The sequence below is a fragment of the Lolium perenne genome, chromosome 5 (assembly GCF_019359855.2).
Source record: "Lolium perenne isolate Kyuss_39 chromosome 5, Kyuss_2.0, whole genome shotgun sequence".
In the NCBI taxonomy this organism is placed as follows: Eukaryota; Viridiplantae; Streptophyta; class Magnoliopsida; order Poales; family Poaceae; genus Lolium; species Lolium perenne.
In genome coordinates, this window is record NC_067248.2 from 227,529,853 (window position 1) to 227,601,941 (window position 72,089).

At 42.1% G+C, this 72,089-nt stretch overlaps 1 protein-coding gene across 1 annotated transcript; it reads left to right on the top strand.

Moving 5' to 3' along the window:
• Nucleotides 1–35,007: 35,007 nt before the first annotated feature.
• On the top strand, nucleotides 35,008–39,218 carry LOC127302135 (3-hydroxy-3-methylglutaryl-coenzyme A reductase 3). The gene is made up of 4 exons (XM_051332497.2): nucleotides 35,008–36,004; nucleotides 36,282–36,463; nucleotides 37,384–37,730; nucleotides 38,490–39,218. The coding sequence occupies exons 1-4, from the start codon at nucleotides 35,103–35,105 to the stop codon at nucleotides 38,727–38,729; spliced, it is 1,671 nt and encodes a 556-aa protein (XP_051188457.1). The 5' UTR covers nucleotides 35,008–35,102; the 3' UTR covers nucleotides 38,730–39,218.
• The last annotated feature ends 32,871 nt before the right edge of the window (nucleotides 39,219–72,089 follow it).

Genomic DNA, 72,089 nt, shown 5'->3' on the forward strand with positions numbered 1-72,089 from the left:
ATTGTTTCTTGTTTTCAAAATAAAAGCTCTAGCACAAATATAGCAATCGATGCTTTCCTCTTTGAAGGACCATTCTTTTACTTTTATGTTGAGTCAGTTCACCTATTTCTCTCTACCTCAAGAAGCAAACACTTGTGTGAACTGTGCATTGATTCCTACATACTTGCATATTGCACTTGTTATATTACTCTATGTTGACAATATCCATGAGATATACATGTTACAAGTTGAAAGCAACCGCTGAAACTTCATCTTCCTTTGTGTTGCTTCAATACCTTTACTTTGAAATTATTGCTTTATGAGTTAACTCTTATGCAAGACTTATTGATGCTTGTCTTTAAGTACTATTCATGAAAAGTCTTTGCTTTATGATTCAGTTGTTTACTCATGTCATTTACCATTGTTTTGATCGCTGCATTCATTACATGTGCTTACAATAGTATGATCAAGATTATGTTGGTAGCATTGTCACTTAAGAAATTATCTTTGTTATCGTTTACCTACTCGGGACGAGTAGGAACTAAGCTTGGGGATGCTTGATACGTCTCAAACGTATCTATAATTTCTTATGTTCCATGCTACTTTTATGATGATACTCACATGTTTTATACACATTATATGTCATTATTATGCATTTTCCGGCACTAACCTATTAACGAGATGCCGAAGAGCCAGTTGCTATTTTCTGCTGTTTTTGGTTTCAGAAATCCTAGTAAGGAAATATTCTCGGAATTGGACGAAATCAACGCCCAGGGTCCTATTTTTCCACGAAGCTTCCAGAAGACCGGAGGGAAGACGAAGTGGGGCCACAGGGCGCCGACACGCTAAGGCGGCGCGGCCAAGGCGGGGCCCGCGCCGCCCTAGTGTGTGGGCCCCCTGTCAGGCCCCCTGACCTGCCCTTCCGCCTACAAATAGCCTTCGTCGCGAAACCCCCAGTACCGAGAGCCACGATACGAGAAAACATACTGAGACGCCGCTGCCGCCAATCCCATCTCGGGGGATTCTGGAGATCACCTCCGGCACCCTGCCGGAGAGGGGAATCATCTCCCGGAGGACTCTACACCGCCATGGTCGCCTCCGAATTGATGTGTGAGTAGTTCACCCCTGGACTATGGGTCCATAGCAGTAGCTAGATGGTTGTCTTCTCCCCATTGTGCTATCATTGTCTGATCTTGTGAGCTGCCTATCATGATCAAGATCATCTATCTGTAATGCTACATGTGTGTTTGTTGGGATCCGATGAATAGAGAATACTATGTTATGTTGATTATCAATCTATGTGTTGTTTATGATCTTGCATGCTCTCCGTTACTAGTAGATGCTTTGGCCAAGTTGATGATTGTAACTCCAAGAGGGAGTATTTATGCTCGATAGTGGGTTCATGTCTCCGTGAATCTGGAGGAGTGACAAAACCTCTAAGGTTATGGATGTGCTGTTGCCACTAGGGATAAAACATTGATGCTATGTTCGAGGATATAGTTATTGATTACATTACGCACCATACTTAATGCAATTGTCTGTTGCTTGCAACTTAATACCGGAAGGGGTTCAGATGATAACCTGAAAGTGGACTTTTTAGGCATAGATGCATGCTGGATAGCGGTCTATGTACTTCGTCGTAATGCCCAATTAAATCTCACAATACTCATTATGTCATGTATGTGCATTGTCATGCCCTCTCTATTTGTCAATTGCCCAACTGTAATTTGTTTACCCAATATGCTATTTCTTATGGGAGAGACATCTCTAGTGAACTGTGGACCCCGGTCCATTCTTTTACATCGAATACAATTTACTGCAATACTGTTTCTACTGTTTTCTGCAAACAATCATCATCCACACTATACATCTAATCCTTTGTTACAGCAAGCCGGTGAGATTGACAACCTCACTGTTTCGTTGGGGCAAAGTACTTTGGTTGTGTTGTGCAGGTTCCACGTTGGCGCCGGAATCCCTGGTGTTGCGCCGCACTACATCTCGCCGCCATCAACCTTCAACGTGCTTCTTGGCTCCTACTGGTTCGATAACCTTGGTTTCTTTCTGAGGGAAAACTTGCTACTGTGTGCAACATACCTTCCTCTTGGGGTTCCCAACGAACGTGTGTGTTACACGCCATCAATGAACCACGGGACATCCCCAAGCTTAGAGCTTTCACTCTCCTTGATCATATTGTATCATCCTCCTCTCTTGATCCTTGAAAACTTCCTCCACACCAAACTCAAAACAAACTTATTAGAGGGTTAGTGCATAATCAAAAATTCACATGTTCAGAGGTGACATAATCATTCTTAACACTTCTGGACATTGCACAAAGCTACTAAAAGTTAATGGAACAAAGAAATCCATCTAACATAGCAAAACAGGCAATGTGAAATAAAAGGCAGAATCTGTCAAAACAGAACAGTCCGTAAAGACAAATTTTTTAGGGGCACCAGACTTGCTCAAATGAGAAAAATCAAAACTAATGAAAGTTGCGTACATATCTGAGGATCACGCACGTAAATTGGCATATTTTTCTGAGTTACCTACAGACGTAGTGTCTCAATTTCGTGACAGCAAGAAAATGTTTCTGCGCAGTAATCCAAATCTAGTATGAACTTTATCATTAAAGACTTTACTTGGCACAACAATGCAATAAAATAAAGATAAGGAGAGGTTGCTACAGTAGTAACAACTTCCAAGACTCAAATATAAAATAAAAGTGCAGAAGTAAAATAATGGTTTGTCTCCCATAAGCGCTTTTCTTTAACGCCTTTCAGCTAGGCGCAAAAAGTGTGTATCAAGTATTATCAAGAGACGAAGCATCAACATCATAATTTGTTCTAATGATAGAATCAAAAGGTAACTTTTCTCTTTCTAGGGAAGTGTTCCATACCTTTCTTGAGAGGAAATTGATATCTAATATTACCTTCCTTCATATCCAACAGTTCGAAGAAAAGGTCTTCCCAATATAATGGGACAAGATGCATTGCATTCAATATCCAAGACAACGAAATCAATGGGGACAAGGTTATTGTTAACAGTAATGTGAACATTATCAATCCTCCCCAAAGGTTTCTTTGCAGAATTATCAGCAAGATTAACATCCAAATAACAATTTTTCAATGGTGGCAAGTCAAGCATATTATAGATTTTCTTAGGCATAACAGAAATACTTGCACCAAGATCACATAAAGCATTACAATCAAAATCATTGACCTTCATCTTAATGATGGGCTCCCAAACATCTTCTAACTTCCTAGGAATAGAAGTTTCCAGTTTTAATTTTTCTTCTCTAGCTTTTATGAGAGCATTTGTAATGTGCTTTGTAAAGGCCAAATTTATAGCACTAGCATTAGGACTTTTAGCAAGTTTTTGTAAGAACTTTATAACTTCAGAGATGTGAAAATCATCAAAATATAAACCATTATAATCTAAAGCAATGGGATTATTGTCCCCAATGTTGGAAAAAATTTCAGCAGTTTTATCACAAGCAGTTTCAGCAGTTTTAGCAGTTTCAGGCAGTTTTGAACGCTTTGCATTAGGACTAGAAACATTGCTAACACCAATTATTTTACCATTGATAGTAGGAGGTGCAGCAACATGTGGAGCATTAGCATTACTAGTGGTGGTAATAGTCCAAACTTTAGTTACATTATTCTCTTTAGCTAGTTTTTCATTTTCTTCTCTTTCCCACCTAGCATGCAATTCAACCATTAATATTATATTCTCATTAATTATAACTTGGATGGCATTTGCTGTAGTAACAATTTTATTTTCATTATCCTTATTAGGCATAACTTTCAATTTCAAAAGATCAACATGAGCAGCAAGACTATCAACTTTAGAAGCAAGTATATCAATTTTCCCAAGCTTTTCTTCAACAGATTTGTTAAAAGCAGTTTGTGTACTAATAAATTCTTTAAGCATGGATTCAAGTATAAGGGGTGTATTCCTATTATTATTGTAAGAATTCCCATAAGAACTACCATAACCGTTACCATTATTATAAGGATATGGCCTATAGTTGTTACTAGAATTGTTCCGATAAGCATTGTTGTTGAAATTATTATTTTTAATGAAGTTCACATCAACATGTTCTTCTTGGGCAACCAATGAAGCTAACGGAACATTATTAGGATCAACATTAGTCCTACCACTCACAAGCATAGACATAATAGCATCAATCTTATCACTCAAGGAAGAGGTTTCTTCGACAGAATTTACCTTCTTACCTTGTGGAGCTCTTTCCGTGTGCCATTCAGAGTAATTAGTCATCATATCATTAAGAAGCTTTGTTGCGGCGCCTAGAGTGATGGACATAAAGGTACCTCCAGCAGCTGAATCCAATAGGTTCCGTGAAAAAAAAATTCAGTCCTGCATAAAAGGTTTGGATAATCATCCAAGTAGTCAGTCCATGGGTTGGGCAATTTTTAACCAAAGATTTCATTCTTTCCCATGCTTGTGCAACATGCTCATTATCCAATTGCTTAAAATTCATTATGTTACTTCTCAAAGATATAATTTTAGCAGGAGGATGATGGCGCGTAACTCACACGTTCGTTGGGAACCCCAAGAGGAAGGTATGATGTCGTATAGCAGCATGTTTTCCCTCAGTAAGAAATCAAGGTTTATCGAACCAGTAGGAGCCAAGAAGCACGTTGAAGGTTGATGGCGGCGAGATGTAGTGCGGCGCAACACCAGGGATTCCGACGCCAACGTGGAACCTGCACAACACAACCAAAGTACTTTGCCCCAACGAAACAGTGAGGTTGTCAATCTCACCGGATTGCTGTAACAAAGGATTGGATGTATAGTGTGGATGATGATTGTTTGCAGAGAACAGTAGAAACAGTATTGCAGTAGATTGTATTCGATGTAAAAGAATGGACCGGGGTCCACAGTTCACTAGAGGTGTCTCTCCCATAAGAAATAGCATATTGGGTAAACAAATTACAGTTGGGCAATTGACAAATAGAGAGGGCATGACAATGCACATACATGACATGATGAGTATTGTGAGATTTAATTGGGCATTACGACAAAGTACATAGACCGCTATCCAGCATGCATCTATGCCTAAAAAGTCCACTTTCAGGTTATCATCCGAACCCCTTCCGGTATTAAGTTGCAAGCAACAGACAATTGCATTAAGTATGGCGCGTAATGTAATCAATAACTATGTCCTCGAACATAGCATCAATGTTTTATCCCTAGTAGCAACAGCACATCCACAACCTTAGAACTTTCATCGTCATCGTCCTGCATTTAATGGAGGCATGAACCCACTATCGAGCATAAATACTCCCTCTTGGAGTTACTAGCAAAAACTTGGCCAGAGCCTCTACTAACAACGGAGAGCATGCAAGATCATAAACAACACATAGATTGATAATCAACATAACATAGTATTCTCTATTCATCGGATCCCAACAAACACACATGTAGCATTACAGATAGATGATCTTGATCATGATAGGCAGCTCACAAGATCAGACAATGATAGCACAATGGGGAGAAGACAACCATCTAGCTACTGCTATGGACCCATAGTCCAGGGGTGAACTACTCACACATCAATCCGGAGGCGACCATGGCGGTGTAGAGTCCTCCGGGAGATGATTCCCCTCTCCGGCAGGGTGCCGGAGGTGATCTCTAGAATCCCCCGAGATGGGATTGGCGGCGGCGGCGTCTCAGTATGTTTTCTCGTATCGTGGCTCTCGGTACTGGGGGTTTCGCGACGAAGGCTATTTGTAGGCGGAAGGGTAGGTCAGGGGGCCGCCCGAGGGGCCCACACCATAGGTCGGCGCGGCCAGGGCCTGGGCCGCGCCGCCCTGGTGTGTGGCCACCTCGTGGCCCCACTTCGTTGACTCTTCGGTCTTCTGAAAGCTTCGTCCAAAAATAGGACCCTGGGCGTCGATTTCGTCCAATTTCGAGAATATTTCCTTACTAGGATTTCTGAAACCAAAAATAGCAGAAAACAGCAACTGGCTCTTCGGCATCTCATTAATAGGTTAGTGCCGGAAAATGCATAATAATGACATATAATGTGTATAAAACATGTGAGTATCATCATAAAAGTAGCATGGAACATAAGAAATTATAGATACGTTTGAGACGTATCAAGCATCCCCAAGCTTAGTTCCTACTCGTCCCGAGTAGGTAAACGATAACAAAGATAATTTCTTAAGTGACAATGCTACCAACATAATCTTGATCATACTATTGTAAGCACATGTAATGAATGCAGCGATCAAAACAATGGTAAATGACATGAGTAAACAACTGAATCATAAAGCAAAGACTTTTCATGAATAGTACTTAAAGACAAGCATCAATAAGTCTTGCATAAGAGTTAACTCATAAAGCAATAATTCGAAGTAAAGGTATTGAAGCAACACAAAGGAAGATAAAGTTTCAGCGGTTGCTTTCAACTTGTAACATGTATATCTCATGGATATTGTCAACATAGAGTAATATAACAAGTGCAATATGCAAGTATGTAGGAATCAATGCACAGTTCACACAAGTGTTTGCTTCTTGAGGTGGAGAGAGATAGGTGAACTGACTCAACATAAAAGTAAAAGAAAGGTCCTTCAAAGAGGAAAGCATCGATTGCTATATTTGTGCTAGAGCTTTTATTTTGAAAACAAGAAACAATTTTGTCAACGGTAGTAATAAAGCATATGAGTTATGTAAATTATATCGTACAAGTTGCAAGTCTCATGCATAGTATACTAATAGTGCCCGCACCTTGTCCTAATTAGCTTGGATTTACATGGATTATCATAGCATAGCACATGTTTCAACCAAGTATCACAATGGGGTACCTCTATGCCGCCTGTACAAAGGTCTAAGGAGAAAGCTCGCATTGGATTTCTCGCTTTTGGTTATTCTCAACTTAGACATCCATACCGGGACAACATAGACAACAGATAATGGACTCCTTTTTTAATGCATAAGCATTCAACAACAGATAATATTCTCGTAAGAGATTGAGGTTTGTTGTCCAGACTGAAACTTCCACCATGGATCATGGCTTTAGTTAGCGCCCCTAATTTGAGGTTTTGCAATCTTGTCCCAAGACAACCAGTGCATCGATCTCTTGTCGCTCCACCAGAATTGCGCAGACATCGACACACAAGTACCCTTTGATAACTGAAAACAGCTCATGCACTTAGAGCGGCATCGTCCTGATGAAAGCTATTGATCAACCTGAACTTTCACTTCCCGGCCCAATGTTCTTCTCTAACAATATGCATACTCAAACCATTTGATCATGATAAATCGCTCTTACTTCAGATAAGACGAACATGCATAGCAACTCACATGATATTCAACAAAGAAATAGTTGATGGCGTCCCCAGGAACATGGTTATCGCACAACAAGCAACTTAATAAGAGATAAAGTGCATAAGTACATATTCAATACCACAATAGTTTTTAAGCTATTTGTCCCATGAGCTATATATTGTAAAGGTAAAGAATGGAAATTTTAAAGGTAGCACTCAAGCAATTTACTTTGGAATGGCGGAGAAATACCATGTGGTAGGTAGGTATGGTGGACACAGATGGCATAGTGGTTGGCTCAAGGATTTTGGATGCATGAGAAGTATTCCCTCTCGATACAAGGTTTAGGTTAGCAAGGTTATTTGAAACAAACACAAGGATGAAGCGGTACAGCAAAACTCACATAAAAGACATATTGTTAACATTATAAGACTCTATACCGTCTTCCTTGTTGTTCAAACTCAATACTAGAAATTATCTAGACCTTAGAGAAACCAAACATGCAAATCAGATTTTAGCATGCTCTATGTATTTCTTCATTAATGGGTGCAAAGTATATGATGCAAGAGCTTAAACATGAGCACAACAATTGCCAAGTATCACATTATTCAAGATGTTATACCAATTACCACATATATCATTTTCCAATTCCAACCATATAACAATTTAACGAAGAAGAAACTTTCGCCATGAATACTATGAGTAAAGCCTAAGGACATATTTGTCCATATGCAACAGCGGAGCGTGTCTCTCTCCCATACAATGAATGCTAGGATCCATCTTTATTCAAACAAAACAAAAACGAAAACAAACAGACGCTCCAAGCAAAGTATATAAGATGTGACGGAATAAAAATATAGTTTCACTAGAGGAACCTGATAGTATTGTCGATGAAGAAGGGGATGCCTTGGGCATCCCCAAGCTTAGACGCTTGAGTCTTCTTGATATATGCAGGGGTGAACCACCGGGGCATCCCCAAGCTTAGAGCTTTCACTCTCCTTGATCATAGTGTATATCATCCTCCTCTCTTGATCCTTGAAAACTTCCTCCACACCAAACTCAAAGCAACTCGTTAGAGGGTTAGTGCACAATTAAAATTCACATATTCAGAGGTGACACAATCATTCTTTATACTTCTGGACATTGCACAAAGCTACTGAAAGTTAATGGGACAAAGAAATCCATCTAACATAGCAAAACAGGCAATGCAAAATAAAAGGCAGAATCTGTCAAAACAGAACTGTTCGTAAATACTAATTTCTAACAGGCACCAGACTTGCTCAGATGAAAAAACTTAAAACTAATGAAAGTTGCGTACATATCTGAGGATCACTCACGTAAATTGGCATAATTTTCTGAGTTACCTACAGAGAATTAGACCCAGATTCGTGACAGCAAAGAAAACTGTTTCTGCGCAGTAATCCAAATCTAGTATCATACTTCTATTAGAGACTTTACTTGGCACAACAATGCAAATAAACTAAGATAAGGAGAGGTTGCTACAGTAGTAAACAACTTCCAAGACTCAAATATAAAACAAAAATATTGTAGTAAAAACATGGGTTGTCTCCCATAAGCGCTTTTCTTTAACGCCTTTCAGCTAGGCGCAGAAAGTGTGTATCAAGTATTATCAAACGGTGGAGCACTTACAGCGGGGTGCGGAGTTTTCTCAACCATGCATAGTATATTGGATACATAAGTTTTAGCGTCTCTCTTTTCATTAGTCTTGGGCTTACTACTCTCATCGAACAAATTTTCAGGAACAAGCCAAGCATAGTTATTTTCTAGTGCTTCATGCATTGCTAGGAGCTTACATGGTATTGGTGCTTTGATCTCCCTATCATCATTAATATTATTAGTATACCTTATTCTATCCATATCCATTTTTTCAAAGAGACTAACAAAATTGGTATAAGAACCAAGCATATCATATTTAGAAAAGACCTTTCTAGCCTCTCTTGCTATACCACCAAATTCTCTAAGAAGGGTTTCTAAAACAAAAATTTTCTTTTCCCCTTCTTCCATATCACCGAGTGTAAGAAACATGTGTTGGATTATAGGATTGAGATTAACAAATTTAATTTCCATCATACGAACTAAAATAGCAGCGGCAATTTCATAAGTAGGAGCAAGGTCTACCAAGTGTCTATCTTCAAAATCATCAACGGTACTAACATGGTTGAAAAATTCTTCTATATTATTTCTCCCAATTATAGACACGCGCCCTACCGGCATGTCTTTAACGGTAAAATTAAAAGGAAACATGATAAAATAAGTAAAGTAAGTGCAAGTAACTAATTTTTTTGTGTTTTTGATATAGAGTGCAAGATAGTAAATAAAGTAAAACTAGCAACTAATTTTTTTGTATTTTGATATAATGCAGCAAACAAAGTAGTAAATAAAATAAAGCAAGACAAAAACAAAGTAAATAGATTGGATTGTGAAGACTCCCCTTGCAGCGTGTCTTGATCTCCCCGGCAACGGCGCCAGAAAAACTGCTTGATGGCGCGTAACTCACACGTTCGTTGGGAACCCCAAGAGGAAGGTATGATGTCGTATAGCAGCAGGTTTTCCCTCAGTAAGAAACCAAGGTTTATCGAACCAGTAGGAGCCAAGAAGCACGTTGAAGGTTGATGGCGGCGAGATGTAGTGCGGCGCAACACCAGGGATTCCGGCGCCAACGTGGAACCTGCACAACACAACCAAAGTACTTTGCCCCAACGAAACAGTGAGGTTGTCAATCTCACCGGCTTGCTGTAACAAAGGATTAGATGTATAGTGTGGATGATGATTGTTTGCAGAGAACAGTAGAAACAGTATTGCAGTAGATTGTATTCGATGTAAAAGAATGGACCGGGGTCCACAGTTCACTAGAGGTGTCTCTCCCATAAGAAATAGCATATTGGGTAAACAAATTACAGTTGGGCAATTGACAAATAGAGAGGGCATGACAATGCACATACATGACATGATGAGTATTGTGAGATTTAATTGGGCATTACGACAAAGTACATAGACCGCTATCCAGCATGCATCTATGCCTAAAAAGTCCACTTTCAGGTTATCATCCGAACCCCTTCCGGTATTAAGTTGCAAGCAACAGACAATTGCATTAAGTATGGCGCGTAATGTAATCAATAACTATGTCCTCGAACATAGCATCAATGTTTTATCCCTAGTAGCAACATCACATCCACAACCTTAGAACTTTCTGTCACTGTCCCAGATTTAATGGAGGCATGAACCCACTATCGAGCATAAATACTCCCTCTTGGAGTTACTAGCAAAAACTTGGCCCGAGCCTCTACTAACAACGGAGAGCATGCAAGATCATAAACAACACATAGATTGATAATCAACATAACATAGTATTCTCTATTCATCGGATCCCAACAAACACACATGTAGCATTACAGATAGATAATCTTGATCATGATAGGCAGCTCACAAGATCAGACAATGATAGCACAATGGGGAGAAGACAACCATCTAGCTACTGCTATGGACCCATAGTCCAGGGGTGAACTACTCACACATCAATCCGGAGGCGACCATGGCGGTGTACAGTCCTCCGGGAGATGATTCCCCTCTCCGGCAGGGTGCCGGAGGTGATCTCCAGAATCCCCCGAGATGGGATTGGCGGCGGCGGCGTCTCAGTATGTTTTCTCGTATCGTGGCTCTCGCTACTGGGGGTTTCGCGACGAAGGCTATTTGTAGGCGGAAGGGTAGGTCAGGGGGCCGCCCGAGGGGCCCACACCATAGGTCGGCGCGGCCAGGGCCTGGGCCGCGCCGCCCTGGTGTGTGGCCACCTCGTGGCCCCACTTCGTTGACTCTTCGGTCTTCTGGAAGCTTCATCCAAAAATAGGACCCTGGGCGTCGATTTCATCCAATTCCGAGAATATTTCCTTACTAGGATTTCTGAAACCAAAAAGAGCAGAAAACAGCAACTGGCTCTTCGGCATCTCGTTAATAGGTTAGTGCCGGAAAATGCATAATAATGACATATAATGTGTATAAAACATGTGAGTATCATCATAAAAGTAGCATGGAACATAAGAAATTATAGATACGTTTGAGACGTATCAGAGGATAATATCTACCAATGAAAGCATCCTTACATTTAGTCCATGAATCAATACTATTCTTAGGTAGAGATAGCAACCAATCTTTAGCTCTTCCTCTTAAGGAGAAAGGAAACAATTTTAATTTTATAATGTCACCATCTACATCCTTATACTTTTGCATTTCACATAGTTCAACAAAATTATTTAGATGGGCAGCAGCATCATCAGAACTAACACCAGAAAATTGTTCTCTCATAACAAGATTCAGTAAAGAAGGTTTAATTTCAAAGAATTCTGCTGTAGTAGCAGGTGGAGCAATAGGTGTGCATAAGAAATCATAATTATTTGTGCTAGTGAAGTCACACAACTTAGTATTTTCAGGAGTACCCATTTTAGCACTAGTAAATAAAGTAAATGGAAGTAACTAATTTTTTTGTGTTTTTAATATGGCAAACAAGATAGTAAATAAAGTAAAACTAGCAACTATTTTTTTTGTGTTTTTTTTAGTGCAGCAAACAAAGTAGTAAATAAAAATAAAGCAAGACAAAAACAAAGTAAAGAGATTTGAGGTGGAGACTCCCCTTGCAGCGTGTCTTGATCTCCCCGGCAACGACGCCAGAAATTTAGCTTGATGACGCGTAAAGCACACGCCCGTTGGGAACCCCAAGTGGAAGGTGTGATGCGAACAGCAGCAAGTTTCCCTCAGTAAGAAACCAAGGTTTATCGAACCAGTAGGAGTCAAGAAGCACGTTGAAGGTTGATGGCGGCGGAGTGTAGTGCGGCGCAACACCAGAGATTCCGGCGCCAACGTGGAACCTGCACAACACAACCAAATTACTTTGCCCCAACGTGACAGTGAGGTTGTCAATCTCACCGGCTTGCTGTAACAAAGGATTAGATGTATAGTGTGGATGATGATTGTTTGCAGAGAACAGTAGAACAAGTATTGCAGTAGATTGTATTCGATGTAAAAGAATGGACCGGGGTCCACAGTTCACTAGTGGTGTCTATCCCATAAGATAAATAGCATGTTGGGTGAACAAATTAAAGTTGGGCAATTGACAAATAAAGAGAGCATAACAATGCACATACATGTTATGATGAGTAGTGTGAGATTTAATTGGGCATTACGACAAAGTACATAGACCACTATCCAGCATGCATCTATGCCTAAAAAGTCCACCTTCAGGTTATCATCCGAACCCCCTCCAGTATTAAGTTGCAAACAACAGACAATTGCATTAAGTATGGTGCGTAATGTAATCAATAAATACATCCTTAGATATAGCATTGATGTTTTATCCCTAGTGGCAACAGCACATCCACAACCTTAGAGGTTCTTGTCACTCCCTGCATTTACTGGAGGCATGAACCCACTATCGAGCATAATTACTCCCTCTTGGAGTTACAAGTAACGACTTGGCCAGAGCCTCTACTAGCAACGGAGAGCATGCAAGATCATAAACAACACATAGATGATAGATTGATAATCAACATAGCATAGTATTCCATATTCATCGGATCCCAACAAACGCAACATGTAGCATCACAGATAGATGATCTTGATCATGTTAGGCAGCTCACAAGATCCAACAATGATAGCACAATTAGGAGAAGACGACCATCTAGCTACTGCTATGGACCCATAGTCCAGGGGTGAACTACTCACACATCAATCCGGAGGCGACCATGGCGGTGTAGAGTCCTCCGGGAGATGATTCCCCTCTCCGGCAGGGTGCCGGAGGCGATCTCCTGAATCCCCCGAGATGGGATTGGCGGCAGCGGTGTCTCTGGAAGGTTTTCCGTATCGTGGCTCTCGGTACTGGAACTATTATCGACGAAGGCTTAAGTAGGCGGAAGGGTAGGTCAGGGGGCCTCACGAGGGCCCCACACGCCAGGGCCGCGCGGCCAGCACCTGGGCCGCGCCGCCCTGTTGTGTGGGCGCCTCGTCGCCCCACTTCGTTTCCCTTTCGGACTTCTGGAAGCTTTGTGGAAAAATAAGATCCTGGGCGTTGATTTCGTCCAATTCCGAGAATATTTCCTTACTAGGATTTCTAAAACCAAAAACAGCAGAAACAAACAAGCGGCTCTTCGGCATCTCGTTAATAGGTTAGTGCCGGAAAATGCATAATAATGACATATAATGTGTATAAAACATGTGAGTATCATCATAAAAGTAGCATGGAACATAAGAAATTATAGATACGTTTGAGACGTATCACTTGCTGTAAACAAATGATTAAATGTATGGTGTGGAAAATGATGTTTGTTTGCGAAGAACAGTAAAGAACAATATTTGCAGTAGATTGTATTCAGATGTAAAAGAATTAGACCGGGGTCCACAGTTCACTAGTGGTGTCTCTCCAATAAGAAATAGCATGTTGGGTGAACAAATTACAGTTGGGCAATTGATAAATAAAGAGGGCATAACAATGCACATACATATCATGATGAGTAGAGTGAAATTCAATTGGGCATTACGACAAAATACATAGACCGCTATCCAGCATGCATCTATGCCTAAAAAGTCCACCTTCGGGTTAGCATCCGCACCCCTTCCAGTATTAAGTTGTAAACAACAGACAATTGCATTAAGTATGGTGCGTAATGTAATCAACACAAATATCCTTAGACAAAGCATTGATGTTTTATCCCTAGTGGCAACAGCACATCCACAACCTTAGAACTTTCTCGTCACCGTCCTGCATTAAATGGAGGCATGAACCCACTATCGAGCATAAATACTCCCTCTTGGAGTTACAAGTATCAACTTGGCCAGAGCCTCTACTAGTAACGGAGAGCATGCAAGATCATAAACAACACATATATGATAGATTGATAATCAACATAACATAGTATTCCATATTCATCGGATCCCAACAAACGCAACATGTAGCATTACAAATAGATGATCTTGATCATGTTAGGCAGCTCACAAGATCCAACAATGATAGCACAATGAGGAGAAGACAACCATCTAGCTACTGCTATGGACCCATAGTCCAGGGGTGAACTACTCACACATCACTCCGGAGTCGATCATGGCGATGAAGAGTCCTCCGGGAGATGATTCCCCTCTTCGGCAGGGTGCCGGAGGCGATCTCCTGAATCCCCCGAGATGGGATTGGCGGCGTCTCTGGAAGGTTTTCCGTATCGTGGCTCTCAGTACTGGGGTTTTCTCGACGAAGGCTTTAAGTAGGCGGAAGGGTAGGTCAGTGGACATCACGAGGGGCCCACACACTAGGGCGGCGCGGGCCCCTCCTTGGCCGCGCCGCCTTGGTTTGTCGCCACCTCGTGGCCCCACTTCGTATCTCCTTCGGTCTTCTGGAAGCTAGACCCTGTGCGTTGATTTCGTCCAATTCCGAGAATATTTCCTTACTAGGATTTCAGAAACCAAAAACAGCAGAAAACAACAACTGGCTCTTCGGCATCTTGTCAATAGGTTAGTGCCGGAAAATGCATAATAATGACATAAAGTATGTATAAAACATGTGAGTATCATCAATAAAGTAGCATCGAACATAAGAAATTATAGATACGTTTGAGACGTATCAGACCCCCAGACATGAAATGCCACCAATCCGTAATGTCCCTGCCTCCCACCGAACTCGCCAACCTATCCAAGGTGGAGGAAAGCAATTGAGGGAACCCCTCCACCTCAAACCAGCCCGTTTCAAAGAAAAATCGGTTGCTTCTGATCGGGTTATCTTCCCCTATATCCAGGATCAAAGGGGTATGATCCGACCCCAGACTGGTCTCAGCACTCACCGAATAAAGCGGGAACCGCGGTTCCAAGGACGAAGAGATGAACACTCTATCTAGGACGCTGCGGACTGGGTTGAGTTGTCTGTTAGTCCAGGTGAACCGCGCCCCAGTGCGCGGAATTTCCCTGACTTCCCACTCTCCTATGGCCTCATTGAATAAGTGAACCCTAGCCCAGTTCACATGATCATTGTTTTTGTCTTCGTGACTACGGATGAGATTGAAATCACCTCCCAAGATGATGGGGAATTTGGAGCGAGCAATTTTTTAGGAGATTTCCCCTAGGAATTCTCTCGAGAAAGTGTTTCACTTTAGCGAAACGTATTGGCTGCCATATCCATGTAAAACAAACGTGAAACCTCCACACTTCAGGCGACTGCTGGCTGGTATATATGATGCGAAATAATTGACTAAATTAATTATTATTGCCATGTGAGAGAGATATAATTGACAGAGTCACGTCTGTATCTAATACTCCCCGTTCACTGATATAAAACGTTCTAGCAACCTAACTTAGCTTGCTATATAGCATTGAATATCAATGAATAGGAGAACCAACTTGTGGTTAGGTGGTTAGGATTGTAGTGGCACCCCCAATCCACCACCAGAGTTCAAATCACAGGTTTGACACTTTGATATCTACACTACTTAAAAAGAAGGAACATGTTCCTTTATTCTGCGTATGCTCCAATACGTCAAAATGTTTCGTCGTCATCGTATGTTCCGCACCTGGCTTCGTCGCACCTCCCGAACAAATCCTCGGGCTGACAAGTAGGTCCATTACGGAAGGACGAGACCCTCCCGAAATCGCCGCTCCGCTTGCCCGTGGATCTTCCGCCTGCCGCCGCTCACGTCGCAGTTGAGAACTGCCTCTCACGTACTCTTCAGATTCCCAGCGCTGCCGTCGCTACCCGCCCCATCTCTTCCTCATGAATTGCACCCCTCAGACCTCAGGTGCTCGCGGCGACGAAGCCCTTGCCCTCGCCTACCTCTCCTTCCCCAAGGCCGCGCAGGGACCACGCACCACCACCGAGCTTAGAGGCGTCGAGCTGATGGCATGGCACCGAAGAAGCAGCTGTGGATGAAGCAAGCCTAGGAGAACCTCCAGGCCTCCAATCCTGCGCATCGAGCTCACCTGCTGCCGGCATCCCACGCACGCGATTCCAGCATCTCGCCGTAAGGAGCGCGGCGGCCAACACTTCCATCTGCAGACTGGATCTGATAGACGCGGCGGCCGGAAAAACCATCGCGGATGACTCACCTAACCGTCCCGGGCTCGAATCCGGGCTTCCTCGGATCGGATCTGGTGTTTGACAGCGCCGACGACCAAAACCGCCCCGAGTCGTCAACCCACTCCGGCGGCGGCGAAGATGAGCGGGTTGGAGCTTGACCCGAAGTATGTAGAACATACATGGAAGGTCCTCGAGCACACCATCCATGAGATCTACAACACCACCAGTGGCCTCTCCTCCGAGGAGGTATACATGGGCACTGGCCCTTCTCCTGTCGTTCCTCGTTCATAGGAACGACATCTGCCTCCTCCGCGACGCCTTGGATCCCCATGCTCTCCAAGAGCTGCCTCTCGCCGGCGGCCTTCAGCAGTGCCTTCACAGATTTCCGCAACTCGGGGCCGTCCCCCGGACTCCTGATGGTGCCGCCGCGTACGAGCCCTGAAAGCTCGACTTCGATAGTGCTCTGCTTCCTCCTCCTGCCCCTTTGAATTCCTCCTCAGCGTCACCTACCTCCCTTGCCTCGACTCTACCTTTTCTTTGTTCATCTTTTTTCTGTTCTTTCACCTGAAACTGAACGATTGTTCTCGATTGTGTCCCATTTCGAGCAGGTAGTCATACTGCTGGCTACAATCTGTTGGAATGTCAATGGGAGAAAAGAGAATATGTACAGGTCCGGTTCTCAACCCTTTGGAATTTCTATGACCAATTTATTTTGTACATTGCTAGATCCGTCTCAGGTGCAGTCTGTTTGATATATATAAGGAGCATTATTTTGTAGACTGGGCACAGAGTCGCATACCCCAGATGCTCTGTATGTTTTGTTACTTTTCTTTCTAATCGTATCAGGGTACAATTTAAATCCGAGGCCGCCCTTCCGCCTATATATTCTCCCAGATGCGAAAACCCTAAATATATCGGTCTTCCGCCACGAAAAGTTACGTAGCTGCCGCCATCGCGAAGCCAAGTTTGGGGGACAGAAGTCTCTGTTCCGGCACGCCGCCGGGACGGGGAAGTGCCCCCGGAATCCATCTCCATCGACTTCATCGCCATCTTCATCGCGTTGCTGTCTCCCATGATGAGGAGGGAGTAGTTCTCCCCCGAGGCTGAGGGCTCTACCGGTAGCTATGTGGTTCATCTCTCTCTTCCATGATGTGATCTTTATGTGATCATGAGCTTTGTATCACTATTAATCTATGTGCTACTCTAGTGATATTATTAAAGTAGTCTATTCCTCCACCATGATGTAAAGTGGACAGCGTGTGCATCATGTAGTACTTGGCGTAGGTTATGATTGTAATCTCTTGTGGATTATGAAGTTAACTATTACTATGATAGTATTGATGTGATCTATTCCCCCTTTCATAGCTATTGTTGACAGTGTGTATGCTATGTTAGTACTCGGTGTAAATTGCAACGGTATTATCTTGGATTATGATTTGATGAGGATATCCCTACGAGTGGTGTTTGTCAAGTACTTGATGAACTTTGAGTGGAGCTTTTGTAGCCACTACGTGATGATTAGTGATTCCAATAGGAGAGTAATTCAGAGTAGCACAAGTGAAGAGAAGTTATCTAATTGTTCAATTATGTGATCATTGTTGAGAGTGTCCACTAGTGAAAGTATGATCCCTAGGTCTTGTTTCTAAGCATTGAAACACCGTTTCCAACAAGTTCTGCTACATGTTCACTTGCTGCCATTTTATTTCAGATTGCAATTACTACTTATAATCATCCATATTACTTGTATTTCACTATCTCTTCGCCGAACTAGTGCACCTATACATCTGACAAGTGTATTAGGTGTGTTGGGGACGCAAGAGACTTCTTGTATCTTAATTGCAGGGTTGCTTGAGAGGGATATCTTTGACCTCTACCTCCCTGAGTTCGATAAACCTTGGGTGATTCACTTAAGGGAAACTTGCTGCTGTTCTACAAACCTCTGCTCTTGGAGGCCCAACACTGTCTACAGGAATAGAAGTGTGCGTAGACATCAAGCTATTTTCTGGCGCCGTTGCCGGGGAGGTAAGGTAAAAGGTATTCACATCCTCCGACTACTAAGCTATTTCCTAGCACTGTTGCCGGTGTGTGAGTGCTCGAAGCTATTTCCTTTAGATTCTGCAATTATATCTTTTTGTTTCTTGTTTTTATTTCACTAGTTAGGCTTAATGGAAAACAACAAAAATATTAGAGATCTTTATAGTATTTATCTTGAGTTAGGACATGAGGTATTTGAAGAGAAAATTAAAAAAACCTATGGAACTTTATATGCATGCTAATGGCAATGTTATTAGTATGAATGCTTTGAACACCATTGTTGCTAATGCTATGGAAAATTCTAAGCTTGGGGAAGCTGGTTTTGATGAGCATGATATTTTTAGTCCCCCAAGCATGGACGAGAAAATTTACTATGATGATACTTTACCTCCTATATATGATGATTACAATGATAACTATCATATTTTCAGTCCACCTACTATTGAGGAGAAAATTAATTATGATTACAATATGCCTCCTATGTATGATGATTATGGTGATGAGAATAATAATGATAGCTATTTTATTGAATTTGCTCCCACAACAATTAATAGTAATGACTATGCTTATGTGGAGAGTAATAATTTTATGCATGTAGCTCATGATAAGAATGTTTCATGTGATAGTTATATTGTTGAGTTTCTTCATTATGCTACTGAAAATCTTTATGAGAGAGGACAATATGGTTGTAGGGATTTTCATGTTACTAAAACACCTCTCTTTTTGCTGAAAATCTTGAAGTTGCGCTTGTCTTGTTTTCCTATGCTTATTGCATTATGCTTACATGACTTATTTATTTACAAGATTCCTTTTCATAGGTAGTGGGTTAGACTTAAAAGTGTTTCTTATTTGCTTTTGATGCTCTCTTTTGCTTCAACTCTTATTTCTTGCGAGAGCATCATTAAAATTACTGAGCCCATCTTAATGGCTATAAAGAAAGCACTTCTTGGAAGATAACCCATGTTTTTGTTTTGCTACTGTTTTGTTGTGTCTTGGAAGTTGTTACTACTGTAGCAACCTCTTCTTATCATGTTTATTTCGTTTTTGTGCCAAGTAAAGTCTTTGATAGAAAGTTGATACTAGATTTGGATTCCTGCGCAGAAACATATTTTTAGCTGTCACGAATTTGAGTTTTTCTCTCTGTAGAAGAATCTAAAAATCATGAAAAAATTCATGAGTAATCCTCAGATATGTAGCAACTTTCATTCAGCTGGAGCTTTTCCATATGAGCATGTTAAGTGCCTCGAAAAAATTCGTCTTTACGGACTGTTTTGTTTTGACAGATTCTGCCTTTTATTTCGCATTGCCTCTTTTACTGTGCTTGAGTGGGTTTCTTTGCTCCATTAAATTTCAGTAACCTTGGGTAATGTCCAGAAGTGTTGGGAATGATTGTGTCCTTGCTGAACATGTGAATTTTTGATTATGCACTAACCCTCTAATGAGATTTCTTTGAGTTTGGTGTGAAGGAAGTTTTCAAGGATCAAGAGAGGAGGATGATATAATGTGATCAAGAAGAGTGAAAAGTCTAAGCTTGGGGATGCCCCCGTGGTTCATCCCTGCATATTTCAAGAAGACTCAAGCGTCTAAGCTTGGGGATGCCCAAGGCATCCCCTTCTTCATCAATAACTTATCAGGTCACCTCTAGTGAAACTATATTTTAATTCCATCACATCTTATGTGCTTTACTTGGAGCGTCTGTGTGCTTTTATTTTCATTTTTTATCTTAGTTCTCTGAATAAATTGGATCCTATCTATCTTATTTGGGAGAGAAACACGCTCCGCTTTTTCATTTGAATACTCCTATTCTTCACTTATATTTGTTGAGTATTCAGTTTTCGCACTGTGTAGCTTCTAGCTCTTGGTTTTCATGTATCTCTTGTTCAGAGCTATTAGTTATTTTATAGAAAGTACTCTCTTACTTCACTTATATTTGTTTTGAGAGTTTCTTGCTATTTGGTTGGAAATAGAAAATGCTTCATGTGGTAGTTGGTATATTGTCTTGAATAATTTGATACTTGGCAATTGTTTTGAGCTCTCAAGTAGATCATGTTTAAGCTCTTGCATCATGTAGTTTAAACCTATTAGTGGAGAACTACTGTAGAGCTTGTTGAAATTTGGTTTGCATGATTGGTCTCTCTAAGGTCTAGATATTTTCTGGTAAAAGTGTTTGAGCAACAAGGAAGACAGTGTAGAGTCTTATAATGCTTGCAGTATGTTCTTATGTAAGTTTTGCGGTACCAGTTTATACTTGTGTTTGCTTCAAACAACCTTGCTAGCCAAAGCCTTGTACTGAGAGGGAATGCTTCTCGTGCATCCAAAACCTTGAGCCAAAACCTATGCCATTTGTGTCCACCATAACTACCTACTATGTGGTATTTTTCTGCCATTCCAAGTAAATACTTCATGTGCTACCTTTAAACAATTCAAAACTTTATTACTCCTTATTTGTGTCAATGTTTTATAGCTTATGAGGAAGTATGTGGTGTTTTATCTTTCAATCTTGTTGGGCAGACTTTCACCAATGGACTAGTGGCACATCCGCTTATCCAATAATTTTGCAAAAAGAGCTGGCAACGGGGTTCCCAGCCCCAATTAATTAACTTTTATTAATAATTCTCTTCACATGTTTTGCCCTGATTCATCAGTAAGCAACTTAATTTTGCAATAGACACTCCTCCACGGTATGTGAAATGTTGGAAGGCACCCGAGGATTCGGTTAGCCATGGCTTGTGAAAGAAAAAGGTTGGGAGGAGTGTCATCTATAAATAAAACTAAAATACATGTGTAAACAAAAGAGAAGGGGGATGATCTACCTTGCTGGTAAAGATAACGTCCTTCATGGGAGCCGCTCTTTGAAAGTCTGTTTGACAAGGGGGTTAGAGTGCCCACTACCATTCGTTGACAACAACAAACACCTCTCAAAACTTTATTTTTATGCTCTCTTTATGATTTCAAAACTTGAAAAGCTATAGCACATGATTTAATCCCTGCTTCCCTCTGCGAAGGGCCTTTCTTTTACTTTATGTTGAGTCAGTTTACCTACTTCTTTCTATCTTAGAAGCAAACACTTGTGTCAACTGTGTGCATTGATTCTTACATGCTTGCTTATTGCACTTATTGTATTACTTTGTGTTGACAATTATCCATGAGATATACATGTTAAAAGTTGAAAGCAATTGCTGAAACTTAAATCTTCCTTTGTGTTGCTTCAAAACCTTTCATTAAGAATCTATTGCTTTATGAGTTAACTCTTATGCAAGACTTTTTGATGCTTGTCTTGAAAGTACTATTCATGAAAAGTTTTTGCTATATGATTCAGTTGTTTAGTCATTAAGTTTTTGTTAGCAAACTATAGACCATTGCTTTGAGTCACTTCATTCATCTCATATGCTTTACAATAGTATTGATCAAGATTATGTTGGTAGCATGTCACTTCAGAAATTACTCTTTTTATCGTTTACCTACTCGAGGGCGAGTAGGAACTAAGCTTGGGGATGCTTGATACGTCTCCAACGTATCTATAATTTCTTATGTTCCATGCTAGTTTTATGACAATACCTACATGTTTTATATGCATTATATGTCATTATTATACATTTTCCGGCACTAACCTATTAACAAGATGCCGAAGCGCCAGTTCTGTTTTCTGCTGTTTTTGGTTTCAGAAATTCTACACAGGAAATATTCTCGGAATTGGACCCCACGAAGACAGAAGTCAATATTTTGCCGAGACGGACCCAGAGAGCCAGAGAAGGGCCAGAGGGGGGCCAAGGGGTTCCCACACCATAGGGGGGCGCGGCCCCACCCCTGGCCGCGCCGCCATGTGGGGTGAGCCCCTCGGGACCCCTCCGAGGCCGCCCTTCCGCCTATATATTCTCCCAGATGCGAAAACCCTAAATATATCGGTCTTCCGCCACAAAAAGTTACATAGCCGCCGCCATCGCGAAGCCAAGTTCGGGGGACAAAAGTCTCTGTTCCGGCACGCCGTCGGGACGGGGAAGTGCCCCCGGAATCCATCTCCATCGACTTCATCGCCATCTTCATCGCCGTTGTTGTATCCCATGATGAGGAGGGAGTAGTTCTTCCCAGAGGCTGAGGGCTCTACCTGTAGCTATGTGGTTCATCTCTCTCTCCCATGGTGTGATCTTTATGTGATCATGAGCTTTGTATCACTATTAATCTATGTGCTACTCTAGTGATGATATTAAAGTAGTCTATCCCTCCTCCATGATGTAAAGTGGACAGCGTGTGCATCATGTAGTACTTGGCGTAGGTTATAATTGTAATCTCTTGTGGATTATGAAGTTAACTATTACTATGATAGTATTGATGTGATCTATTCCCCCTTTCATAGCTATTGTTGACAGTGTGTATGCTATGTTAGTACTCGGTGTAAATTGCAACGGTATTATCTTGGATTATGATTTGATGAGGATATCCCTATGAGTGGTGTTTGTCAAGTACTTTATGAACTTTGAGTGGAGCTTTTGTAGCCACTAAGTGATGATTAGTGATTCCAATAGGAGAGTAATTCAGAGTAGCACAAGTGAAGAGAAGTTATATAATTATTCAATTATGTGATCATTGTTGAGAGTGTCCACTAGTGAAAGTATGATCCCCAGGCCTTGTTTCTAAGCATTGAAACACCGTTTCCAACAAGTTCTGCTACATGTTCGCTTGCTGCTATTTTTATTTCAGATTGCAATTACTACTTATAATCATCCATATTACTTGTATTTCACTATCTCTTCGCCGAACTAGTGCACCTATACATCTGACAAGTGTATTAGGTGTGTTGGGGACACAAGAGACTTCTTGTATCTTAATTGCAGGGTTGCTTGAGAGGGATATCTTTGACCTCTACCTCCCTGAGTTCGATAAACCTTGGGTGATTCACTTAAGGGAAACTTGCTGCTGTTCTACAAACCTCTGCTCTTGGAGGCCCAACACAGTCTACAGAATAGAAGCGTGCGTAGACATCATGTGGTTAAACATAGTTTGATCTATAGTAGGTACACTCCTTTATGTTTTCTATTCGCCATAATATTTGAAGGATACAAAGTAAGTTCATTGTATGTGAATCATTATCATCTTCGCTGATGATTTCTGATTGCTAATTCACAGTGATCTTTCACACCCTGTCTTTCACCTTAAGCTTTAACTTGAATGAACACTGATCTGATGTTTCCTGTTTCTAATCTTTTTGTGAGCAACTATTTTTTTGGGTACATACACCGTGGTAAGATAACCTTTGGCAGGTAACATTACGAGGACCAATGTAACTTCCACTTAAGTAACATTATCACGACAAAAGTGAAGTGTTAGATGTGGATTTTGTTTAGAAAATAATGATGCCATCTTCAGCTGCTATTGAAGAGCAGACATCCAAACTGAAAAGGCACATAATAACATATTACTTGATTTATTAGTCATGTCCAGATTTAACTTGGCTTGGTTGTTTACGCTGAACTTCGTAGTCCAAACAAAATTCACTAAAAACTGCTGAAGGGCAACCTGGAAGTATCCCGACTGGCATGTTTAAGAACTAAATGCACAATTTAGAATTCTATGTAGTGGACAAGAATATTCTGCAAGTTAAATTATTGACAGTATGAGCCTGGGATGCTTCAGAAATGGATTAGGCAACAACCTATATTAGAGGTGGACAATGCTGCTACAGTCTCTCTCTCTCTCCCTCTAGATCGATCCATTCATCGGATTGTGAACTCTTTTCCTGCATGTGAGGAAAGATATTCCTCTCTGGTGGCAACATTAAGAGTTTAATTTATAGCACTACATCTGTAGTATAAATTCCTGTATGTAGTTATTTTAACTCAAAGAAACCATGCATTTTGAACTCATGAAACTTGAACTACATCTGGTGTTGTGGTAAATCAACTTTTGAGTAAAAAAATGGAATAAGCTGACCCACTGTGTTTTGGTTTAAACGGAGAAACATCAACTATTGTGTGTGTCTGCGGGATAACTCAAGCACAAAATGTCTAGGAGAGAGTAGGAGCATGAGCTATGGGCAACTCACGAGCATTGTAGGAGGGAGCAGGAGCCTGAGCTATGGGCAACTCATGTGTTACTGCTTCAGGTAGTTTTTTGTGTGTTTCTTACTTGGCAACTTGTGAAAAGAATTTGAGCTACCAAATATTGTGATCATTTGATACGATTATACTGATGCAAGCATTGTGCATGTAAGGATTGTTTCATTTTGTAAACAAGATTCAGATCATTACTTGTATGAATAGAAATCAGATAAGAATTGAATCACTAGCTGCAAGACAATCCAAATGTATTATGCCTTGCAAAAGAAGATGTTCTGTCTTTTCTATAACCTCATGTTTGGCCAAAGTAATTATCATACAGATGCTAGGATATTCACACTAACATATAGTACACTTTATTCCATCAGTTTGCCTCATTCCCCAAGTTAGAAAAAAAATGTTTGCCTCTGTCCAAAATCCCATTTTCTCAGAAGTTCTAGCAAAACTAGTTGTGTTACTAAAATGTTTGTAAGCTTTTTGGTACCAATAATATGTAAGACTAACGTTGCTATTTCTTCTTTTCTTATCATGGTGCAACTGGATTATGTCGATCGCTGACCAGCGTTGCAAAAGAAATATTCTTCCACTTTATACAAAGCAACTGCAGTTTAACTGTCCACTTCTCAAGACACAAATCTTTTTTACATTTGTAAATATACGTAGTTTCAGGTATTGTATGCAGAGCTCGAGCCGTCCTTTGCGCTGAACCTGATTTGGATAGATACTCAATTTTTAGGCTCGATAAGGTCTATATGAATCGCGGGGATCGTACCTATAGGTTTATTGTTTGCTGCTCATGGCGGATTCAGTTGATTCCAGTGTAGGTAATGCGTGGTTTTACCGATTGATGATGATCCAGAGATGCATATGTATACTTGAGCATCCAATATTTCCGTAAGTGTGGTCCTTTTCTTTCTCCAATACTGTCAAAGAGGATGGGGGATACTATACTGTGCAATCTATTTGCGTGCAACATACTTATCGGCGGCGTGCAGGATGCGGACACACCAGATTCTAGACCATAGCAGGGCATTTTAATTGTCACAGTTTGTTGTCATGATTCTCTTTTGCTGATGATATCAATGTACAATACTATTGTGCATACATTTCACATAGAGCCAATGTACATATTATTTTCTTATTGATGTATTTTTTCTACGAGGGAGCCAAATAACTTTTCTTGCAAATTTTATCAGACAGGAGCATTTCTGCATAGAGAATCTTATCAAGTAATTTAGTCTTGATGGCTTGTTGCTTTCTATTGCAGATTCTTATAGTGTATCGGTAGATTTTTATGCTTATACAAAAAAATTTTACAGGATATGAGTGTGGCTACTTTCTCCGAAATGTCCTGCGTGCTATTCCTTGCGAATGCCAAGAGGTACGCTAAATTCACAGTCTAATTTACAGCTTTAATGTATCAATTTTCTCTTCTTATGTATGGTTTATATAAGTTGTACACTACCTAGCTACAGCTATACCCTTTCTGTATAATGGGGTGATTCTTCAAGGTATGACTTTTCCAAAATGAACAGAGTTGCTCATAGACTGGGGCATTGAATTTGTTGTCAAAGATATTTCCTTGATTACAGACGCTTCATGGAGTTATTAGTAACACAAATATTTATCGTAGAAATTAGAAAGATAATGAACTGCTCTGATAATTTTATCGAACCTAGATTGCAGGCGCTTCATGGAGTTATCATGATACAACTGGTCAGTACTTCTATAAACCTGGAAACACAAATATTTATCATAGAAATTAGAAAGATAATGAACTGCTTTATCGAATAGTTTCAGTGCATGTGCATGTTTATTTCCATTTCAGTTTATAGTTGAGGAGGTGGCAAACTTGTATTTTCTTAGATGCACATTTCACAACCAATGCCGTGATGAGTATATCACACATTCATATACTTAGTATATGTGTGAATCTGTATAACCAAAGCAAAGACACATCTTCTTTAAGCTGCTCTTTCTACCTCCATGTTTCATGATATGACAGCAACATCAATGGGTTCTAGCCTCTGCATGCTGTAAGGTGTGTAGACTAATATATAGGTTTGATTTCTAATGCATTTATCTCTCTCGGGATATCATTTTTGGGCTATTGATCATGTTTTTAAATTTATTCTAGCAGGAAAGCAAGGTCAGTCAAACATCGTCATCATGGAATATGGAATATATGAGAAGGATTTGTAGGTGATAACAAATTAGATTCTATTCTAGGTCAAGGGGTTAAGGACCTTTTTGAGGAAGATACTATAATACTGCTCCATTTGTAAGTAGAGGCAATAACTTGTCCATCAATTGGAGCATCAAGCTCGACATGCTGCGTCTCAGTTTCAAGCACTTGTTTGTCCGACGGACTTACCGTTTTATGAATATTTTTGTAAGTCGTTTTATGGTTTTTTATAAGCCATTTTATAAATCGTAGAAGCTTATAAATGTACGGGAGACTGAACATTTTGTGTACATGTTAGTGTTGACGCACAATGTTTCTGTTTAGTTTATGTGCTCTGTGGTATTTATGTTGCCAAGTAGATCATCTACATGTGTTCTCTCAGTTTTCATAAAGAAATTTCGAACATATATTTCAGTAAGTACTGCTGTCTTGACATGCCATTTCATTTCGGTTGCTGAAAAAGGTGACCACCAACAACAAATGTTCCCATTTTTCCATGTAACAGCGGGAGTAGTTCAAATTTAATGTACAACTTAGCCACACAAAAAATGTGCCAAGTTACGCAATGTTTAGCTTAGTGAAAATGGTAAAATTCTAAAACACATAGATCTAAGCTAAGATCCAATGTTTATCACTTATATTTATGTGTATGGATTTAATTTAAATTAATTGTGGCATTGGTTTTCTTGTCAAAAAATCCACCCCTGCATGTAATTTATGATTTGGCACATAAGCAGCATCACATACGTATGAATGATTGTGCTCCCATTTACTGTAGGATGTGAGAGTTTTCTCATATTGCATCCAATAATTGAGTAGTTTCATGTTCTATCTTTTGATGTTGCATTAGCCCATGTTCTAAGCTTTTGCATTAGCCCATGTTCTAAGCTAAAACAGTGGAGAACTTGACCTGAAAATAAATCCATGTTATGAACGGGTTAATCTTTGATTATTGAGAGAAAGGGGCAACATGATGGTTTTCCAGAATTCTCTGCATGTTCACCGATGGAATAATTTTCTCTCATGGTGACATGTTTGGGTTAGGATAAACACACAACATCCTCGACGATCCATCCCGATCGAGGTAGTGCATCTCTTGCTACGCCATCCACATCAACACCGGGCAAGCGAGGTTACGAGCCCTCATGATCCGTCCTGGTGGTGTGACTGCTTGGCATCGTCTGACACGATCGGGATGGATCGGCGGCACACAACATCCTCGACGATCCATACCGATCGAGGTAGTGCATCTCTTGCTATGCCATCCACATCAACGCCGGGAAAGCGAGGTTACGAGCCCTCATGATCTGTCCTGGTGGTGTGACTGCTTGGCATCGTCTGACACGATCGGGATGGATCGGCGGCACACAACATCCTCGACGATCCATCCCGATCGAGGTAGTGCATCTCTTGCTACGCCATCCATATCAATGCCGGGCAAGTGAGGTTACGAGCCCTCATGATCCGTCCTGGTGGTGTGACTGCTTGGCATCGTCTGACACGAGCGGGATGGATCGGCGGCGGCTGCCACAAGGTGCGCTTGGTGCCTCTACAGTGTTAATTTTATCCCGTTGCAACGCACGAGCATTTGTCCTAGTCTTATTAAAGGCAGAATATTTTTCAGTGGGAGGCGCCGTTTTCGTCGACAGCGAGGCGTCTACGTTTGTACTATGTTCGCAAAAAAAAAATCAATGAACTGCAAAAAAAAAACTGCCGGCTAGTATACAACAAATGTCCTGGGATGTGTGGACCATATCAATGTGGATTAAATTAGTGTGTTGAACTGCTAGAAAAGTATGAAACAAAAATTTAGAAGTAGCTGATGATATATCCCCTTAACGTGCAATCACTATGCTTAAATCTACACTTTAATTATTTTTGTGTAGCCCAAACTTCACATTGTTTCCAATTGAAAATTTGCTCGTTTGTGAGATACATTACTGGCTACATCATGATTTTTTTTAGAGTTTTTTGAAACTTTAGAATATTATTACCAGTTCTTTTGAATATAAAGAGATCACTGGTGCCCATGTGCACAGGTTGTTGACGTCCGGGAAAAAGTTGTCGTGAGGGTAGGAGTCCTTGAACGATGTGATATTCCATTAGTCGAGCTAGTGCGTTCCACCACCGGAGGTGATCGGCCTGAGGGGGAATCCATGGCGGTGGTGGTCTCCTCTTTCGCCGGAGGGGATCGGCTAGTTTGTGGCTATTTTGGCGGGTCTCGTGATCCGTCATCTAGTCCCCGATGGCGAGGTGTGGCTGCCGGTGAAAGCCGGTCCTGACTTCTGTTATGCCGGATGATGGCGGCGCCTGTTCGTCGCTACCTTGTTGAAGGCATGATTTCTGCAGTCTACGTTTCTTCTCGCCTGGGCTGTTCCAGGGGAAACCCCAGATACGGGTGTCCCGGATCGGATGATGGCGGCACGCAGCGTCGTTCTACCTGTTGGGGGCATTGTTTTTGGAGCAGACAACGAATGATGGTGGTGCTAAGGTGGAGCGGTGTGTTTCTGCTGTGCCGACGTCGTAGAGTCTCGGCGGCATGGTGCAGCGGGGTCTTCGAGACAGACGCACTGTGATGGACGCGTGCAGAATGGTGGTATCGTTTGGCGTCGTGGCGACATCAATGACAGGCCTGACAAGGTCAATGCGTTGATCTCTCTTGGAGATGGGCTCACGGAAGACGGCGGTAGCGATTCTATGGTGTATGTAATGGCGTGCGTTGGGGGTCTGCTAGACTGATTGTGCTTCTCGATCGCCAATGGGTGGCTTGGGCAAACACTCGTTTTTTAGATGATGTGCGTTGGTGTGAGGTTAGGGTGGTGTCTCTATTCTTAACACCCCCTTCATCTTTTGTTATAAGTTAAGCGAGTTGTCGCTAGGAAGGTGGCTTCGAATTGATCTTTGTATTCCTCTTGTAAGATCTTGAGAATAATCTAATAAATAAAAGCTGTGTGCATTCTTTGAATGAAGAGGCTGGGATAAAGCTCTCATTTGGAAAAAAAAAAAACCAAGTGGAGGAGAGGGCAATAACCGTGTGCTTTTCGCGAGCACTTGGGATAAGCACCAATTACACTAGTATGCACATCGGCGCGCTGCTCCCCTTATCCATTGTCACTTCGGCAGGCGAGACCATCCTATAAGTTTTGTTGTGTTTCTCTAGTAACTGTGCTTATGGATCGTGCTTTCATATACGGATATTTACAGGTTTCCAAGCTTAAAGTCACACACATGCAACTGCCCCCTTTTGGATGAAGAAAACCATGTTCTTGAACTTGGGAGGACGTTCAAACATGCATTGAGCTATATGTATGCAGGAGCTATAGAATGGAAATATCTGAGTGAACAAATTTCGTGCTACTCTAAATAATTCATGTTCAAAACAATTTTTATTGCATTTTTATGCATTATAAAAGCTTATCTTATTTACTATTTGATTATAGATGTATACCATTAACCGGAATCTTATCTTGACAAGACTAAAAAAGGAAAACAAAAATCTTATCTTATATCTACTAGTATTTGAGTATAAGATGTATAGCATTAACTAGGAACTTCGATTGACAAAACTAAATAGGGAAAATTAAGATCTTTTCTTATCTACTATTTGAGTATAAGATGTATATCATTACTTGGAACTTGTCGACAAAACTAAAAATGGAAAATAGAAAAGCATATCTTGTCTACCATTTGAGTATAGATGTATATCATTAACCGGGATCTCATCTTGACTAAACTAAAGAAGGAAACCAAAAATCTTATATTATATGTTATTTGAGTATAGATGTATATCATAACTAGAAATTTATCTTGACAAAAATAAAAAATAAAAGGAAAAAAAAAATCTTATCTTATCTACTATTTGAGCATATATATGTATACCACTAACCATGAATTTCTCTTTACAAAACTAAAAAAGGAAATAAAAAATCTTATCGTATCTACTATTTGATTATAGATGTTATGTATATCATTAACTGCGAACTTATCTTGACAAAACTGAAAAAGGAAAACAAAAAGCTTATCTTATCTACTATTTGAGTATAGATGTATACCATTAACTGGGAACTTATCTTGGCAAAACTAAAAAAGGAAAACAAAAAGCTTATCTTATCTACTATTTGAGTATATATATGTATACCATTGACCAGGAATCTGTCCTGACAAAACTGAAAAAGGAAATCAAAAAGCTTATCTTATCTACTATTTGATTATAGTTGTATATCATTAACCGGGAACTTATCTTGACAAAACTGAAAACGGAAAATAAAAATCTTATCTTATCTACTATTTGAGTATAGATCTATATCATAAACCGGGAACTTATCTTGCCAAAAATTAACAAAAAGGAAAACAAAAAGCTTATCTTATCTACTATTTGAGTATATACATGTATACCATTGCCCAGGAATTTCTTTTGACAAAACTAAAAAAGGAAATAAAAAATCTTATCGTATCTACTATTTGATATAGATGTATATCATTAACCGGGAACTTATCTTGACAAAACTGAAAAAGGAATACAAAACGCTTATCTTATCTACTATTTCAGTATAGATGTATATCATTAACCAGAAACTTATCTTGACAAAACTAAAAAAGGAAAACAAAAGAGCTTATCTTATCTACTATTTGAGTATACGTGCATACCACTGAACACGAATTTCTCTTGACTAAACTAAAAAAGGAAATCAATTTTTTTTTATCGTATCTACTATTTGATTATAGATGTATATCATTAACCGGGAACTTATCTTGACAAAACTAAAAAAGGGAAATAAAAAGCTTATATTTTCTACTATTTGAGTATAGATGCATATCATTAACCCGGATACTTATCTTGACAAAACTAAAAAAGGAAAAGAAGAAGCTTAACTTATCTATTATTTGCGTTATTATTATGCATGGTGCAATCAAATAAAAAAAATAGCTAAACCACGTCGACAACCCTCAAGTCAGTCCTAGCAAATGGTGATTTGGTTAAGAAACATTAGCACACTTCCAGTTTATCTTGGGTATCGTTCGGCCTTCACAATTAAGGTTTTGGATTCGAGTTCGAACATCACAATTTAACCAATCCAAATCCTAGGTAGTCATATACCGGTGAACACTTCTGGACAAAAAAAAAAACACATCTCGTTGAACTCGTAAGGTTTTTTTTTTTTTTGACTGAGCCGTGTGCGACAGAGCCCGTGGATTGCCTTTGGGCATTGTTGCCGTAGATGCATGCTCGGATTTAGGCTTAATCTGCAGTCGCTGAACTATGTTGTGAGGTGCTTATTTTATAATTTGCCATCGACTATTAGCTAAAACATAGTGAAAATGGCTCAGGTAAACATGAAAACAGATTAAGAAAAAACGGATGGAGCTAAGGAGATCATGCAATGAAGTACTATAACTTTATAATCCCCATGGATGTCGCCGAGAGCGCCCTTCTTCAAGCAAGAAGACGACGCCGTTGAACTCTAGGTGCCAGATTTCTTCTCGTGATAGGTTTACTCGCGGCATAATTAAATTTGCGTAACAGCTTGGTGCGCATTCAGATTTCAGAGTCTAGTAAATCATCATCTAAAAAAAAGAGTAAATTATGCATGCAGTTTTATCTCAAGCATATGTATGCACGTCTACTTGTGTACGGGCCCTTTCATTAGCGGTCACAACATTTGCAGTGCAGCTGCCTAGTATATTAGCATCAGGCTTTTGGTTTGGCGCCTCCATACACGTTGGTCTTTAATCGGTCCACCAAAGCCAAGAAAGTCGCACGCAGCTGGTGACCCTTCTTCTCGAACGGAAGGGAAACAAAAAAACATGCTGTGGAACTTGGAAGAAGCTGGCCAGGTGGCCAGGTGACAGGTCCAAACTTGGATTTGTGGCATGCATGTACGTATTCCGCGTCACTCTCTGAAGCGCAAAGATCGGAAACCAGCATCGGATCGATCCACCGCTTTATAAGAAAATAGATACACCGTGTGCGAGCGAAGGATCGATTGAGCACGTAGCGCCATGGGCACCCACCTTGGAACGACGTGTGCAACGCAACGCAGCCCACGGATTAGTGCCGGAAAATCTGATCCGGTTTGATCGGATTTCATCGGTTCGACGCAAACGGATCAAAACTGTTCGAACATGTATGGGATTGCGGGCGGCTCACGATTGTCACCGGAGACCTCTTCCAAGCCGTACTGTTGGATAGCGCCTGCCATCGACCTCAACCGCACTCGTGTTCCAATGACTCAGAGTAGGAGACTAGCAAAAGGCCACGGGCGATTCTGTAGACGAACTTGCCCGTGCACAGCAACCTCCTCAACAAATGACATGCGCACCGTCGGGCAGCCCGTTATGTTTGCAACAACTCATTTTCCTGTCCATCTGCTTGCGGAACCAGTGTGTGATGTCCAGTTATGTGTAGGAGTACTATGATGGAGACGACCAGGCCTTCATGTGCGACATGATCAATTGCACCAACCATATGGATGAAGATCTAGGGACCGAGCAAGAGAATTAATAATGAGTGGTTCAATATTGATGGGGAGCCGTTGTTTGGGCAAGATGGTGACTCTATGGACAATGCCACCGCTATGGATGATAATGTCATCAATATGGATGATCCATCAATAATGTCGATGTTGCAACACAAAAAAAGGCCCGATGGACAGGAGGATGCACGGTCAAGGAGGACAAGTGCCTTTGCGAGGCTTGGATGACACTTAGCGAAGATCCAATTTGCGATGCCAAGAAAAAAGGAGAGACATGTTAACGGAAGGTTACCAAGTTCTTTTATGAGCGTAAGAATTTCTCTCCATGCATTATTCATAGTGATCGAGGCCAAGTCCCAATTTTAAATAAATGGGAATTTATCGAAGCGGAGTGCAACAAATCTTACGGTACATAGATACGAGCATGTGCTAGGACGTCCCGTGAGCACATCAGCGTTCAAGACATAGTAAAACCTTGGTCATTAATTTCAAATATGTCAATGTATGTTGCATATGTGAGTGTATCTAATGGATTTCACATGTATAGATGCCCCGAGCTTTGGACTACTTCTAGGAGCGATATGATAACAAAAATTTCACGTTGTGCCATTGCTGGACTGAGATCAAGGCATGTCCCAAGTGGGAACTATATTATAGTACATACAAAAAGGCTCTGAAGCATGGGCGTAGCAATGAATCATCGACCATTTATGTTAAAATGGATGGTCCAAGCACAGGTGGCCCAAGGCATGGTGGCCGTGCATCTCGGCCAAGGGGGCACAAGCCAAGCATGATGTATTGGCACTTGCATTGCATGAGACATTAAAAAAGTTGATGGCCGAGAATGAGGAGACAAATGCCAAGAGGGATGATAATGGATGCTATGAGAAAGATGCCATATGTGCTAGTTTCACTAACCTCCAAAAGTGAGATCCCGAAGTTCAAGAGAGCAATGCTCGGTCAAAATTCATTGAGGCTCGAGCCAAATTGCTCACACGGGGATAACCGAATCATGTTGGCCGACTTGAGCATCATGGGCCCAGCAAACCCTACTTGTTTTGGGAAGAAGCCAATGATCATCCTCCAACGCAATGTGTGATCTTACCCTATCTTAATTTGTCAATTCCGTACAAAACCCGTGTCCTTTTGCACTTCGGTTCCGTACTATGGCATGTGAATTATGTGATTTCCAAGGTAGCAGTGTTTTGCTAGCAATTAAATTCAGTTTCTATGAAATTTTCATTCATATGTTGGCTAACAAGGTGAAATGGGAAAAGACAAATAGCCAGCTTAGACCAAATAAGTTTGGCTGCTAGGGTTAACTTCGTCCAAACAGAGCTGGGAGGACCAGAGATCTGCCCGCGAGCAGATCAAAGTAAATTAAAACTTGAAGTAATGTTTGGCTCTTAGATGCATATGCTCCCATCATTTTAAAATACATCTTTGATACATTTTGAATGCCTAAAAATTTCAAACGAAAAGTTCATGTGTACATCTTCACATGCAACGTAGCACAAAATCTTTCCGTGAAAAATCGACTTGTCTTTTGCCCGTGTAAAATAGACAAAATTTGGTGCGAAATTATGTATTTTTTAACAATTAAAAAATATTTTTTAGATGGTAGAAGCATATACATCCGGAAACCAAATTAAAATTTTGATTAAAAGAAATATTGTAATGTTCGAATTGCCTTGTTTGTTACATAGGACACGGCAGGCAGGAAGAAGCAGTAGCTAGAAGAAGCAAGAAAGAAACGGAACCCTCGGAGACCCAACGGCCCACGCTTGCAGAGAGCCAGAAGAAGGAAACAAAAGACACCCGAAGCCAGGTGGGACAGCGGGCCCACCTGCGGCGGGTAGTACCGTAGTAGGGCCAGCGTGTCATTGGGACGGCACCAGTACGGGGCAGAGGCTATTAAAACCGCGTCGGACCGGCTCGATCCATCTCTCAAATCCCCAACGCAAACCCCCGGCTCGGCACGACTGCTCCCCGGACCCGACCGCCGACGAGCCCAGCGCCGCCCCAACCATATGGCTGTGGAGGTTCGCCGCAGGGTTCCCCACGCCGCCCCGCGCGGCCGGGGCACGGGGGAGAAGGGCCGGGTGCAGGCCGGGGACGCGCTGCCGCTGCCGATCCGCCACACCAACCTCATCTTCTCGGCGCTCTTCGCCGCCTCGCTCGCCTACCTGATGCGGCGGTGGCGGGAGAAGATCCGCACCTCCACGCCGCTCCACGTCGTGGGGCTCACCGAGATCTTCGCCATCTGCGGCCTCGTCGCCTCCCTCATCTACCTCCTCAGCTTCTTCGGCATCGCCTTCGTGCAGTCCGTCGTCTCCAACAGCGACGACGAGGACGAGGACTTCCTCATCGCCTCCGCCCAGGCCCCGCCCCCGAAGCCCCAGCAGTGCGCCCTCCTCCAGAGCGCCGGCGCCGCGCCCGAGAAAATGCCGGAGGAGGACGAGGAGATCGTCGCGGGGGTCGTCGCGGGCAAGATCCCCTCCTACGTGCTCGAGACCAGGCTCGGCGACTGCCGCAGGGCCGCCGGGATCCGCCGCGAGGCGCTGCGCCGGATCACCGGCAGGGAGATCCACGGCCTCCCGCTCGACGGCTTCGACTACGCCTCCATCCTCGGCCAGTGCTGCGAGATGCCCGTCGGCTACGTGCAGCTGCCCGTCGGCGTCGCGGGCCCGCTCGTCCTCGACGGCCGCCGCCTCTACGTCCCCATGGCCACCACCGAGGGCTGCCTCATCGCCAGCACAAACCGCGGATGCAAGGCCATCGCCGAGTCCGGCGGCGCCTCCAGCGTCGTCTACCGCGACGGGATGACCCGCGCCCCCGTCGCACGCTTCCCCTCTGCCCGCCGCGCCGCCGAGCTCAAGGGATTCCTGGAGGACCCGGCCAACTTCGACACCCTCAACGTCGTCTTCAACAGGTAACAACAACACACTGAAACTTCCCCATTGTCTCTCCCTTTCAGCCCCATGCTCCACTGCCTGGCATTACGCCACTGCCTGGCTTGTGTTCGACTATACGTCTCTGTGCCAGCAGTCCGCATCAATCAAAGTAGCAATGTTTTTTAACCCAAGTTTGCTTGTATGCTTGCCTAGTCGGATGATTTGGTGGCCGCATCAATGTTTTTTCACCTAAAAATAGATCGTACGTACTGTTCTTTAGTTTGTGACCATGCTCTTTTGGAAACGTTTGTGCAGATCAAGCAGATTTGCAAGGCTGCAAGGAGTCAAGTGCGCCATGGCTGGGAGGAACCTGTACATGAGGTTTACCTGCAGCACTGGGGATGCCATGGGGATGAACATGGTATCCAAGGGCGTCCAAAACGTCCTGGACTACCTGCAGGATGACTTCCCTGACATGGATGTCGTCAGCATCTCAGGTATTCTTACCACCTCACAAATTCATAGGCTGAAGTTTTATTATTCTGCCTTTACAGGTTGACTTGTAGTTCAGCTGCCAGCTTGATGCGCTCCTTTTTAGTTGTGAATTAAATTGTAGTCCCATTGAATTTGATAGATGATGGCTAGTTATGACTTATGAGAGCCTTCTTCTAACTTCGATAGTTGATGGCTAGTGAGAATGATGGATGAAATGACATACGTTACAGAATAATAGCATAACTATAATTCTCCTAGTTCAGTAACGTAATTCTTTATGTCTAGATAGTTAATGAAATAGATGTTTACGTTGTAAGTTTAAATTCCTTTCTACGTCATGCATTAGAAAAGTGACAGATGAACCTAGGTGTTATTTTTATTGGATATTTCTTTGTTGTCATCACTCGATCCACGCTGATGTTGACTCCAGCTGTTCCCTTTCGTAGTAGTTGTGGTTACTTTTTGTCTAATTCCTCCACTTTGCTGCCACCGATTGATGCATAGTGCTTTCAAGAGAGAACGAGAACGCACAAGAAAGAAAATTCGGACATAGAAAATGCACATAAAAGAAATTTTGGACAAGGCCACCTCATCCCTCTTTCCTATTATATACAATCACGCTTTGACATGGCATACCGACACGAGTAAAAGGAGTCTCCTGATTTTGTGCTGTACATGCAAGGAGCGACGTACCAATCTTTGAAGTGTCAATTGATTTATGTAATCCTCCGGTACTTGAACTAGTTTAGGACGTTAGTGATGTGTTGGCAGTTAAAAGCAGATATGCCTAATCATCAATACAATTATATTTTTTTATATACAAGTATGTATCAGAGAAAATGAATGATAGCCTTTTAAAGTTGCCTTTTTCTAATATCTATGGTGCTATACAATCGCTTAACTAAACTTCCTAAAAAAACAGGCAACTTTTGTTCCGACAAGAAATCGGCTGCTGTAAACTGGATTGAAGGGCGTGGAAAGTCCGTGGTTTGCGAGGCAGTAATCAGAGAAGAAGTTGTCCGAAAAGTTCTCAAGACCAACGTTCAGTCCCTCGTGGAGTTGAATGTGATCAAGAACCTTGCTGGCTCAGCAGTTGCTGGAGCTCTTGGGGGTTTCAATGCTCATGCAAGCAACATTGTAACGGCTATCTTCATTGCCACTGGTCAGGATCCTGCACAGAACGTGGAGAGCTCACAGTGTATCACCATGTTGGAAGCTGTAAATGATGGCAGAGACCTTCACATCTCCGTTACTATGCCATCTATCGAGGTATGAAACAACATTATCCTTTGTGATGAATCTTGCTCTTTATATTCTTAGTGCAGCAATCTAAAGTTTATGTTGATAGCTGAATGCCATTTATCACTTGTTTTGGTTATCCTCGTCTCAATGATTTTGTTACTATAAACCATGACCGCACTGTAAATTATTCAAACAATTTGATGGCATCCTCCCCCTAGAATAGGAAATCGTAACAATTACCGGACAAATGAGTATTGTTACCATTTCGTTGATCCGGTCATAGGCATTCACATTTCAATACAAATCGCTGAATATTTGTTTGCGAGTTAAATTATCCTCAGTTTGATTCTATAAGGAAACCGGAAAGTTTAGTATAGTGCTGTCAGATATTGGCCTGATTTTGTACTCATTAAGCATTAAGAACTGGTAGAGGTTGGACCAGCAAAACCGCCAAGTTCAGCGATGCTTACATGTCCCGTAGAATAAACTCTTGTATGTGCCAATGCCATTATTTGTTATAGCTACATCACCTGGTTTTCCTAAACGATTCCGTTTCGGTTGTTGCTCTTGTTTTTGCAATCATCCAGCTATAGTTAAATCAGCTGTTATCTGTCTTATTAGTGGCTTAATCTTGTTAGGTTGTGTCTGTTATTGTCGAAGAAGGCGTCCATCGCCTGTACCTGTAGTGACCACTTGGACATAATTGGATCAATATCATATACTACCTCACATGCACCAACTACTTATATACAAACTGACGGGCGTGTTGTGATGATCGAAACGCAGGTGGGCACAGTTGGTGGAGGCACGCAGCTGGCCTCACAGTCGGCTTGCTTGGACCTACTTGGCGTCAAGGGCGCGAACAGGGAATCCCCCGGATCGAATGCTAGGCTGCTAGCCACCGTGGTGGCTGGTGCGGTCCTAGCTGGGGAGCTGTCCCTCATCTCTGCACAAGCTGCCGGCCATCTGGTCCAGAGCCACATGAAATACAACAGATCCAGCAGGGATATGTCCAAAGTCGCCTGAGCGCTGTCACCTGGACCCTTGCCAGAGCAAATTAGACGGAACCCAAACCAAAATGTTCACCACCGCGATATAATCATTTCCCTTCAGCTTCGTGGCAGTGGACAGGGAAGGGTTCCACAGGTTGTGGCATGCTCAGGACTCAGGAGGTGAAAAGGGTAAACCCTACCTGGTGAAATGATTGTCTGTAGAGTGGCCAAGGTTTTACCAGGAGAAATTGAGCCCTGCTGTATACCACCTTGTGCATTCTGGAGTGTGGCCTATTTATTTTCTTGTGCATGTTGTTGTTCCCCTTTGCGCTCAGCCTCTTGTTGGGAATCTGACCCTTTGTTTTTTGTCCAAAGCTTACAGTTACATTTTACACCCCGTCTCTGTTTTACACAATTTCACCGGCAGCTGTTCTGTCTTCCTGCTGCTTCAGGATGCTTGTGTTAACATTGTAAACTAACTCGGTTTCATCTGTCAATATTATGTTCATCGTACATTGGTGAATTGGTCTGATTATTCCTTCATGCCTGTTTTTATACTCTTGGTCCCGATCCTGGATCTTGCTTATTTGTGATTACTATATTGTCTTCCCGATCAAGATCCTTGTCGCTGCTTGAACACCCCTTGGCTCTCCAGTGCATCAGATCCGAGGATGACGAGAAATAGTAAAGAAATTTGGCACTCATGACCATGTTCACAGAATACTTATTAAGTTACAGGCATCACACTCACGGCTAGAAGGTGTGCATCACCGGAGCACGAGCAGCTGGCTACACAACAGGACCGGATGAGTAGTTTCAGTGCATCAGATCCGAGGCTCTCAGAGTTATCATCGCCGGGAAGCCATGCCTTCGCAAGAGCTCAAGCAAATAATCCTAACGCACGGAGCCAAAAGGCTTCTCGATGTCAAGCTAACGTGAAGGGCACGCGGTAGTTTTGGTTTTGTAGAGCCTTCTAGCATACTTTCTCTCGGTCAAGAAAAAATGTGGAATGCTTCGCTTCTTTGTAGAAGCGCTTTGGGAGTGCGAGACGAGCTCCTTCATGCGGGGTTGCAAGCCATCATTTTCTGGAATAATCTTAGCTAGGGTCGGAAATTGAATCCGCTCGTTCCTTCTTTGGCAACAAAACTATTAGAGCAGGTTGATAACCGCCATGAGGGAAAAGAGCATCTCCAGCCGTTGGGGCTCCCCAGGCGAAATTCGGCGCTATTTAGCGCCGGATGGATGTAAATTTTGGTCTGAGGTGACCCATTTTCCTAGCGGCGAGTTCAGGATGGATGAATTTTTTTGACAAATAATGGTGAATTCAGACAAAACAAGACGAAATTCATTCAAACATAGGTGAAATTTAAAAATATTTAACATATATAGGCGAGTTCGTACATATATAGCGAATTCGTTATGCATTTGAATTCAATTAGATGGAAACATAAACTAAAATTTAAAACCGGCGTTCTAGATGGGGAAACGGCGCCGGTGCCGACGGCGGCATCCCCAGGACGGGGGAGTTGCCAGCCTCGATGTGCTCAAGCACACTGGCGAGCGTGCGGCCCGACGTGCCCCACCAGCGGAGGCGGCCGCCGGCGTTGTTACGCGCTGGAGGAGGGAGAGGACCGTCGTATGCTGCGAGCTCCCGTTCATGCCGGAGACGGAAGAACTCGTTCCTGGCGTCGTAGTTGTCGGGGTGGTACGGCTCCTCCACGCGCTGCTCCTCGTTGAGGGTGACCCGCACAGCGTCGAAAGCGGCATCGAGCTTGTCGCCTCCCACCGAAAGCGGCGGGATCGGGATGCCCCCCCCCCCCCCCCCCCCGCGCTCAGGCGCCATCCTCCGGGCACGCGGAAGTCCGGCGGCGTTGGGTAGCCCGCCATGTGCAGAAGTCCCGCCTCCCACTGGTTTAGGGAACGCCGGCCGAAGTCGTTGTTTGCCGCGCCTTCACCGTGGCCCACCATTGCTCGCTGGAGGCGGATTGGGGAGGGAATACAGGGCTGGGGAGAGGAGGGAGACGACGGTGCTGAATGCGGCCAGACGCGGAAGGTTCCGCGATAAATAGAGGGAGACGCGCGTGAATCCGAGGCGGCGACATTAACTCGCCGCGTGGAAGCTTCGCGTCCGGCGAAGGCTGACCGGCGGCAGGCTTATGAAGTGTGAGGTAGACGATTGGCTTTTGTCGCCGGCAAGTCAGGGCTACCATCCGCGCGGGAAGTTTTCTCGATGTTTCCCGCGCTTTAGTTTGTCCGGAGTCCCCGAACGCTCCCCGGGGGGCGGGGATGACCTGGGCTCGCCGGATGGATAAAAGCCCAAATCCGAGCGAAAACGAGATTTCAGGGGTGTAACTGGACCATTTTCGTCCATCCAAATGAAAAAAAGGATGCTAGAGCAGATGCTCTAAGACTTTTGGTGCACAGGACTAAGCCCTGACAATGGTAAGTAATTACAAGCACGGCGCTCGTGGGTAGAAGTCGCAGCGAGGAGTCGTGTCAACAGTCAACTGCTAGCACGGAAAGCTACCGATCAACCGAACCGATAGTTTTCAACCTCCGGAACATACGCGGTTGTACGAGCACGTAGTATGTCAGTACGTTTGGTCCCATCCGATCCGGCACCCGCAAGTAGGCCGCACATGCAGCTTGCAGCTGCTTAAAACTCGGCACGTACAAGGCCGGCCCAGGCCCCGGTGTAGCTTAAGCGCTATCAACTGTATTGTGTGCTCCTAATCATCGTTGGGCAGTTAAGCGCGCGCGCCTGGCTTTGCCGTTGGGGACATCCCGCCGCTCTCCAACGGGAGCCACAAATGGGAGGCTCGATCCACCTCCACCTAGCTAGGCACAGAACGGAGGTTGTACTATATTATATTAGATCACACGTGCATATTTAGACGGGGGCTTTTATAGAAAAATTTGAGCCGATAGTTTCAATTTAGCTCCAGGATACATATGCTCCCTCTACCATAAAAATATATTTCGAAGTATTAAGTTTTTTTTTACAATGTTCTACATATACATCTCCATAATATATATGTGTCTGTCAAGTTCCGCGGAAAACCGATAATTTTTATGTTCTATATAAAAAAGAGAAAATTTATCTTATCAAAAACCTTATTGTTAGCACTGAATTTTATATTGTTTACGCACGCCACACACACAACAAGTCGATGTTTCATGCAACAACTTTGTTGATGCGTAGCACGTGAAGAAGCTGTACGTGTGAAGTTTTGGTTTTAATTTTTTTATCATTTCAAAATCAGTTTTGCTAGCTGAGAATTAACTTAGACCTCGGTTAAATCTATAACCATTGCGATAAGTGTTGAGATTAGTGTAACCGAGGATTTTCCTGGAAATGCTTTACGCAAAAATCAATCACGCGCGCATGCAGCTTCCTTTTATCCGCTGAGCAACACTCGCTTATCTTTTCCTGTTTTCTTGCATGCACGTGCTACTAACACGCATTTTTTTTTACTTCGTGCTCGTCATCTGTTAAGGCCATGCATAGCTCATCCATGGAGTAACTAGCTAGATCATGGAGTATAAGTTTGCTAAAAAAATATGTCTTGATCTTTTTTAAATTCAGTTGAATTAACTTTTGTGTACATGTGTTTTTGTGTGCATGCGGATTTTTTCGTAATATTTTCGGTACATATTCATTTAAAATTATTTTATTTTGTGTTGGTTTTAGTTGCAAATATGTTTATTCAGTTGCAAACAGGGTTGTAACTGTATTTTTTCCAGTTGTAAGTCGGGTTGCAACTATAAATTTTTCAGTTGCAAGTGAACTTGCAACTGTGGTTTTTTCAATTGCAAGTGGGGTTGCAACTGTAATTTTTTCAGTTGCAAATAGGGTTGTAACTGTGTTTCTTTCAGTTGTAAATGGGACTGCAACTGTGATTTTTCCAGCTGCAAGTGTGGTTGCAACTATGAATTTTTCAGTTGCAAGTGTGGTTTTTCCAGTTGTTGCATTGCAAGTGAGGTTATAACTATAATTTTTTTAATTGCAAATGGGGTTGCAACCGTAATTTTTCTAGTTGTAAGTAAGGTTGCAACTATATTTTTTCCCAACTAAGGTTACAGCAGTTATTTTTCCCACCTGCAAGTGGAATTGCAACTGTGGTATTTTTCAGCTACAACCGAGGTTTTCTATAGTTGTAAGTAGGGTTACAACTATTATATTTTATGGTTGCAAGTACAATTTTAATTGAGTTATTTTTAGCTGCAATTGGGGTTGCAATTGAAATGTTTTTTCTAAGATTTTCTTCGATTCCAAGTGGAGAGGTGATCTCTATATCCTAGTTATAAATGAGTTTTACTGCTAGATGTTGATTGCGACTCATTATTTTACAGTTAAAAATTGTATACCTACTATGTTTTCTTGTTAAAAGTAGCAAAACCGTCTTAAATTAATGAGCTTGTCATTACAATGTAGGAGTAGTACTAAAATAAAATCATTGGTAGAACATCTGTATAGCAAACAAATGATTAAAAAAAGATAAGGCGTGAAATGCTGGACTCAATAACTCACCGTTGAAGCTAGCCTAGAGGCAGCCAGCTACATGCAGCCTTAGGGCATCTCCAACAGAGAGACCCATAATATCCGAGTGCGTTCGTTTGGGTAAAAACAACACCCAACGGGGCACCCATACCTAAAAAGGCATCCATGTATTGTATGGGTCGACCCAAAGTTGGGGAGCTTTTGCGTGGCCACGTACAGATGAGGGCACGCGCGGACGCTATCCTTCTGCGTCCAGGTATAGGCGGATCCAACCGTCTTCAAGCCTGGGCATGCGCCTAGGCTTCCGGCCGGTGGCGCGGCCTATTTTAATGAAAATTTGATAAATATTTTGATAAAAAATTAACCGAGCTTAAAGTGCGTACATGCTTGCTAAAAATCTTGGATTCGCCACTGTCACCGGGTAAAACGGTTGTCTGTAGAGTGGCCATGCATGGGTTTACTGTAAACTAACTCAGTATCATCTGTTGATATTTTATTTTTTCTTATCCTGGGGAAGTCAGTTACTCGCTTGTAAAAAAGATGTGGCCTGTGTCTGTTTTTATAGTTGTGTTGCCGCTCCTGGATCTTGTTGATATGTGATTACTATATTGTCTTCCCGATTGTGATTCTTGTCGTCGCTTGAACACCCCTTGGCCATGCTTGATCCAGTGCATCAGATCCGAGGCTGACGACTAGTGAGAAATTTGTCACTCCTGGCCAACACACGGCTAGAAGGCCCGCTACACGACTGCAGGAGTAGTTTCACCGCATCAGAATCCGAGACTTTCAATAACACGAAGTCCCAGCTCCTGAAGTTCTGATCCTGACGAGAATAAGGAATTCAATACTGGCGACCAAGTGCTGACAATAATTAGAAATTACAAGCAGCAGTAGTGTATCGGTGGAGGGGTTTGTCAACTGCTAGCACATTGTTTCCGGAGTCATCAACCGATGGTTTTGAACCTCAAGAACATATGTGGTGTTGGGAGCACGTATATATCTCTTACACCGTAGATTTGGCCCCATCCGATCCGGCAAGTTGGCCATAAAACATGGCCATGGTAATCAGTGGCGCACATGCGGCCGCCGCATGCACCTGCATGAAATTCGAACCGTAGGCAATGTGCAGCGATCAGAGGATCTCTTCGACGTGACCTTAGCTGAACTGTTAACCATCCCATGCATCGATCTAGTCTAGAAAATTTGCAACCACTTAGGCGCATTTGGTAGGCCGCACGCCCCTTGCTCGCATGGGTCGGTAATTTTTGCTTCGTTTGGTTGCGTGGACCGATTCGTGTTGTTGCACGAATCGGTTCTCAAAGCACTCTCGGGCCAGGCCCTGGAGAAATAGCCGGTTCGGCAGTTTTCAGCGCTGCAGGCAAATCTCCACGGCGGCTAATTCAAAAGGGAATCTCTAGCGCACGCGCGGAGACGAGAATGGAGATGGCGGGAGCTGCGGCACGCATTGGCGAAAAGTGAAAATGAGGGTGGGAAGGATTCCGTCACCTCAAGCTGCGCCCCATGGCTTATTTCTACCCCCTCCTCCACTCTCCCCCCAAATTTCGAGCTTCTCCTCCCGTCGGCAAGAAGGTAAGAGTCGCAAGCATCTCCGGTCGGTGACGGTTGCAGCTACGGCGGCGGCGAGTACATCTGGGCTGCTCCATCTACTTCCTGGTGCAGCACATCTTCACCTTCGGCGATGACTGTAAGGCATCCCATATCTCGGTACTGCGGTAATGTTTAGATCTAGGTTAGGAGTTGTCAGATCTTGTCTAGGGTTTGGTCTTGTAGAAGGGGTTAGTTTGGATTGCGGTGAGCTATCATGATCTTGCCAGGCTTCGACATTTCTGGTTGCTTGTTTGTTCCAAATGTGCTCACTGATACGTCTCCAACGTATCTATAATTTCTGATGTTCCATGCTTGTTTTATGACAATACCTACATGTTTTGTTCACACTTTATGTCATTATTATGCGTTTTCCGGAACTAACCTATTGCCGAGATGCCGAAGTGCCAGTTCCTGTTTTCTGCTGTTTTTGGTTTCAGAAATCCTAGTAAGGAAATATTCTCGGAATTGGACGAAATCAACGCCCAGCATCTTATAATTCCACGAAGCTTTCAGAACACCCGAGAGGGACCAGAGGAGGGCCACAGGGGCCCACACAGGTGGCCGGCACGGCCCAAGGGGGGGCGCGCCCCCCTATTGTGTGGTGGCCCCGTCAGCCTTCCGACTCCGCCTCTTCGCCTACAAGAAGCCCCCTGACCTAAATCTTCGATACGAAAAAACCACGGTACGAGAAACCTTCCAGAGCCACCGCCATCGTGAAGCCAAGATCTGGGGGACAGAAGTCTCTGTTCCGGCACGCCGCCGGGACGGGGAAGTGCCCCCGGAAGGCATCTCCATCGACACCATCGCCATCTTCATCACCGCTGCTATCTCCCATGAGGAGGGAGTAGTTCTCCCTCGAGGCTAAGGGTTGTACCGGTAGCTATGTGGTTAATCTCTCTCCATGTACTTCAATACAATGATCTCATGAGCTGCCTTACATGATTGAGATTCATATGAGCTTTGTATCACTATTCATCTATGTGCTACTCTAGTGATGTTATTAAAGTACTATATTCCTCCTTCATGATGTAATGGTGACAGTGTGTGCATCATGTAGTACTTGGCGTAGTTTATGATTGTGATCTCTTGTAGATTATGAAGTTAACTATTACTATGATGGTATTGATGTGATCTATTCCTACTTTCATAGTATGATGGTGACAGTGTGCATGCTATGTTAGTACTTGGTTTAATTGCGTTAGTCTATCATGCACTCAAAGGTTATTTAAATATGAACATCGAATGTTGTGGAGCTTGTTAACTCCGGCATTGAGGTGCTCTTGTAGCCCTACACAATCAATGGTGTTCATCATCCAACAAGAGAGTGTAGAGTGGTTTTATTATATGATCAATGTTGAGAGTGTCCACTAGTGAAAGTATGATCCCTATGCCTTGTTTCCAAATACTGCAATCACCGCTTGTTTACTGTTTTACTGCATCTCTACTTCCTACAATATTACTACCATCAACTGCACGCCAGCAAGCTATTTTCTGTCGCCGTAGACAGTCAAGTATTTTCTGGTGCCGTTACTACTGCTCATATACATTCATACCACCTGTATTTCACTATCTCTTTGCCGAACTAGTGCACCTATACATCTGACAAGTGTATTGGGTGTGTTGGGGACACAAGAGACTTCTTGCATTGTGATCGCAGGGTTGTTTGAGAGGGATATCTTTGACCTCTTCCTCCTTGAGTTCAATAAACCTTGGGTGATCCACTTAAGGGAAAACTTGCTGCTGTTCTACAAACCTCTGCTCTTGGAGGCCCAACACTGTCTACAGGAAAAGAAGCGTGAGTAGACATCAAGCTATTTTCTGGCGCCGTTGCCGGGGAACGAACAGCTTCCACATAGAGATTTCCTCCCTCGTCAACCACGCGCCAGTTGTAGACAGCAAGCTATTTTCTGGCGCCGTTGCCGGGGAAAGAGGAAAAGCTTCCACACAGAGATTTCCTCCCACGTCAACCACGCGCCAGTTGTGGACATCAAGCTATTTTCTGGCGCCGTTGCCGGGGAGGAAAGGTAAAAGGTACTCACACTCCGGATCTCGGCTACTAAGCTATTTTCTGGTACCGTTGTAAGTGCTCGAAGCTATTTCCTTTAGATCCTGCAATTGCATCTTTTTGTTTCTTGTTTTACACTAGTTAGGCATAATGGAAAGCAACATGGAGCTTTTTAATCTTTTTCTTGAGTTAAGACATGGATGGTTTGATGCGAAAATTAAAAAACCCATGGAACATATTAGTAAGAACACTTTGAATACCATTGTTGCTAATGATATGGAAAATTCTAAGCTTGGGGAAGCTGGTTTTGATGAGCATGATATTTTTAGTCCCCCAAGCATTGAGGAGAAAATTTTCTTTGATGATACTTTGCCTCCTATTTATGATGATTATAATGATAGTGGTCTTTTGGTGCCACCTACTATGGAGAGTAAATTTTATTATGATTATACTATGCCTCCTACACTTGATGAGAATAATAATGATAGCTACTTTGTTGAATTTGCTCCCACTACAACTAATAAAATTGATTATGCTTATGTGGAGAGTAATAATTTTATGCATGAGACTCATGATAAGAATGCTTTATGTGATAGTTATATTGTTGAGTTTGCTCATGATGCTACTGGATATTATTATGAGAGAGGAAAATATGGTTGTAGAAGTTTTCATGTTACTAAAACACCTCTCTATATGTAAAAAATCTTGAAGTTGAGCTCGTCTAGTTTTCCTATGCTTATTGCATTATGCCTACATGACTTGTTTATTTACAAGATTCCTTTTCATAGGAAGCATGTTAGGCTTAAATTTGTTTTGAATTTTCTTTTTGATGCTCTCTTTTGCTTCAAATACTATTTCTTGCGAGTGCATCATTAAAACTGCCGAGCCCATCTTAATGGCTATAAAGAAAGAACTTCTTGGGAGATAACCCATGTGTTTATTTTGCTACAGTACTTTTATTTTATATTTGAGTCTTGGAAGTTGTTACTACTGTAGCAACCTCTCCTTATCTTACTTTATTGCATTGTTGTGCCAAGTAAAGTCTTTGATAGTAAGGTTCATACTAGATTTGGATTACTGCGCAGAAACAGATTTCTTGCTGTCACGAATTTGGGCAGGGTTCACTGTAGGTAACTCAGGAAAATCTGCCAATTTTTGTGAATTATCCTCAGATATGTACGCAACTTTCATTCAATTTGAGCATTTTCATCTGAGCAAGTCCAATGCCTCTAAAAAAATTGTATTTACGGACTGTTCTGTTTTGACAGATTCTGCCTTTTATTTCGCATTGCTTCTTTTGCTATGTTGGATGGATTTCTTTGTTCCATTGACTTCCAGTAGCTGTGAGCAATGTCCAGAAGTGTTAAGAATGATTGTGTCACCTCTGAACATGTGAATTTTTGATTATGCACTAACCCTCTAATGAGTTTGTTTTGAGTTTGGTGTGGAGGAAGTTTTCAAGGGTCAAGAGAGGAGGATGATATATGATTAAGAAGAGTGAAAAGTCTAAGCTTGGGGATGCCCCCGTGGTTCATCCCTGCATATTTCAAGAAGACTCAAGCGTCTAAGCTTGGGGATGCACAAGGCATCCCCTTCTTCATCAACAACATTATCAGGTTCTTCTATTGAAACTATATTTTTATTCCGTCACATCTTATGTACTTTACTTGGAGCGTCTGTGTGTTTTTATTTTCGTTTTTGTTATTTTCATTCTCTGAATAAATGCTTGTGTGGGAGAGAGAAACGCTCCGCTGGTTCGTATGAACACATGTGTTCTTAGCTTTTAATGTTCATGGCGAAGGTTGAAACTTCTTCGTTAATTGTTATATGGTTGGAAACAGAAAATGCTACATGTGGTAATTGGTATGATGTCTTGAATAATTTGATACTTGGCAATTGTTGTGCTCATATAGATCATGTTTAAGCTCTTGCATCATATACTTTGCACCTATTAGTGAAGAAATACATAGAGCTTGCTAAAATTTGGTTTGCATGATTGGTCTCTCTAAGGTCTAGATATTTTCTAGTAAGTGTCGAACAACAAGGAAGACGGTGTAGAGTCTTATAATGCTAGCAATATGTCTTTTATGTGAGTTTTGCTGTACCGGTTCATACTTGTGTTTGTTTCAAACAACGTTGCTAGCCTAAGCCTTGTATTGAGAGGGATTACTTCTCATGCATCCAAAATCCTTGAGCCAAAAACTATGCCATTTGTGTCCACCATACCTACCTACTACATGGTATTTTCTGCCATTCCAAAGTAAATTGCTTGAGTGCTATCTTTAAACACTTCAAAAGTTATTACCTCTTATTTGTGTCAATGTTTTATAGCTCATGAGGAAGTATGTGGTGTTTATCTTTCAATCTTGTTGGGCAACTTTCACCAATGGACTAGTGGCTTCATCCGCTTATCCAATAATTTTGCAAAAAGAGCTGGCAATGGGATTCCCAGTCCCAAATTAATTAACCTTCATAATTTTACAAAAATAGACACTCCTCCATGGTATGTGATTGTTGGACGGCACCCGAGGATTCGGTTAGCCATGGCTTGAGAAAGCAAAGGTGAGGAGGAGTGTCATCTAAATAAAACTAAAATAAAAAGGCACTCCTTCATGGTATGAGATTGTTGGCAGGCACCCGAGGATTCGGTTAGCCATGGTTTGTGAAAGTAAAGGTTGGAAGGAGTGCCACCCAAAAATAAAAATGTTTCATGGGAGCCGCTCTTTGAAGGTTTGTCTGGCAAGGGGGTTAGAGTGCCCACTACCATTCGTTGACAACAACAAACACCTCTCAAAACTTTACTTTTATGCTCTCTTTATGTTTTCAAAATAAAAGCTCTAGCACAAATATAGCAATCAATGCTTCCCTCTTCGAAGGGCCTTTCTTCTACTTTTATGTTGAGTCAATTCACCTACTTCTTTCTGTCTTAGAAGCAAACACTTGTGTCAACTGTGCATTGATTCTTACATGCTTGCTTATTGCACTTATTATTTTACTTTATGTTGACAATATCCATGAGATATACATGTTACAAGTTGAAAGCAACCGCTGAAACTTAATCTTCCTTTGTGTTGCTTCAATGCCTTTACTTTGAATTTATTGCTTTATGAGTTAACTCTTATGCAAGACTTATTGATGCTTGTCTTGAAAGTACTATTCATGAAAAGTCTTTGCTATATGATTCAGTTGTTTAATCATTGTCTTTATGATTGCTTTGAATCACTTCATTCATCTCATATGCTTTACAATAGTATGATCAAGACTATGTTGGTAGCATGTCACTTCAGAAATTATCTTTTATCGTTTACCTACTCGAGGACGAGTAGGAACTAAGCTTGGGGATGCTGATACGTCTCCAACGTATCTATAATTTCTGATGTTCCATGCTTGTTTTATGACAATACCTACATGTTTTGTTCACACTTTATGTCATTATTATGCGTTTTCCGGAACTAACCTATTGACGAGATGCCGAAGTGCCAGTTCCTATTTTCTGCTGTTTTTGGTTTCAGAAATCCTAGTAAGGAAATATTCTCGGAATTGGACGAAATCAACGCCCAGCATCTTATGATTCCGCGAAGCTTCCAGAACACCCGAGAGGGACCAGAGGAGGGCCACAGGGGGCCCACATAGGTGGCCGGCGCGACCCAAGGTGGGGGCGCGCCCCCCTATTGTGTGGTGGCCCCGTCAGCCTTCCGACTCCGCCTCTTCTCCTATAAGAAGCCCCCTGACCTAAATCTTCGATACGAAAAAGCCACGGTACGAGAAACCTTCCAGAGCCGCCGTCATCGCGAAGCCAAGATCTGGGGGACAGAAGTCTCTGTTCCGGCACGCCGCCGGGACGGGGAAGTGCCCCCGGAAGGCATCTCCATCGACACCACCGCCATCTTCATCACCGCTGCTGTCTCCCATGAGGAGGGAGTAGTTCTCCCTCGAGGCTAAGGGCTGTACCGGTAGCTATGTGGTTAATCTCTCTCCATGTACTTCAATACAATGATCTCATGAGCTGCCTTACATAATTGAGATTCATATGAGCTTTGTATCACTATTCATCTATGTGCTATGATACGTCTCCGATGTATCGATAATTTCTTATGTTCCATGCCACATTATTGATGATATCTACATGTTTTATGCATGCTTTATGTCATATTTATGCATTTTCCGGCACTAACCTATTAACGAGATGCCGAAGAGCCAGTTGCTGTTTTCTGCTGTTTTTGGTTTCAGAAATCCTAGTAAGGAAATATTCTCGGAATTGAACGAAATCAACGCCCAGCATCTTATAATTCCACGAAGCTTCCAGAACACCCGAGAGGGACCAGAGGAGGGCCACAGGGGGCCCACACAGGTGGCCCCCGTGACGCCTCTTGACCTGCCCTTCCGCCTACATATAGTCTTCGTCGCGAAACCCCCAGTACCGAGAGCCACGATACGGAAAACCTTCCAGAGACGCTGCCGCCGCCAATCCCATCTCGGGGGATTCAGGAGATCGCCTCCGGCACCCTTCCGGAGAGGGGAATCATCTCCCGGAGGACTCTTCACCGCCATGGTCACCTCCGGAGTGATGAGTGAGTAGTTCACCCCTGGACTATGGGTCCATAGCAGTAGCTAGATGGTCGTCTTCTCCTTATGTGCTTCATTGTCGGGTCTTGTGAGCTGCCTAACATGATCAAGATCATCTATCTGTAATGCTATATGTTGTGTTTGTTGGGATCCGATGGATAGAGAATACTATGTTATGTTGATTATTAATCTATTAACTATGTGTTGTTTATGATCTTGCATGCTCTCCGTTATTAGTAGAGGCTCTGGCCAAGTTTTTACTCTTAACTCCAAGAGGGGGTATTTATGCTCGATAGTGGGTTCATGCCTCCATTAAATCTGGGACAGTGACAGAAAGTTCTAAGGTTGTGGATGTGCTGTTGCCACTAGGGATAAAACATTGATGCTATGTCCGAGGATGTAGTTATTGATTACATTACGCACCATACTTAATGCAATTGTCTGTTGTTTGCAACTTAATACTGGAAGGGGTTCGGATGATAACCTGAAGGTGGACTTTTTAGGCATAGATGCATGCTGGATAGCGGTCTATGTACTTTGTCGTAATACCCAATTAAATCTCACTATACTCATCATATCATGTATGTGCATGGTCATGCCCTCTCTATTTGTCAATTGCCCAACTGTAATTTGTTCACCCAACATGCTATTTATCTTATGGGAGAGACACCTCTAGTGAACTGTGGACCCCGGTCCATTCTTTTACATCGAATACAATCTACTGCAATACTTGTTCTACTATTTTCTGCAAACAATCATCATCCACACTATACATCTAATCCTTTGTTACAGCAAGCCGGTGAGATTGACAACCTCACTGTCACTTTGGGGCAAAGTAATTTGGTTGTGTTGTGCAGGTTCCACGTTGGCGCCCGAATCCCTTGTGTTGCGCCGCACTACAATCCGCCGCCATCAACCTTCAACGTGCTTCTTGGCTCTTACTGGTTCGATAAACCTTGGTTTCTTACTGAGGGAAAACTTGCCGCTGTACGCATCACACCTTCCTCTTGGGGTTCCCAACGGACGCGTGTTGAACGGAAAGACATACGTCAACCACGCGCAACAAGCATGCTACTCTAGTGATGTTATTAAAGTACTCTATTCCTCTTTCATGATGTAATGGTGACAGTGTGTGCATCATGTAGTACTTGGCGTAGTTTATGATTGTGATCTCTTGTAGATTATGAAGTTAACTATTACTATGATGGTATTGATGTGATCTATTCCTCCTTTCATAGTATGATGGTGACAGTGTGCATGCTATGTTAGTACTTGGTTTAATTGCGTTAGTCTATCATGCACTCTAAGGTTATTTAAATATGAACATCGAATGTTGTGGAGCTTGTTAATTCCGGCATTGAGGTGCTCTTGTAGCCCTACACAATCAATGGTGTTCATCATCCAACAAGAGAGTGTAGAGTGGTTTTATTATGTGATCAATGTTGAGAGTGTCCACTAGTGAAAGTATGATCCCTATGCCTTGTTTCCAAATACTGCAATCACCGCTTGTTTACTGTTTTACTGCATCTCTACTTCCTACAATATTACTACCATCAACTGCACGCCAGCAAGCTATTTTCTGTCGCCGTAGACAGTCAAGTATTTTCTGGTGCCGTTACTACTGCTCATATACATTCATATCACCTGTATTTCACTATCTCTTCACCGAACTAGTGCACCTATACATCTGACAAGTGTATTGTGTGTGTTGGGGACACAAGAGACTTCTTGCATTGTGATCGCAGGGTTGTTTGAGAGGGATATCTTTGACCTCTTCCTCCCTGAGTTCGATAAACCTTGGGTGATCCACTTAAGGGAAAACTTGCTGCTGTTCTACAAACCTCTGCTCTTGGAGGCCCAACACTGTCTACAGGAAAAGAAGCGTGAGTAGACATCACTCACCTACCATGATCTTGTAAGGGTTTGTGATATTCACAGTTGCAATGAACTGCTTGTCTGATTTAGGATGATTGTTGGTATGGTTTATGCTATTCACATGTCTTTGCTTCCAAGTAGATTCACGTTATATGTACTACGATATGTGTAGGACTCCTTCTGTAATGACTTTAGCCAGACGCTTGTCTGTGTTGGGGACTCTCAGATCCCTTCGCAAGTTCCCGATTCACAGCCTGCCTATGACTCCAAGGTGGCGGTCACCCCTCTTCCTGTGTCTGACATGGTGGCTCAGGTAGCGGCAGAGGTCGCGGCTAGGTTGGCCACCACAAAGAAGAACAAGAACCGTAGGGAAACGGACATGGCCTTGAAGTCCGGGAAGAAAGGGACCGCTACCATGAAATGGCTTCCATTCATGTCCAACTTCGTGTTGAATAAGATGTGCGGCTTGATCAAGACCAGAGTGAGAACTGATAAAGGATTCAAGGAAGTCCATCTGACTGTTGTGGCGAAGGACCTTTTTGACCACTGTGGTGTCTCTGTGTGCTCCACTCAGGTGTACATCCATCCGAGGAAGTGGAGGCAGAGGTGGCTAACCATTAGCAGGCTCCGCGATCTAAGCGGAGCTCAGTGGTGCGAGGGTACCAAATGCATCATCCTTGAGGGTGAGAACTACTGCGGGCACGTCGCGGTGAGCACCTCACTAACTCACTCCACCTCACTAACTCTTTTGATCAGCCAGTAGAAGAACTAACATTATTGTCCCTTCGTATCGTAGGATCACCCAATGGACACGGAGTTCCTGAATGTACCCATTGCCAACTACGTACAACGAGATGCATACTGATACGTCTCAAACGTATCTATAATTTCTTATGTTCCATGCTAGTTTTATGACAATACTCACATGTTTTATATACACTTTATATCGTTTTTATGCATTTTCCGGAACTAACCTATTAACAAGATGCCGAAGTGCCAGTTCCTGTTTTCTGCTGTTTTTGGTTTCAGAAATCCTACACAGGAAATATTCTCGAAATTGGACGAAACAAAAGGCCATGTTCCTATTTTTCCAGGGGCTTCACGGAGTCCGAAGGAGAGACGAAGGGGGGCCACGAGGAGCCCACACCATAGGGGGAGCGGGCCACCCCTCTGACGCGCCACCTGGTGGGGAGCCCACCTCGGGACTCCACCGACATCACCCCTTCGCCTATATATTCTTCCGTCTCCGAAAACCCTAAAACAATCGACGATATTCCACGAAGAGTTCCGTAGCCGCCGCCATCGCGAAGACAAGTTTCGGGGGACAGAGGTCTCTGTTCCGGCACGCCGCCGGGACGCGGAAGTGCCCCCGGAGCCATCTCCATCGACTCCATCGCCATCTTCATCGCCGCTGCTGACTCCCATGATGAGGAGGGAGTAGTTCTCCCCCGAGGCTGAGGCTCTACCGGTAGCTATGTGGTTCATCTCTCTCTCCCATGGTGTGATCTTTATGTGATCATGAGCTTTGTATCACTATTAATCTATGTGCTACTCTAGTGATGTTATTAAAGTAGTCTATTCCTCCTCCATGATGTAAAGTTGATAGTGTGTGCATCATGTAGTACTTGGCGTAGGTTATGATTGTAATTTCTTGTGGATTATGAAGTTAACTATTACTATGATAATATTGATGCGATCTATTCCCCCTTTCATAGCTATTGTTGACAGTGTGTATGCTATATTAGTACTCAGTCTAAATTGCAACGGTATTGTCTTGGATTATGATTTGATGAGGATATCCCTATGAATGGTGTTTGTCAAGTACTTGATGAACTTTGAGCGGAGCTTTTGTAGCCACTACATGATTAGTGATTCCAATAGGAGAGTAATTCAGAGTAGCACAAGTAAAGAGAAGTTATTTATTTATGTGATCATTGTTGAGAGTGTCCACTAGTGAAAGTATGATCCCTATGCCTTGTTTCTAAGCATTGAAACACCGTTTCCAACAAGTTCTGTTACATGTTCGCTTGCTGCCATTTTTATTTCAGATTGCAATTACTACTTACAATCATCCATATTACTTGTATTTCACTATCTCTTCGCCGAACTAGTGCACCTATACATCTGACAAGTGTATTAGCTGTGTTGGGGACACAAGAGACTTCTTGTATCTTAATTGCAGGGTTGCTTGAGAGGGATATCTTTGACCTCTACCTCCCTGAGTTCGATAAACCTTGGGTGATTCACTTAAGGGAAACTTGCTGTTGTTCTACAAACCTCTGCTCTTGGAGGCCAAACACTGTCTACAGGAATAGAAGCGTGCGTAGACATCAAGCTATTTTCTGGCGCCGTTGCCGGGAAGGTAAGGTAAAAGGTATTCACATCCTCCGACTATTAAGCTATTTCCTAGCACTGTTGCCGGTGTGTGAGTGCTCAAAGCTATTTCCTTTAGATCCTGCAATTATATCTTTTTGTTTCTTGTTTTTATTTCACTAGTTAGGCTTAATGGAAAACAACAACAAAAATTAGAGATCTTTATGAAATTTATATTGAATTAGGACATGATGTGTTTGAAGAGAGAATTAAAAAACCCATGGAATTTTGTTTGCAAAATATTTGTAGCAATTTTATTAGCATGAACTCTTTGAACACTATTATTGCTAATGCTATGGAAGAATTTAAGCTTGGGTAAGTTGGTTGTGATATTTTTAGTCCCGCAAGTTTTGAGGAGAAAATTTTCTTTGATGATACTTTGCCTCCCATTTATGATGATTATAATGATAGTGGTATTTTGGTGCCACCTACTATGGAGGATAAAGTTTATTATGATTATACCATGCCTGCAATTTATGATGATTACAATGATGGTTGTGATAGTTTTACTCCCACTATTACTAATAAAATTGATTTATGATGATTACAATGATGGTTGTGATAGTTTTACTCCCACTATTATTACTAATGCTATGGAAGAATTTAAGCTTGGGGAAGTTGGTTGTGATATTTTTAGTCCCCCAAGTTTTGAGGAGAAAATTTTCTTTGATGATACTTTGCCTCCCATTTATGATGATTATAATGATAGTGGTATTTTGGTGCCACCTACTATGGAGGATAAAGTTTATTATGATTATACCATGCCTGCAATTTATGATGATTACCATGATGGTTGTGATAGTTTTACTCCCACTATTACTAATAAAATTGATTATGCTTATGTGGAGAGTAATGATACTTTTATGCATGTAGCTCATGATAAGAATGTTTCATGTGATAGTTATATTGTTGAGTTTGTTCATGATGCTACTGAAAATCTTTATGAGAGAGGACAATATGGTTGTAGGGATTTTCATGTTACTAAAACACCTCTCTTTTTGCTGAAAATCTTGAAGTTGCGCTTGTCTAGTTTTCCTATGCTTATTGCATTATGCTTACATGACTTGTTTATTTACAAGATTCATATGCATAGGAAGCGGGTTAGACTTAAATGTGTTTCGAATTTGCTTTTGATGCTCTCTTTTGCTTCAACTCTTGTTACTTGCAAGGGCATCATTAAAATTACTGAGCCCATCTTAATGGCTATAAAGAAAGCACTTCTTGGGAGATAACCCATGTTTTTATTTTGCTACTGTTTTGTTGTGTCTTGGAAGTTGTTACTACTGTAGCAACCTCTCCTTATCTTTATTTTATTGCATTGTTGTGCCAAGTAAAGTCTTTGACATTAAAGTTGATACTAGATTTGGATTCCTGCGCAGAAACAGATTTTTAGCTGTCACGAATTTGAGTTAATCTTTCCGTAGGAGAGTCTAAAAAAATCTGCAAAAATTTATGAGTAATCCTCAGATATGTACGCAACTTTCATTCAATTTGAGCTTTTTCATCTGAGCAAGTTAAGTGTCTCGAAAAAATTCGTCTTTACGGACTGTTCTGTTTTGATAGATTCTGCCTTTTATTTCACATTACCTCTTTTACTGTGTTTGAGTGGATTTCTTTGCTCCATTAAATTTCAGTAGCCTTGGGTAATGTCCAGAAGTGTTGGGAATGATTGTGTCCTCGCTGAACATGTGAATTTTTGATTATGCACTAACCCTCTAATGAGATTGTTTTGAGTTTGGTGTGGAGGAAGTTTTCAAGGGTCAAGAGAGGAGGATGATATAATGTGATCAAGAAGAGTGAAAAGTCTAAGCTTGGGGATGCTTCCGTAGTTCATCCCTGCATATTTCAAGAAGACTCAAGCGCCTAAGCTTGGGGATTCCCAAGGCATCCCCTTCTTCATCAACAACTTATCAGGTCACCTCTAGTGAAACTATATTTTTATTCCGTCACATCTTATGTGCTTTACTTGGAGCGTCTGTGTGTTTTATTTTCGTTTTGTTATTTTCATTCTCTGAATAAATTCGGATCCTAGCAATCCTTGTGTGGGAGAGAGACACGCTTGATACGTCTCCGACGTATCGATAATTTCTTGTGTTCCATGCCACATTATTGATGATATCTACATGTTTTATGCACACTTTATGTCATATTCGTGCATTTTCTGGAACTAACCTATTAACAAGATGCCGAAGTGCCAGTTGCTGTTTTCTGCTGTTTTTGGTTTCAGAAATCCTAGTAACGAAATATTCTCGGAATTGGACGAAATCAACGCCCAGGGTCCTATTTTGCCACGAAGCTTCCAGAAGACCGAAGAGGAGACGAAGTGGGGCCACGAGGCGGCCAAACCCTAGGGCGGCGCGGCCTGGCCCCTGGCCACGCCGACCTGTGGTGTGGGGCCCTCGTGTGGCCCCCTGACCTGCCCTTCCGCCTACTTAAAGCCTCCGTCGCGAAACCCCTAGTACCGAGAGCCACGATACGGAAAACCTTCCAGAGACGCCGCCGCCGCCAATCCCATCTCGGGGGATTCAGGAGATCGCCTCCGGCACCCTGCCGGAGAGGGGAATCATCTCCCGGAGGACTCTACGCCGCCATGGTCGCCTCCGGAGTGATGAGTGAGTAGTCTACCCCTGGACTATGGGTCCATAGCAGTAGCTAGATGGTTGTCTTCTCCCCATTGTGCTTAATTGTCGGGTCTTGTGAGCTGCCGAACATGATCAAGATCATCTATCTGTAATTCTATATGTTGCGTTTGTTGGGATCCGATGAATAGAGAATACTTGTTATGTTGATTATCAATTTATGTCTATGTGTTGTTTATGATCTTGCATGCTCTCCGTTACTAGTAGATGCTCTGGCCAAGTAGATGCTTGTAACTCCAAGAGGGAGTATTTATGCTCGATAGTGGGTTCATGTCTCCGTGAATCTGGGGGAGTGATAGAAACCTCTAAGATTATGGATGTGCTGTTGCCACTAGGGATAAAACATTGGTGCTATGTTCAAGGATGTAGTCACTGATTACATTACGCGCAATACTTAATGCAATTGTCTGTTGTTAGCAACTTAATACTGGAGGGGGTTCGGATGATAACCTGAAGGTGGACTTTTTAGGCATAGATGCATGCTGGATAGCGGTCTATGTACTTTGTCGTAATGCCCAATTAAATCTCACTATACTCATCATAATATGTATGTGCATGGTCATGCCCTCTTTATTTGTCAATTGCCCAACTGTAATTTGTTCACCCAACATGCTGTTTATCTTATGGGAGAGACACCTCTAGTGAACTGTGGACCCCGGTCCAATTCTCTATACTGAAATACAATCTACTGCAATACTGTTTTACTGTTTTCTGCAAACAATCATCTTCCACACAATACGGTTAATCCTTTGTTACAGCAAGCCGGTGAGATTGACAACTTCACTGTTTCGTTGGGGCAAAGTACTTTGGTTGTGTTGTGCAGGTTCCACGTTGGCGCCGGAATCTCTAGTGTTGCGCCGCACTACATCCCGCCGCCATCAACCTTCAACGTGCTTCTTGACTCCTACTGGTTTGATTAAACCTTGGTTTCTTACTGAGGGAAACTTGCCGCTGTGCGCATCACACCTTCCTCTTGGGGTTCCCAACGGACGTGTCAACCACACGCATCAAGCAAATTTCTGGCGCCGTTGCCGGGGAGATCAAGACACGCTGCAAGGGGAGTCTCCACTTCCCAATCTCTTTACTTTGTTTTTGTCTTGCTTAGTTTTATTTACTACTTTGTTTGCTGCATTATATCAAAACACAAAAAAATTAGTTGCTAGTTTTACTTTATTTGCTATCTTGTTTGCTATATCAAAAATACAAAAAAATTAGTTACTTTTGTTACCATGTCTAGCTCTGAACCTGTTACTTCTTCGCCTGAAGAATTAGTCTTCACTTTTAAACAAGGGGATGAGGAGAGTTTTAAGGATGCTTGGTCTAGAATTTTTACTTCTTATCGTAAAACTGAACCTCAAATGACTCTAAGTTTGCTCCTTAGTAATTTTTATTTTGGTCTTATGATTCGTTATAGATATGCTTTGGATGCTTTAGTGGGAGGAGATTTCCTTCATTGCAATGGGGATCAAGCTTTTAATGCCATAAAGAAGTTGGTTGCATCACATGATTCAGCTAATAACTTTGATTCAGCCCTTATTAGCATTTATAATAGATTAAACAATCTCGAGATAAGTACATCTCGCTTGGATGACAACTATCACCATGTTCGTAATCGTCTTGAACAGGTTTTAGTGAACTCTAAACTTTCATTATGGGATCCTACTGTTAAAATTGTTATCGGTGATCGAACTCTTCGTGCCAACTGTGATATTATGTCTGAATTTTGCCTTATACCTGAGAGCATTTATAAATCTTTGAAACTTTGGGGAGTTGATGAAGGAGGAGAAGAAATAACTCTCATTGATAACTCTGTTATAATTCCTAAGGGAATAGCCGCAGGTGTGCATACAACCATTCTTGGAAGAACAATATCCATTGATTATCTTGTTATTGAATGTGTAGGGACAGGAAAAATCACACTCGGAAGATCCCTGCTGAAACTATTGGGAGCAGTCATTGATGTGGGAGAAGGCACCCTGGAATTCACCTCTACACCGGGGGGAAATCATATATTTCCTAAATCAAAGGGAAAGAAAAACAACAAGAAAGGTAAGGGTAAAGCCCAAGGTAAGGTTGACACACCATCTCTTGATAATACTTGATACACACTTTCTGCGCCTAGCTGAAAGGCGTTAAAGAAAAGCGCTTATGAGAGACAACCCATGTTTTTACTACAGTACTTTGTTTTTATTTTGTGTCTTGGAAGTTGTTTACTACTGTAGCAACCTCTCCTTATCTTAGTTTAGTGTTTTGTTGTGCCAAGTAAAGTCGTTGATAGTAAAGTTCATACTAGATTTGGATTACTGCACAGAAACAGATTTCTTTGCTGTCACGAATCTGGGATGTTTTCTCTGTAGGTAACTCAGAAAATTATGCCAATTTACGTGAGTGATCCTCAGATATGTACGCAACTTTCATTCAATTTGAGCATTTTCATTTGAGCAAGTCTGGTGCCTCGATAAAATTTGTCAATACGAACTGTTCTGTTTTGACAGATTCTGCCTTTTATTTCGCATTGCCTCTTTTGCTATGTTGGATGAATTTCTTTGATCCATTAATGTCCAGTAGCTTTATGCAATGTCCAGAAGTGTTAAGAATGATTATGTCACCTCTGAACATGTTAATTTTTATTGTCCACTAACCCTCTAATGAGTTGTTCTAAGTTTGGTGTGGAGGAAGTTTTCAAGGATCAAGAGAGGAGTATGATGCAACATGATCAAGGAGAGTGAAAGCTCTAAGCTTGGGGATGCCCCGGTGGTTCACCCCTGCATATTCTAAGAAGACTCAAGCGTCTAAGCTTGGGGATGCCCAAGGCATCCCCTTCTTCATCGACAACATTATCAGGTTCCTCCCCTGAAACTATATTTTTATTCCATCACATCTTATGTGCTTTTCTTGGAGCGTCGGTTTGTTTTTGTTTTTTGTTTTGTTTGAATAAAATGGATCCTAGCATTCACTTTGTGGGAGAGAGACACGCTCCGCTGTAGCATATGGACAAGTATGTCCTTAGGCTTTACTCATAATATTCATGGCGAAGTTTCTTCTTCGTTAAATTGTTATATGGTTGGAATTGGAAAATGATACATGTAGTAATTGCTATAATGTCTTGGATAATGTGATACTTGGAAATTGTTGTGCTCATGTTTAAGCTCTTGCATCATATGCTTTGCACCCATTAATGAAGAAATACATAGAGCATGCTAAAATTTGGTTTGCATATTTGGTCTCTCTAAGGTCTAGATAATTTCTAGTATTGAGTTTGAACAACAAGGAAGACGGTGTAGAGTCTTATAATGTTTACAATATGTCTTTTATGTGAGTTTTGCTGCGCCGTTCATCCTTGTGTTTGTTTCAAATAACCTTGCTAGCCTAAACCTTGTATCGAGAGGGAATACTTCTCATGCATCCAAAATACTTGAGCCAACCACTATGCCATTTGTGTCCACCATACCTACCTACTACATGGTATTTCTCCGCCATTCAAAAGTAAATTGCTTGAGTGCTACCTTTAAAATTCCATCATTCACCTTTACAATATATAGCTCATGGGACAAATAGCTTAAAAACTATTGTGGTATTGAATATGTACTTATGCACTTTATCTCTTATTAAGTTGCTTGTTGTGCGATAACCATGTTTCTGGGGACGCCATCAACTATTCTTTGTTGAATATCATGTGAGTTGCTATGCATGTTCGTCTTGTCTGAAGTAAGGGAGATCTACCACCTTATGGTTAAGCATGCATATTGTTTGAGAAGAACATTGGGCCGCTAACTAAAGCCATGATCCATGGTGGAAGTTTCAGTATTGGACATATATCCTCAATCTCATATGAGAATAATAATTGTTGCCACATGCTTATGCATTAAAGAGGAGTCCATTATCTGTTGTCTATGTTGTCCCGGTATGGATGTCTAAGTTGAGAATAATCAATAGCGAGAAATCCAATGCGAGCTTTCTCCTTAGACCTTTGTACAGGCGGCATAGAGGTACCCCATTGTGACACTTGGTTAAAACATGTGTATTGCGATGATCCGGTAGTCCAAGCTAATTAGGACAAGGTGCGGGCACTATTAGTATACTATGCATGAGGCTTGCAACTTGTAAGATATAATTTACATGATACATATGCTTTATTACTATCGTTGACAAAATTGTTTCATGTTTTCAAAATCAAAGCTCTAGCACAAATATAGCAATCGATGCTTTTCCTCTATGGAGGACCATTCTTTTTACTTTCATTGTTGAGTCAGTTCACCTATTTCTCTCCACCTCAAGAAGCAAACACTTGTGTGAACTGTGCATTGATTCCTACATACTTGCATATTGCACTTATTATATTACTCTATGTTGACAATATCCATGAGATATACATGTTACAAGTTGAAAGCAACTGCTGAAACTTAATCTTCCTTTGTGTTGCTTCAATACCTTTACTTTGATTTATTGCTTTATGAGTTAACTCTTATGCAAGACTTATTGATGCTTGTCTTGAAGTACTATTCATGAAAAGTCTTTGCTATATGATTCACTTGTTTACTCATGTCATATACATTGTTTTGATCGCTACATTCACTACATATGCTTTACAAATAGTATGATCAAGGTTATGATGGCATGTCACTCCAGAAATTATCTTTGTTATCGTTTTACTCCGTCGGACGAGCAGAACTAAGCTTGGGGATGCTGATACGTCTCCGACGTATCGATAATTTCTTGTGTTCCATGCCACATTATTGATGATATCTACATGTTTTATGCACACTTTATGTCATATTCGTGCATTTTCTGGAACTAACCTATTAACAAGATGCCGAAGTGCCAGTTGCTGTTTTCTGCTGTTTTTGGTTTCAGAAATCCTAGTAACGAAATATTCTCGGAATTGGACGAAATCAACGCCCAGGGTCCTATTTTTCCACGAAGCTTCCAGAAGACCGAAGAGGAGACGAAGTGGGGCCACGAGGCGGCCAAACCCTAGGGCGGCGCGGCCTGGCCCCTGGCCGCGCCGACCTGTGGTGTGGGGCCCTCGTGTGGCCCCCTGACCTGCCCTTCCGCCTACTTAAAGCCTCCGTCGCGAAACCCCCGCATCGAGAGCCACGATACGGAAAACCTTCCAGAGACACCGCCGCCGCCAATCCCATCTCGGGGATTCGGAGATCGCCTCCGGCACCCTGCCGGAGAGGGGAATCATCTCCCGGAGGACTCTACGCCGCCATGGTCGCCTCCGGAGTGATGAGTGAGTAGTCTACCCCTGGACTATGGGTCCATAGCAGTAGCTAGATGGTTGTCTTCTCCCCATTGTGCTTAATTGTCGGGTCTTGTGAGCTGCCGAACATGATCAAGATCATCTATCTGTAATTCTATATGTTGCGTTTGTTGGGATCCGATGAATAGAGAATACTTGTTATGTTGATTATCAATTTATGTCTATGTGTTGTTTATGATCTTGCATGCTCTCCGTTACTAGTAGATGCTCTGGCCAAGTAGATGCTTGTAACTCCAAGAGGGAGTATTTATGCTCGATAGTGGGTTCATGTCTCCGTGAATCTGGGGGAGTGACAGAAACCTCTAAGATTATGGATGTGCTATTGCCACTAGGGATAAAACATTGGTGCTATGTTCAAGGATGTAGTCACTGATTACATTACGCGCAATACTTAATGCAATTGTCTGTTGTTAGCAACTTAATACTAGAGGGGGTTCGGATGATAACCTGAAGGTGGACTTTTTAGGCATAGATGCATGCTGGATAGCGGTCTATGTACTTTGTCGTAATGCCCAATTAAATCTCACTATACTCATCATAATATGTATGTGCATGGTCATGCCCTCTTTATTTGTCAATTGCCCAACTGTAATTTGTTCACCCAACATGCTGTTTATCTTATGGGAGAGACACCTCTAGTGAACTGTGGACCCCGGTCCAATTCTCTATACTGAAATACAATCTCGCAACATCGTTTTACTTTGTTTTCTGCAAACAATCATCTTCCACACAATACGGTTAATCCTTTGTTACAGCAAGCCGGTGAGATTGACAACCTCACTATTTCGTTGGGGCAAAGTACTTTGGTTGTGTTGTGCAGGTTCCACGTTGGCGCCGGAATCTCTGGTGTTGCGCCGCACTACATCCCGCCGCCATCAACCTTCAACGTGCTTCTTGACTCCTACTGGTTCGATTAAACCTTGGTTTCTTACTGAGGGAAACTTGCCGCTGTGCGCATCACACCTTCCTCTTGGGGTTCCCAACGGACGTGTCAACCACACGCATCAACGCTCCGCTTTTTCATTTGAACACTTGTGTTCTTCGTTTTACTTTTAATGTTCATGGCAAAAGTTAAAAGTTGCTGCATTTATTGCTATTTGGTTGGAAATAGAAAATGCTTCATGTGCTAATTGGTATATTGTCTTGAATAATTTGATACTTGGCAATTGTTTTGAGCTCTCAAGTAGATCATGTTTAAGCTCTTGCATAATGTGGTTTAAACCTATTAGTGGAGAACTAACGTAGAGCTTGTTGAAATTTGGTTTGCATGATTGGTCTCTCTAAAGTCTAGATATTTTCTGGTAAAAGTGTTTGAACAACAAGGAAGACAGTGTAGAGTCTTATAATGCTTGCAATATGTACTTATGTAATTTTCTTTGTCTGGGTTCATACTTGTGTTTGCTTCAAACAACCTTGCTAGCCAAAGCCTTGTACTGAGAGGGAATGCTTCTCGTGCATCCAAAACCTTGAGCCAAAACCTATGCCATTTGTGTCCACCATAACTACCTACTATGTGGTATTTTTTCTTCCATTCCAAAGTAAATTGCTTGCGTTCTATGATACGTCTCCGACGTATCGATAATTTCTTATGTTCCATGCCACATTATTGATGATATCTACATGTTTTATGCATACTTTATGTCATATTTATGCATTTTCCGGCACTAACCTATTAACGAGATGCCGAAGAGCCAGTTGCTGTTTTATGCAGTTTTTGGTTTCAGAAATCCTAGTAAGGAAATATTCTCGGAATTGGACGAAATCAACGCCCAGGGGCCTATTTTCACACGAAGCTTCCAGAAGACCAAAGATGATACGAAGTGGGGCCACGAGGTGGCTAGACGCTAGAGCGGCGCGGCCCAAGCCCTGGCCGTGCCGGCCTAGTGTGTGGGCCCCCTGTCAGGCCCCCTGACCTATCTCCTCCGCCTACTTAAAGCTTTCGTCGCGAAACCCCCATTACCGAGAGCCACGATACGGAAAACCTTCCAGAGACGCCGCCGCCGCCAATCCCATCTCGGGGGATTCAGGAGATCGCCTCCGGCACCCTGCCGGAGAGGGGAATCATCTCCCGGAGGACTCTTCACCGCCATGGTCGCCTCCGGAGTGATGAGTGAGTAGTTCACCCCTGGACTATGGGTCCATAGCAGTAGCTAGATGGTCGTCTTCTCCTAATTGTGCTTCATTGTCGGGTCTTGTGAGCTGCCTAACATGATCAAGATCATCTATCTGTAATGATATATGTTGTGTTTGTTGGGATCCGATGGATAGAGAATACTATGCTATGTTGATTATCAATCTATTACCTATGTGTTGTTTATGATCTTGCATGCTCTCCGTTATTAGTAGAGACTCTAGCCAAGTTTTTACTCTTAACTCCAAGAGGGAGTATTTATGCTCGATAGTGGGTTCATGCCTCCATTAAATGCGGGACGATGTGAGAAAGTTCTAAGGTTGTGGATGTGCTGTTGCCACTAGGGATAAAACATTGATGCTATGTCCGAGGATGTAGTTATTGATTACATTACGCACCATACTTAATGCAATTGTCTGTTGTTTTCTACTTAATACTGGAAGGGGTTCGGATCATAACCTGAAGGTGGACTTTTTAGGCATAGATGCATGCTGGATAGCGGTCTATGTACTTTGTCGTAATGCCCAATTAAATCTCACAATACTCATCATATCATGTATGTGCATTGTCATGCTCTCTTTATTTGTCAATTGCCCAACTGTAATTTGTTCACCCAACATGCTATTTATCTTATGGGAGAGACACCTCTAGTGAACTGTGGACCCCGGTCCATTCTTTTAATCGAATACAATCCCATCGCAATACTTGTTCTACTGTTTTCTGCAAACAATCATCATCCACACTATACATCTAATCCTTTGTTACAGCAAGCCGGTGAGATTGACAACCTCACTATTTCGTTGGGGCAAAGTACTTTGGTTGTGTTGTGCAGGTTCCACGTTGGCGCCGGAATCCCTGGTGTTGCGCCGCACTACATCTCGCCGCCATCAACCTTCAACGTGCTTCTTGGCTCCTACTGGTTCGATAAACCTTGGTTTCTTACTGAGGGAAAACTTGCCGCTGTACGCATCACACCTTCCTCTTGGGGTTTGATGTCTACGGGTGCTTCTATTCTTGTAGACAGTGTTGGGCCTCCAAGAGCAGAGGTTTGTAGAACAGCAGCAAGTTTCCCTTAAGTGGATCACCCAAGGTTTATCGAACTCAGGGAGGAAGAGGTCAAAGATATCCCTCTCATGCAACCCTGCAACCACAAAGCAAGAAGTCTCTTGTGTCCCCAACACACCTAATAGGTGCACTAGTTCGGCGAAGAGATAGTGAAATACAGGTGGTATGAATAAGTATGAGCAGTAGTAGCGGCGCCGGAAAAGTGCTTTGCTGCCCAGACTCGGCGTGTGGTTGATGGTGGTAATATTGCGGACAAGACAGATGCAGAGAACAGTAAACAAGCAGCGATAGCAGTATTGGAAACAAGGCCTAGGGATCATACTTTCACTAGTGGACACTCTCAACATTGATCACATAACAGAATAAATAAATAGATGCTAGACTCTACACTCTCTTGTTGGATGATGAACACCACTAACTGTGTAGGATTACACGAACCCTCAATGCCGGAGTTAACAAGCTCCACAATATTCGATGTTCATATTTAAATAACCTTAGAGTGCACGACAGATCAACACAACCAAACCAAGTACTAACATAGCATGCACACTGTCACCTTCACGCTACGAAAGGAGAAATAGATCACATCAATACTATCATAGCAATAGTTAACTTCATAATCTACAAGAGATTACAATCATAACCTACGCCAAGTACTACACGATGCACACACTGTCACCATTACACCGTGCAGGAGGAATAGACTACTTTAATAACATCACTAGAGTAGCACATAGATAAATTGTGATACAAAACACATTGCAATCATAAAGGGATATAAATAAGCACTTCACTATGCCATTCATAACAGTGAATAAGTATTCTGTGAAATATAGCCTAAGAGACCCACACGGTGCACACACTGTCACCTTTACACACGTGGGACAAGGAGTCTCCGGAGATCACATAAGTAAAATCCACTTGACTAGCATAATGACATCTAGATTACAAGCATCATCATATGAATCTCAATCATGTAAGGCAGCTCATGAGATTATTGTATCGAAGTACATAGGGAGAGAGATGAACCACATAGCTACCGGTACAGCCCTTAGCCTCGATGGAGAACTACTCCCTCCTCATGGGAGACAGCAGCGGTGATGAAGATGGCGGTGGAGATGGCAGCGGTGTCGATGGAGAAGCCTTCCAGGGGCACTTCCCCGTCCCGGGGGCGTGCCGGAACAGAGACTCCTGTCCCCCAGATCTTGGCTTCGCGATGGCGGCGGCTCTGGAAGGTTTCTCGTACCGTGACTTTTTTCGTGTCGAAGACTTAGGTCAGGGGCTTCTTATAGGCGAAGAGGCGGCGTCAGAAGGGGTCTGGGGCCACCAGACACTAGGGCGGCGCGCCCCCCTGGGCCACGCCGCCACCATGTGTGGGCCCCCTGTGGCCCCTCTCTGGCGGCTCTCGGGTGTTCTGGAAGCTTCATGCAATCCTAAGATGTTGGGCGTTGATTTCGTCCGATTCCGAGAATATTTCCTTACTAGGATTTCTGAAACCAAAAACAGCAGAAACAAAGAATCGGCCCTTCGGCATCTCGTCAATAGGTTAGTTCCGGAAAACGCTTAAATATGACATAAAGTATGCATAAAACATGTAGATATCATCAATAATGTGGCATGGAACATAAGAAATTATCGATACGTCGGAGACGTATCAGCATCCCCAAGCTTAGTTTCTGCTCGTCCCGAGCAGGTAAACGATAACAAAGATAATTTCTGGAGTGACATGCCATCATAACCTTGATCATACTATTGTAAGCATATGTAATGAATGCAGCGATCAAAACAATGGTAATGCAATGAGTAAACAAATGAATCATATAGCAAAGACTTTTCATGAATAGTACTTCAAGACAAGCATCAATAAGTCTTGCATAAGAGTTGACTCATAAAGCAATAATTCAAAGTAAAGGCATTGAAGCAACACAAAGGCAGATTAAGTTTCAGCGGTTGCTTTCAACTTGTAACATGTATATCTCATGGATATTGTCAATGTAAAGTAATATAACAAGTGCAATATGCAAGTATGTAGGAATCAATGCACAGTTCACACAAGTGTTTGCTTCTTGAGATGGGAGGAAAATAGGTGAACTGACTCAACAATAAAAGTAAAAGAATGGCCCTTCGCAGAGGGAAGCATTGATTGCTATATTTGTGCTAGAGCTTTGGTTTTGAAAACATAGAGAGCATAAAAGTAAAGTTTTGAGAGGTGTTTGTTGTTGTCAACGAATGGTAGTGGGCACTCTAACCCCCTTGCGAGACAAACCTTCAAAGAGCGGCTCCCATTTTATTTTATTTTTGGGTGGCACTCCTTCCAACCTTTCTTTCACAAACCATGGCTAACCGAATCCTCGGGTGCCTGCCAACAATCTCATACCATGAAGGAGTGCCTTTTTATTTTAGTTTTATTATGATGACACTCCTCCCCACCTTTGCTTTCTCAAGCCATGGCTAACCGAATCCTTCGGGTGCCGTCCAACAATCACATACCATGGAGGAGTGTCTATTTTGGTTAATTAATTTGGGACTGGGAATCCCATTGCCAGCTCTTTTTGCAAAATTATTGGATAAGCGGATGAAGCCACTAGTCCATTGGTGAAAGTTGCCCAACAAGATTGAAAGATAAAAACCACATACTTCCTCATGAGCTATAAAACATTGACACAAATCAGAGGTAATAAATTTTGAATTGTTTAAAGGTAGCACTCAAGCAATTTACTTTGGAATGGCGGAGAAATACCATGTAGTAGGTAGGTATGGTGGACACAAATGGCATAGTGGTTGGCTCAAGGATTTGGATGCATGAGAAGTATTCCCTCTCGATACAAGGCTTAGGCTAGCAAGGTTATTTGAAACAAACACAAGTATGAAGCGGTGCAGCAAAACTTACATAAAAGACATATTGTAAACATTATAAGACTCTACACCGTCTTCCTTGTTGTTCAAACTCTTACTAGAAATTATCTAGACCTTAGAGATACCAATTATGCAAACCAAATTTTAGCAAGCTCTATGTATTTCTTCATTAATAGGTGCAAAGTATATGATGCAAGAGCTTAAACATGAGCACAACAATTGCCAAGCATCACATTATCCAAGACATTCTACCAATTACCACATGTAGCATTTTCTGTTTCCAACCATATAACAATTAACGAAGCAGTTTCAACCTTCGCCATGAAAATTAAAAGCTAAGAACACATGTGTTCATATGAACCAGCGGAGCGTGTCTCTCTCCCACACAATCATGAATTTATTCAAACAAAACAAAAATTAAAACAAACAGACGCTCCAAGTAAAGTACATAAGATGTGACCGAATAAAAATATAGTTTCAAGAGAAGTGACCTGATAAGTTGTTGATGAAGAAGGGGATGCCTTGGGCATCCCCAAGCTTAGATGCTTGAGTCTTCTTGAAATATGCAGGGATGAACCACCGGGGCATCCCCAAGCTTAGAGCTTTCACTCTTCTTGATCATATTGTATCATCCTCCTCTCTTGACCCTTGAAAACTTCCTCCACACCAAACTCGAAACAAACTCATTAGAGGGTTAGTGCATAATCAAAATTCACATGTTCAGAGCTGACACAATCATTCTTAACACTTCTGGACATTGCCCAAAGCTTCTGAAAGTTAACGGAACAAAGAAATCCATCCAACATAGCAAAAAAGGCAATGCGAAATAAAAGGCAGAATCTGTCAAAACAGAACAGTCCGTAAAGACGAACTTTTAAGAGGCACCAGACTTGCTCAGATGAAAATGCTCAAATTGAATGAAAGTTGCGTACATATCTGAGGATCACTCACGTAAATTGGCATAATTTTCTGAGTTACCTACAGAGAATTAGGCCTAGATTCGTGACAGCAAGAAATCTGTTTCTGCGCAGTAATCCAAATCTAGTATGAACCTTACTATCAAAGACTTTACTTGGCACAACAATGCAATAAAGTAAGATAAGGAGAGGTTGCTACAGTAGTAACAACTTCCAAGACACAAATATAAAACAAAATTACTGTAGCAAAATAAACACATGGGTTATCTCCCAAGAAGTGCTTTCTTTATAGCCATTAAGATGGGCTCAGCAGTTTTAATGATGCACTCACAAGAAATAGTATTTGAAGCAAAACAGAGCATCAAGAAGCAAATTCAAAACACATTTAAGTCTAACATGCTTCCTACGCATAAGAATCTTGTAAATAAACAAGTTATGTAGGCATAATGCAATAAGCATAGGAAAACTAGACAAGCTCAACTTCAAAAATTTAAGCATATAGAGAGGTGTTTTAGTAACATGAAAATTTTTACAACCATATTTTCCTCTCTCATAATAATATCCAATAGCATCATGAGCAAACTCAACAATATAACTTTCACATAAAGCATTCTTATCATGAGTCTCATGCATAAAATTATCACTCTCCACATAAGCATAATCAATTTTATTAGTTGTAGTGGGAGCAAATTCAACAAAGTAGCTATCATCAAATATAGGAGGCATATTGTAATCATAATCAAATTTACTCTCCATAGTAGGTTGCACCAAAAGGCTACTATCATTATAATCATCATAAATAGGAGGCAAAGTATCATCAAAGTAAATTTTCTCCTCAATGCTTGGGGGACTAAAAAGATCATGCTCATCAAAACCAGCTTCCCCAAGCTTAGAATTTTCCATAGCATTAGCAACAATAGTGTTCAAAGCATTCATATTAATAACATTCCCATTAGCATGCATATAAAATTCCATGGGTTTTTTAATTCTCTCTTCAAACACATCATGTCCTAATTCAAGATAAAGTTCATAAAGATCTCTCATATTTTTGTTGTTTTCCATTATGCCAAACTAGTGTAAAACAAGAAACAAAAAGATGCAATTGCAGTATCTAAAGGAAATAGCTTCGAGTACTTACAACGGCGTCGGAAAATAGCTTAGTAGCCGAGATCCGGAGTGTGAGTACCTTTTACCTTTCCTCCCCGGCAACGGCGCCAAAAAAGTGCTTGATGTCTACGTGTGCTTCTATTCTTGTAGACAGTGTTGGGCCTCCAAGAGCAGAGGTTTGTAGAATAGCAGCAAGTTTCCCTTAAGTGGATCACCCAAGGTTTATCGAACTCAGGGAGGAAGAGGTCAAAGATATCCCTCTCATGCAACCCTGCAACCACAAAGCAAGAAGTCTCTTGTGTCCCCAACACACCTAATAGGTGCACTAGTTCGGCGAAGAGATAGTGAAATACAGGTGGTATGAATAAGTATGAGCAGTAGTAGCGGCGCCAGAAAAGTGCTTTGCTGCCCAGGACTGGCGTGTGGTTGATGGTGGTAATATTGCGGACAGTACAGATGCAAGAGAACAAAGAAACAAGCAGCGA

Excerpts from the sequence above, each read along its gene's own strand:
- LOC127302135 (XM_051332497.2), top strand. The coding sequence starts at position 35,103 with ATGGCTGTGGAGGTTCGCCGCAGGGTTCCCCACGCCGCCCCGCGCGGC. Across the intron at positions 36,005-36,281 it reads CTCAACGTCGTCTTCAACAG|ATCAAGCAGATTTGCAAGGC; the intron begins GTAACAACAACA and ends ACGTTTGTGCAG. Across the intron at positions 36,464-37,383 it reads GGATGTCGTCAGCATCTCAG|GCAACTTTTGTTCCGACAAG; the intron begins GTATTCTTACCA and ends CTAAAAAAACAG.